At 45.1% G+C, this 71,930-nt stretch overlaps 1 protein-coding gene and 1 pseudogene across 1 annotated transcript; one reads left to right on the top strand and one right to left on the bottom strand.

The window, feature by feature from the left end:
* Positions 1 to 18,156: 18,156 nt before the first annotated feature.
* On the bottom strand, positions 18,157 to 47,924 carry LOC119054419 (CD177 antigen-like). Its single transcript, XM_037152306.2, has 17 exons — positions 47,821 to 47,924; positions 47,605 to 47,745; positions 47,183 to 47,368; positions 46,385 to 46,504; positions 46,116 to 46,232; positions 29,610 to 29,750; positions 29,164 to 29,349; positions 28,191 to 28,310; positions 27,921 to 28,037; positions 25,848 to 25,988; positions 25,408 to 25,593; positions 24,621 to 24,740; positions 24,350 to 24,466; positions 20,017 to 20,157; positions 19,180 to 19,365; positions 18,915 to 19,046; positions 18,157 to 18,646 (listed from the first exon to the last, which is right to left on the bottom strand). Exons 1-17 carry the CDS (start codon positions 47,870 to 47,872, stop codon positions 18,378 to 18,380), a joined length of 2,472 nt encoding a protein of 823 aa, XP_037008201.2. The 5' UTR covers positions 47,873 to 47,924; the 3' UTR covers positions 18,157 to 18,377.
* Positions 47,925 to 55,639: 7,715 nt separating this feature from the next.
* On the top strand, positions 55,640 to 64,955 carry LOC119054394 (NADH dehydrogenase [ubiquinone] 1 alpha subcomplex subunit 5-like; annotated as a pseudogene).
* Positions 64,956 to 71,930: the final 6,975 nt, after the last annotated feature.

The following is a 71,930-nucleotide window of genomic DNA, read 5'->3' on the forward strand; positions in this document are numbered from 1 at the left end:
GAAAGAAAGCAGCTCTGGCCTCATCCTTCAAGAGAGAAGACCTCAGATAATGCCTAAACGTGCATGATCAGAAAGAAGCTTCAAAGCATGTCATTCAGAGATGACTTTTGTTGAAAACACCTGCGATCCACAAAGCAGGCATGGATGTAAACAAAGGAGTAAACTGAGAGAAGCTCAAGTTACCAGAAATTGAGTTCATTTGGAAATAAGAGATGAATTGCAATCCAGAAAATCAAACTAGAGCCAACGACTGAAAAATCTGTTGAAATTTGGGGCACACTCTAGTCATAGCAAAGAACAGGGAGATACAATCAGAGTTAAAGCAGTAAGTTCATGGGCTGGAGGATGTGGAAAGGTTTTTAGCAGAGATTTATTGGCCAGAAGATAAGTTCTGTTTTCAGCACATCAGGAACTTATGGGAAGTCAGTCTCTCAATTCTTAAGCTTCATTTTCTTGAGAGCGCAGGTGTGAAAATTCTACACTTAGTATACTCTGGTTTTATTTTAGATTGAAATGCTTTTGCTTTGCTCCACTTTGATAAAAACTGCTGCATAAAGCATCACTGGTCACCCATGTCATGTAGGCATTGTTTTCCGTCTTTCTCTTATTTCCCTCTACATCAAACACATTGTTAGATGGGGCAAGCACCTCAGAGCTCAGAAGGACCATCCTGCTGTATCTTGTCCTGTGTAACAAGGATGCAAAATGGCAGGTGGATTTCATTGTCTTTATTTGAACAACAAAAGAAATGAAAAATAAAGAATCTCATTTATTCTCCTCTAAAGTGGTTAACTCAGTTTCCACAGTCACTTAAATCTTAAGGTGAGCAGGGGACTTCTGGTCAAGATGGAGACATAGGTAGACACACTGTACCTCCTCGCATAACTAAAAGGACAACAAATTAAAAACAAAAACAACCAGAAATGACAGAAACTCAAACTATATGGAACTCTGACAACCAAGGAGTTACAGAATAAACATTCATCCACACCAGTAGGAGGGGTAGAGATGGGCAGCCTGGCAGAGAGGACTCTCACCAATGCAGCAGCTATAGTACCAGGCAAGGTGGAGGCTGGAGGACTGGGGCCGGCAAGGTGGCTACTTGTGAAAGGTGTGATTCCACATTTGCATGCAGATAAATGGGGAAGAACACCTAGGGAGCTAGACAGGCTGTGCAACCCAGGGTTCCAGTGTGGGGAAGTAAAGCCTCAAAACCTCTGAAAAAACCTGTGGGGGTTGAGGTGACAGGAGAAACTCCCAGCCTCACAAGAGTTTGCTGTACAGACCCATAGGGTCCTAGAACATACACAAATCACCCACCAGGAAATCAGCACCAGAAGGGTCCAATTTGTTTATGGGTAGCAGGGGAAATGACTAAAAGCCAGCAGAGAGTGGAACAAGTGGCATTGTTCCTTCTGGGACCCATCCCCCACATGCAACACCACAATGCAGCAATGTGGATTGCCACACCCTGGCAAACACCTAAGGCTCCATTTCTTACTACATAACAGGTGTGTGAAACAAACAAAAAAAGTGGCCCAAATGAAAGAATAGATCAAAGCTCCAGAATAATACAACTAAGTGACAAAGAGAAAGCCATCTATGACAGGCACAGATCAAAACACTGGCAATCAGGATGCTCACAGAACTGGTTGAGTATGGTTGCAAAATAGAGGAAAAAGCTAAGGGTATGAAAAGGAAAATGTACAGGGAAACAACAGTGATGGGAAGGAAACTGGAACTGAATCAAAGATTTGGAACAGGAGGAAGAAATAAACATACAACCAGAACAGAATGACAAAACAAGAATTCAAAAAAATGAGGAGAGCCTTAGAAACCTCCAGGACAACTTTAAACATTGCAACATCTGAATCATAGGGGTGCAGAAAGAGAAGAGGAGGAGCAAGAAATTAAAAACTTATTTGAAGAAATAATGGAGAACCTCCCCTGTTTGGCAAAGGAAATGGACTTCCAGGAAGTCCAGGAAGCCCAGAGAGTCCCAAAGAAGTTGGACCCAGGGAAGCGCACACCACGGCACATTATAATTACATTACCCAAGATGAAAGATAAGGAGAAAATCTTAAAAGCAGTAAGAGAAAAGGAGAGAGTTACCTAGAAAAAAGTGCCCATAAGACTATCAGCTGATTTCTCAAAAGAAGACTTGCAGGCAAGAAGGGGCTGGAAAAAAGTGTTTGTTTGAAGTCATTAAAAGCAAGGACTTACATCCAAGATTGTTCTATCCAGCAAAGCTATCATTTAGATGGAAGGACAGATAAAGTGCTTCCCAGACAAGGTCAAGTTAAATGAGTTCATCATCACCAAGCCCCTATTATATGAAATGTTAAAGAGTCTTATCTAAGAAAAAGAAGATCAAAATTATGAACAGTAAAATGACAGCTAAACCACAACTATCAATACCTGAACCTTTAAAAAAAAAAAAGAAAACAGAATCACAGAAATGGAGATGACATGGAGGGTTATCAGCAGAGAAGAGATGGATGTAGAATGATGGAGGAAAAGATACAGGGAATAAGAAGTATAATTGGTAGGCAAAAAATAGACAAAGGGAGGTTAAAATAGTATAGGATCTTTTGTTGGTGTGGTTCAGTGCGTTGAGTGCCAGCCTATGAACCAGAGGTTCACTGGTTTGGTTCCCAGTCAGGTCACATACCTGGATTGTGGAAAAGGTCCTCAGTAGGGGGAATGTAAGAGGTAACCACACATTGATGTTTCTCTCCCCCTCACCCTCTCTTCCCCTTTAATAAGAAATACAAAAAATCTTTTAAAAATAAAAATAATATAAGTAATTAAAAAGCCAAAGAACTTTTATGTACAACCCTTGGACTTGAACTAATAGTGGGGGTGAATTCTGGAGGGAGGGGCTGTACAAGACAGAGGGGGATAAGGAGGGGGAATGGGACAACTGTAATAGCATAATCAATAAAATATACTTTAAAAAAGAAGTGAAACATAAGGTAAATTGTAGTGTATCTGGTATAAAAAATATATTTGGCTGTTAGCTCTATGGAATAAAACATAAGCTGTAACTTTGACAAAATAAATTTGGATAGAATTTTTACTATAATTGCAACTATGAGAGGAAGAAGGCATTGTGGGGAATTCTCTTTTTCAGTACTTCTATAAAGAGGGCAGATAAAATTAGGTTACAGCCACATAGGTGTATTGTAATCAAAATCTCCCTAACGACAGAGAACAAATTGCTGCTGTAAGCTAATAATAGGTTCTTTGCAGAAGCAGAATAAAATTTTGTAGAAGCAGAGCAAGTAGGGTTTCATGAGTTTGACCCTAAGAACACACCCACCAACTTGTCATTTCAGAAAAGCACCCCCTTTAAATTCTATGTTCCAGTTCACTAATAAAAAACACTGACTGAGGAACTTCTATGTGCACAGCATTTGGGACACAAAGATGAATAAGATACTTTATATACTTCTTGGAGAAGATGCTGCCTGAAGTGAGGGTGGAGGAGACAAAGAAGGAAATGCTGATTCCAGGAGCGTTCAGGAGAAAACCAGGGAGCCAAGGGAGCTAATGAAGTGGGTAAGAGGAAGAATGATGTGAAGTCAAGAATGGCTCTGTTGTTCCTGAAAGTGGGACTAGATGGACTATGAGGGAAATTCAAAAGCAGATGCAACATGGGTGGGGCTCCAGGATTGGGCTGGGAGAAAGGGGGTTCCATTTGGGACCTGCAGGTCTGGAGTTCCAAAGGAGATGGCCCACCCAGGGAGATGCTGAGTGGGGAGATGCCAAGGGTGGAGTCTTCACGTAAGGACAGAGGAGGAAGCTGGTGGGTCTGTGTGAGAACATGCCCCATGTGAGGGAATGAGCAAGCAGGTAACCTGGGAAGAGCACTATGGGAAGGGGTGGCACAGAGACTGGAACCCATGAAGACACAAAGGAACTGGTGAGAGGAAGCAGAAGAGTCAGTCCCAGAAGCCAATGGAAGATCAAGCCAATACATGAAGGAGCCTTCAAGGTGAGCCAGCAGCCAGGACTGAGTCCTGGAAAGGGACATCCTGTGGGCAGCAGCAAGCCTGCACAGGTCCTACCTGCAGGAGTGGTTCAGAGGGCCAGGGACACATCAAAGAGGTGACCTCACTTCACAGAATCCAGCTGTCTATCCAGCTGTCTACACACTTTGACTCCAGGGCAGTGCCCACAGATGAATTTCCCATTCTACCAAAATAAATTCCTAGAACTCTGTGGAGTTATCAATAGGATCACTCAAGGTGTCACTCAAGGCTTATTAAGTGGTTTGGCTGGAGGCTAACTGCCAAGTCATCAGTGTTTATGATTCCTGCGATGCTTCTCTGTCAGAGGTAAGAAGTGGTGAGTCTTTTGGTATAAACTGAGCTGGCTGTCCTGGGCCAGAAAGTGTTTCCTAGTCTTTCTTTTGTCTCCTAAGTTAATTGATCAATTTTTACAGAATGTGATAGCAAATTCAACACAAATCAAACAAATTTTAAATTGATTTATTGAACTAAGCAAGCTTCTTCCCCAGGTCTCTCCATTGCCCTGCAGCTCTGGGGTTGCATCTGAGGGTCTGAGCTGAGGGTCTGAGCTGAGACTCTGAGGACCTAGCGACACCTTTGTCCAGGGCAGGGGACTGGGGAACTCTAGGGGATGGGCCTGTGGTCCACGGCCTCAAGGAGCCAGGTCATCAGTTTCCTTCCTTGTGTGGACACTACCCAGCTCTCTCCTTGCTCAGTCCTGTCTGAGATGCCAGTGCCTGGGGGGACCACAGACTACAAAGGGGAGGGGGCTTCTCTTGGGTAGAACCTAGGTCCCAGAGCAGATGGAGGGACAGAGAATGGGGTCCAGCTGCTGAGGAAGTGCCTTGTGGAGCGGAGTCCTCAACTCTTCCTCCATCTGGCCCTCCACCTGCACTTGACACTGGAGCTCAGAGCTCAAGGTTGGCATTTCTGGGCAGACTGCATTTACTTAATAATCATTTGCAAACTCCAGGTAGCAGCAATAAGGATCACGCTCCCCAGCTCTTCAAACCTGAAGATTCTGAAGAAGGGGCTGCCAGTTGCAGGGTGTGTCTTCAGCACCTGACTTCACCCACAGGAAAGTGGTTATTAAGACCGAGAATTCTACAGGGGCCAAGAGAAAGTATAATTTTAGACCCTGGGCGCCTCAGGCTGTGATCAGAAAAACAACCCAGGATGTAGCCCTTGGATGGGGCAGTCAGCCTTCTGGTGTGTGAGTTTTCAGGGGTCCCCATTCACTCACTCAGCAACCCAGGACTCACCCTACAAGAAGGACGTGCTTCCGATTTTCGGCTGTCCAGTCTTGAAATGTCTGCCCCAGACCGAAAGACAGAAGAGTTTAAACATGAGTTCCTCGATTTCTGGCCAGTTAGGCCTGTTCTTGCTTCTGACAAGGGTGGGAAACGGGAGAAGCCATGGGTACCCTGGGGCCTGTAGGGAAGGGAGGAAAAGAGGGTGTGAGGGCTTGGAGGCCTGAGAGTCCCCTCCAGACAGCCTCCACCTCCACCTGGAGCTTCCTCCGCAACTCACTAATGCTACCCTGAAGAAGGTTGTGGGAACTCTGTCCTAACCCAAGGCTGATGGCCTGCTCCACTGCAGAGCCAGCACTGCCCGAGTGCCCAGGGGCACTGCCCGAGTGCCCTGGAGGCTGGGGAAGGGCTGAGTACCATCTAGGGCAAAGCATCTTTGCCCTAGGTGCTTTGCCCTATATGCTTTGCCCTAGATGGTACTCAGCCCTTCCCCAGCCTCCAGGCTCCAGTATCTCAGGCAGGGCTTCACTTCTCCTGCCACTGTCACTTTCTCCCCCACCCAGGCAGCCCTTGATTTGCTAAAGGACCCCAGTCACTGTCCCCTGGGGATGCTGGTTTGGGGAGTGGGATATGCGCCAGGCACAGGGTGCTGTCACTTCTTCTTAAGGAGGGGACATTACTTGGTCATGTGGAGGGGAAGGGACCTGTAGGGAAAGCTGCCCAAGTCCCCCAAACCTAGCCACCCTCTTCTAATGGCCACTGGGAGAGACTGGCAGGACCAAGTGTAGGCACACAGGAGCCTGTTATATTTTCTTTGGCTGGTGGACCATTCTCCAGAAAGGCCATACAGCAGGTGACAGGAGCCAGACAGTGAGATGGCTGAGAACTCACTGTGGAGAAGAGGGCTTTCTGGAGAGCTGGAGGGCCCACCAGTTTACCTGTAGCGGCTGCCCAGCCTGTTGCGCTCCCTGCGCCCAGCAGGTGTCCAATTCATGAATCTTTTAAAGGTCTTTGTCCCGACTGGCAGGGACTTCAGTTCCCAGGAAGAATTTGCAGGTTGGCCCATGAAAGGCGAGATGGTGGGAGGAGGAGCCTGGGCAGGTGGGGTATAGACTCTGGTGCACCTTCTGCAAGGGTGGCCTGAGGCCAGAGAAAGGTGAGAAGGGGGTAGCGGGGCATAGGGAGACTGATAATTAGGGACAGATTCCTGGAGGACAGGGTGGAGGTCTGGAGGGGAAGAGGGAATGACAGGGCAGGGAGAGCTGGAGACCTCAACGATCACTTGGAGGCCATAGGCATTGCAGGCTTTCAAGTGAGAAGGGGGCTTGCTGGTGAGAGATGGGAACTTGGTTTGCCGAGGTGGGGGAGTAGGAAGAGTGGGGGCCTTCCAATGGCCATGAGGGATACCACTCGAGGAGGAAGAAGCAGGGGAAGTAGGAGTGGGACAGAGGCGAGTGGTGACAGGAGGGAAAAAGCAGGGCTTTTTCCTCATCCCTGCCAATACACAGAGTGAGAGCTGCACCCTGGCCCAGGGTCAGGTAACTGCCCTGGTCATTGTGACCTCAGCAGCAGAGAATTGTAGGCAAAGACCAGGAAGCCCCACCCAAAGCCCAGCTGTGTGCCCCGTAGAAATGAGCAGACAGGTCTTTCCCTGTCAACACAGTTGACATTCAATATTATTTTGTGTTAGTTCCAGGTGGTTAGCCCACTGGTTGGACACACGCACACTTCACAGAGTGTCTCCAGTACACACACAGCCACGAGCACAGCTGCTGCAGTGCTATGGACCACGTCCCTGTGCTGTGCTCTCTGTCCCGGGACTGTTTTGTCACTGCCCATCTGTCCTCTGATCCCTTCTCTTCCCCCCAAGTCTCCCAGACACACTCCCCTCTGGCCCCCATCCAACTGTTCTCTGTGTCTCTGTGTCTGACTCTCTGAGTGAGTTTATATTGGATTTTGTTTCATTTGTTGTCATTATTTTTGAACAAAGAGAATAAATTAATTCTCATCTGTTTCACTCATGTCCTCCTGTTCATGTTTCCCTGTGTATGCATCTCCTCAAGGTAAGTAGAGTGCAAAATCACTTCCAGGAGGCTGGGTGTGGGCAGTCCAGGAGGACAAAGCAGATGGCACATCCTGGGGGGGATGGGGGGAGGGTGGGGCAGTCAGGGGATGTGGAATGGACCCCAGTCTCTTATGCATTGATCTGGGATCTCCATTCCTGCTTCTTCCTGGCCTCCCCTGGTGGGATGGGGCATGCAGGCCAGAGCAGCCAGGGCAGGGGGAAGAAGGAACATCAGCAGGCTGCCCTGACAGAGCAGGATGGATGGGCACAGTCATGGCTCCAGGGGTTGGACAGCACCCTGTCTTTGGCTCTCCCGGTGAGAACGTGTCTCCTGCTCTGCCCCTCTCCCCTCCCCTCTAGACCAACACAGTGTCCTGGAGCCAGGGGTGCCTCTTTGGGCCCCTGAAACAAGGGTGCCTGACACCCAACCCAGTGCAGCAGGGATGTGGAGGAAGGACAGGGACGAGCCCTCTGTGGGGACAAGACAGGGAGGGGCTGGGCAGGGACCTGCCCAGAAAAAGGGTGGGAGGGAGAAGACACCAGTCCCAGGAGCTGGCCCTTCTCTAAGGCCTGAAACAGGAGAACCTGAGGCCCCCTGCTTTCTTTGGGGACCTGGCTAGAGGCACAGTTCAGCCTTGTGTTGGCCTCGCAGACCCACCATGTGACCAGGACATTGTGCTTTGTGATGACACTGGGATAGTGTGTCAAGGCCAGGATGCAGCATAGAGGAGGTGAGACTAAGGGGACTGTGCCTTAGCAGGGGGTGTCTACACCCCTATTCACTTGTCCCACCCCCAGCCCTCTCACACACTTGGGTCAGCAAGGCAAGTGCCAGGATCCCAGCCACACTGGACAGTCCTCCACGGCCATAACAAGCAGATACTGGAGGGACACCTTCCCCACCCGCTTCTGGGGGCTGCTGGGTCTGGGGCTGGCATCCAACTCAGATTCCAAAGGTCCACAGGGGTGGTCCCTACCCTCCACTGGCCCTGCCTCTGGAAGCAATGGGCTGTCAGACATGGGGAGGAGGTGAAGGGGTAAGGGAGTGAGGACAACCACTAGGGACCAAGAAGTTCCGATGACAATCAGCATGGGGGATTGTGGGTAAAATGAAAACAAAAAGGATCCTCTGGTTTGCAGGTAAAACTCAAAAGATTCAAAACCACTATCACCATGTGAGGCTAGAAGGAGAGGAACAGTTAGGGTGAAATTTCAGTGAACACCTGCTCAGAGTGGAGTAGGTCCCACTCTGTTCCCATTTGGTGGGCTCTGCCAGCAGGCCACCAACAGGGAACCCTTCAAACCCCCTGTGTGGGTCTAGCTGACCAATGGAGTCCCAGCACTGGCAGGGCCTGGGTCCCACCTCGGAGACATGGACCCATACTCCACACACTCAGCCTGCCCCCAACTCTGACCCCATCCTGCCTTCCATGGCCCCCGGGACTGGAGGGAACATCAGTCACATTTCCACTGTTTTTGAAGAAGAAAATAAACCTTATACTTTACTATTTCATTAGCTAATTTTTTTAAGTATGTACAGGGACTGGGAGTCCTTTCATTATATGGGGTAGGAGAGGGAGGGACGGGCAGCAGCCTGCCAGCTTGCTTCCTTGGTTCCAACTCTGGTCCTACTGCCTCTCATATCCTCATGTGTTTAAAAGCAAAACTTCTACATTCGCACGTGCACATGCACCTGTGAACCCCTGAAACTTCATGTTCTATCCTCGTAGACCCTCCATGACAGGGGCAAGAGAGGCTGAACGCAGAATAAGGGAGAGAAACCCACTGAGCCCACCACTGCCTGGCCCCCTCAGGTGAGTCTCCAGATTGCTCTGAGCCTCACTTGTCCTCAGGTCTCACAGGCTGTCCTCACAGCCTTACCTACACCAGCCCCAGGCACAGGGACAGGCAAGAGAAACAGGGAGGCCATTTGGGAAAACTGGAACACTGGACAGTGGTGGCATCATGGGTCCTGAGCATTCTGGGGCCTCTCCAGTCCCAAGGGGACACAATGAGAGGTGGAGCAGGGGACAGTCTCCAGACCAGCCCCTCCCTGCCTGGCCTGGTTGAATGGGATGGAGAAACAATTGTTAGGGGTTAGGAGAGGGGGAGTGAGTGTTCTCCCACTGTGCATGTGTATGTGTGTTTGTGTGTGTTTGTGTGTGTGAAAGACAGAGAGAAGCCACTCAGAGTTTGCACCATTCACCATCCACTCAGATTGGGGACAGAGGTGGGACAGGAGGCTGAGGGGCTGGGAGCATGCAGCAAGACCCACAGGTCCTGGGGAGGAACAGGCAGTAGCCAGTGACCAAGGTAGCAGTTGAGGGGTGAGAGGAGAGGAGTATGTTGGCCTCCTGGGTAGTTTGGTGGAGGTTACTCAAGGTCCTCATCTAAGGGATCAGCCTCATCACTGAGGCTGATGGTTCCCAAGCCGTGCTCCACACTCATCACGTCCAACTCCAGTGTGCACCTGTCACTAATAACTGTGGTGTCAGTGTCACCCCTAGGTGGCTTCCACTTGAGAATCCAGCTCTTCTGCGCCATGCTGTGGGTAATGGTGCATATCAGACACGATGCATTCATTTTGCATCTCCTTGAAGTTATGGACAAATTCTGCTAGCCATGCTTGACAGTGTGGACATTGTGACTGTCTCTCAGTTTGCACCTGGGGTCATTGGTGGAAGAGTGGATGTCGATGCCCCAGCTTTTGGCCAGTGTGTTCCCATCAGAGAAGGAGGCTGTGAGGCATGGCAGCAGGACCTTGTGCCGCATGCCTGAGCTGACATGACAGGGCATGAGCTGGGCCCTTGTGATGCACTGTCACAGCTCCAGCTGTTCAGAGGGGTCCCTGCCATCACAGACCTTGGGGTGGCAGCAGTTACCTTTCTGGTGGATGAGCTCGGCCTGTAGAGATGCCAAGTCTTGCAGCTCCTGGATGGGCTTCCAGGACTCAGGGGTCACCTGCTCAGGGAGGGCCTTCACCTTCTTGACACTCTGGCCAAACTTAAAATTAAAAAGTTATACTTTACTTTTTAGGCCATACAGGTGTCCCTGTTTTTCTCCTGTAGTCTTCCTCTGCCCAGCCTGCCTCCATTTTCTCAGGCAATTTCCATACTGTTTCCATGTCCATGGGTCATGCAGTATGTTATTTGTCTACTCTATTTCCTATGTAGGAAACTACCCCCATGACTATTCTGAAACTACCAACTTGTACTTCTTAATCCCTTCACATTTTCACCCATCCCACTGACCCCACTCCCATTGGGCAACAGTGAAAACATTCTTTCTTTCTATCTGTGACTCTGTTTCTGTTCCTTTTATGATTTTATTGTGTTTTCTACATTCAATTGCTGATAGATATGTATTTATTGCCATTTTATTGTTCAAATTTTTTATTTTCCTCTTCTCACAGCAGTTCCCTTAACTCATCATGTAACTCTGATTTGGTGGTGATGAACTCCTTTAGCTTTGTCTTGCCTGGAAAGCTCTTTATCTTTCCTTTGATTCTAAATGATAAGTTGGCTGGGTAGAGCAATTTTTATTATAAATTCTTTTCATCATTTTGAATATTTCTTGCCAATCCCCTCTGGCCTGCAAAGTTGTTTTCTTTTTTTGAGAAATCAACTGAGTCTTATGGAAGCTCCACTCTAAGTAACTAACTGCTTTTCTCTTGCTACTTTTAATATTCTCTTTCTGTGTTTAAACTTTGGCATTTTAATTATAATGTGTCTTAGAGTTGTCCTCTTTGGGTTCATCTTGTTTGGAACTCTCTGTACTTCCTGGACTTGTATGTCTATTTCATTCACCATGTTAAGGATTTTCCTCTCATTATTTTTTCAAATAGGTTTCCAATTTTCTCCTTCTGACATGCCCAGGATGTTAATGTTGGGATGCTTGAAGTTGTCCCAAAGATTCTTTACACTATCCTCACTTTTTGGGACTCTTTTTCCTTCTTGATGCTCTGATTGCTTGTTTTTTGCTTCCTTATATTCCAAATCACTCATTTGATTCTCAATTTCATCCACTCTACTAGTGATTCCATGTAAATTCTTCATTTCTATTAGGGTATCCTTCATTTCTGACTAATTTTTTATACTGTTGAGGTCCTTCCTAAGTTCCTCGAGTATCTTTATAACCAGTGTTTTGAACTCTGCATCTCATAGGTTGCTTGTGTCCATTCTTTTGGTTATTTTATATAGAGCTTTCTTCTGTTCTTTCACTGAAGCCATGTTTCTTTGTCTTCTCATTTAGACAACCTCCCTGAGTTTGATTCTATGTATTAGGTAGAGTTACAATAGCTGCCAGGCTGGGTAGAGTGGCCTAATATAGTATGTGTCCTGTTGAGTCCAGTGGCACAGACTCCTTTATTATTCAAGCTTGGTACTCAAGGTGCATCCACTGTAGGGGTAGAGGGAGTTGGAAAGGGGTATGGTGTATGAATGGTAAAGGAGGGATATTTCACTGGAGGTGGTAAATACACAATTAAATGTACAGATGACATGATGTTGGTATGTTCACCTGACACCTCTATATTTTTGTTAACCAGTGTGATCCTAATAAATTCAGTAAAAAAAAAACCCTCTATATAAGAGAAATAACCCTCTAACTTAGTTTCTTAGTGATGACACATAATACTTTTTCTAAAGTGATGCCTCTCCTGAGACTGTAGAGCTTATACTAACAGTAGACTCATGATTTTAGAAGGTTGTTCTTATGCAATCAAATCTTAAGGAGCCACTGCCCTGTAAAGTTGTTCTGAGGGGTTTCTGAGTGTCTTGGAACTTTGTTTACATACCAAGATAAAGTGGGGAGAGATGTTTTTAACAGTGAGAGTTCATGGGCTGACCAGAACTGAGCAGTCAGTGACAACAAAAAGAGGCAGGTGCTCCCCAGAGGTTCAACCTTGGATTATAGCTGCTTTTGTGATACCCAAAGTCATAAAAGGCAGGGGAAAGGTAGGAGGATGCCTTTCATAATGCATGCCCCATTGCCCTCTAATTGGGGCATGTTCACACACCAGAGCTTGTGAAAGACAGCCTGAGGGTTGATGAAGTCAGCATCACTGCAGTCTGAAAATGACACCTACTCAATCTGTCACAGGGAAAGGTGTGTCCCTTGTCCCATGCAAGCCCTGGGGACTTTCTGGAAATGAGTGTGGTATGTTTGCTGACATGGTTAAAACAATGTAGTCTATTGTTTCTTAATTTTTTTTCTAAAATCCTTGCCTTTTCCAAAGATCTCCACAATACAATCAGCATTCCAACTTAAAATGACTTTTGCTCATTTTAAACATGTGATATTTCCAAAAAGAAACTAAGAGGAGGGGAAACCAAGAGCTGTGTGGTGGCTCACCTCTGAGGCAGAAGAGGCTGATGGGAACTTCTAGAAAAGAGGGTCCCAGAAGGTCCCAGCAGTGACTCTAATCAGGCAGAACAAAGTGGCCCAGTCACTGAACCAAGCCATGGAGCACAAAGGTCGTTGGGGAATTCTGACAGGTCAGGGTCTGTGGCGAAGCTAAATGACCAGGCAGGCACTAAAAGTGAGGTCAGTGGGAAACATACTAACATGCTGCTTGATATAGGTGCTAATTTTCTAGTTCTGAGGGGAAGAAATAGGACCTGAGTCTCCATGACAAAGATTTATGACTTCTTATCCCAGAGTAAGCCAGCTCATAGCCCTAGAAGCCCATGAATAAAAAGGGAGGCTGGGTCCATTTGGTAAGGACCCTGTCACCATGGATGTAGACAGCGAATCTTCCCCCATAGAGAGATTAGAGGCCATTGATCTGGGGATGTTGGACACAGGTCAAAAGGAAATAAATGCTCAGTCCTTTTGGACTGATTGTTTTTGTATGGTAGCTATAGATGGTGGTTTTTTTGGATGGTGGCTATGGATGGGTGCTGATGCCTAGTGTGAACCAGGTCAGGGCACAGATGGACTTTTGGTGAAGTCCCTTTCCCTGAGAGCCCAGCGGGATCCCAGGCTCATCTTCTTGTTTATGTCATCCCCGAACATATGATAACTATTGGTAACTGGAAAAACCCCAAACACATCACCTGACCTATGGAGTGAGGGCTATTATGGTAAGAAAAGCCAAATGATGCTTCTGATCCTACTACCATCCTACCAAGACAGTAAACCAGAAGCAATAATAGACATCTGGTGGAATTTCTGAGATTACCACCCAAACCCCCCTTGAGATGTGGAGGGGTGTAGATTGTTATTCCACCTCCATTTGTTGCTTCTCTTTGGTTTGCAGCAGAAGGTCTGGGCAATGACAGCAAGTTATGACAAATGTGAAGTGGTGATGACAAATGTGAAGTGGTGATAGCAGCTGCTGTTCAGGATGTGGTTTCTCACAGACCCTGGATGTGCAGCCTCAGACCAAACAATTTACTTTTCTGTTTTTTGGCACAGATAATCATTTATGTTCACATTTCAGAGACAAGTTTCTGGCCACTTAACTTTCTGGCCACTTTTCTTGGTCTTCTCACTTGCTCTCTCCTATCATCTGCTCCAGAGAAACCCGATCATCTGATTGTCTCCAGGGAAACACACTGGGCCACCTCCTCAATGAATTTATGTGTATTAATCAGACACAGTGAGCAAGATGTAGCAAGCACTTTTGGTGATTCAGAATTGAGATGGTGACTGCAGGTGGAACAGAAGCAGTGCATCATCCAGCACCCATTTCACTGGTGTAAATGCTATAGCTCTGGGCACATCAGGCTCTTCCTTCCAAACTGAGAGACAATTTGCTACACCTTACTCAACCACTTGTAGAAAAGAGATATGTCTCTTAAAATTGGGGGAGGAGGAGTTGTGTGGGATTTAGTATATTTTAATGTGCTGCTCCTGTTCATTTGTGAAGGAACCTATAAGATGGTCTTCTTTATAAATCCTACAGCAGAAAAGGGCTTTCATAAAAGTTCAGGCTTGAAACCCAAGTGTCCTGAATCTCAGGCCATAGGATGCAACACATCATGCCATTAAAAGTTTCTTTGACAAGGGACTTCTGGCCAAGATGGAGGCATAGGTGGAGACACTGTGCCTCCTCGCACAACCATGTCCTTAATGTTGTCCATTAAGGACAACAAAGATTTAGAAACAAAAACACAATGAGAACAGAGAGAAAATGTAACTGTACCAAAGTCCAACAACAATGAACCATTCATCCAGACCAGTAAGAGGGGTGGTAGTTAGCAGAACCAGATGCAGGGACAAATAGAGCAAACCCAGTGAGACACATAAGGCAGTTGGCTGACCACAGACACACATTCATGTGCAGATTAACCAGGCAAAAAATATGGGCAATGAGACAGACTGTGCAACCCAAGGCCCCAGTGACAGGAAATAAAGCCTAAAAGCACTGGTTGAAAAAACATTCGGGAATCAAGGTGCCGGGAGAGGCTCCCAACCTCACAGGGAGTGTTCACTGGAGAGACCCACAGGGTCCTAGAACATACATAAGCCCACCCACCTGGAAACCAGCACCAGAAGGGCCCAATTTGCTTGTGAGAAGTGGCAGAGGGGACTGAAATTTGAGAGAGCATGGAACAAACACCATTGCTCCCTCTCTGACCCCTTCCCCACATACAGCATCACAACCCAGCCACTGGGTTGCCCTGCCCTGGTGAACACCTAAGCAAAAATGGGCAGCAAGACAGACCCCATAACCCAGGGCCCTGGTGACAGAAAATAAAGCGTAAAAGCACCAATTGAAAAGGTGCCAGCTTTGTGGAAAGCAGCAGAGGGGACTGAAATCCAAGAGAGTGCAAAACAAGTGCCATCACTTCCTCTCTGACCCCGCCCCAACATGCAGTGTCACAACCCATTGACGGGTTGCCCCACCCTGGTGAACACTTAAGGCTCAGCCCCTCATACGTAACAGGTGCAAACAGACCAAAACATTACGGCTCAAGAAGAACAGCTCAAAACCCCAGAGCCAATACTTCTAAGTGACCAAGAGATAGCCAACCTATCAGATGCACAGTTCAAAACACTGGTGATCAGGATGCTCATAGAACTGGTTGACTTTAGTCACAAATTAGATTAAAAAATGAAGGCTAAACTAAGTGAAATGAAAAGAAATGGACAGAAAACCAATAGTGATGGGAAGGAAACTGGGACTCAAATCAATGGAGTGGACAGAGGAAGAAAGAAACAACCAAACAGAAAACGATGAAGAAACAAGAATTCAAAAAAATGAAGAGAGGCTTAGGAACCTCCAGGACATCTTTAAACATTCCAACATCCAAATTATAGGGGTGCCAGAAAGGGAAGAGGAAGAGCAACAAGTGGAAAACTTAGTTGAACAAATAATAAAGGAGAACTTCCCCATTCTGGCAAAGGAAATAGACTTTCAGGAAGTCCAGGAAGCTCAGAGAGTCCCAAAGAAGTTGGGCCCAAGGAGGAACACACCAAGGCACATTGTAATTACATTAGCCAAAATTAAAATGAAGGAGGTAATTCTAGAAGCAGCAAGAGATAAGGGGACAGTCACCTACAATGGAGTTCCCATGAGACTATCAGCTGATTTCTCAAAACAGACCTTATAGGCAAGAAATGGCCAGAAAGAAGTATTCCAAGTCATGAAATGCAAGGACCTACATCCAAGATTATTCTATCCAGCAAAACTTTCATTTAGAATGGAAGGGCAGATAAAGTGCTTTCATATAAGGTTAAGTTGAAGGAGTTCATCATCACCAAGTTTTTACTAAATGAAATGTTAAAGGGACTTATCTAAAAAAAAAGAAAATAAGAAATATGAACTGTGAAAGGACAGCAAACTTACAGTTATTAACAACCACACCTAAAACAAAAGCAAACTAAGAGGACACCTAAAACAGGAGCGAAGCCACAGAAATGGAGATCATATGAAACGTTAGCAACAGGGGAGTGGGAGGAGGAGCTGGGGGAGAAGGTATGGAGAATAAGTATCATAGTCAGTGAGGAGAAAACAGGAGGAGGTCAAGAGTAGTATGGGAAATGAAGAAGCTAAATAACTTAAGACACATGGACATGAACTAAAGGGGGGAAGTTGGGTGGGAGGGGGTTTGCAATGTGCAGGAGAATGAAGGGGGGAGTGGGACAACTGTAATGACATAATCAATAAAATATATATTTTAAAAAGTTTCTGTGACATTAAGAAATAATAGGAATAGTTACAGTGTAGAACTTTAGGGCTAGGAGAACAGAAATGTCTCTTCTGTAGATAACTATCTTTCCCTTAGGACGGCAGCTCTTAACTCATCCCTGGATCCCAGTAGAGATTGGACTCCTGACCACAGGATCTCAAGGGCATTGTGATTGAACTGCAAACACTGGGTGCTGTCTGAGCCACCACAGTGTGACATTAGACATGCTCAGTCAGAAGTGCCCATATCCATGAAGAAGGTGAGTATGGAATTCAGCTCGGAGAGAAATAGAGGACACATGTGAATACCCTAGCAGGTGGCTCAGACACCCATGAACACCTGTTCCTCCTGCCCCTTTCTCCACCCATGTCCTGTGAATTTATGATGGTCTAATTATCAGAGGGGAGAAAGTGCAGACCAGGTTTATGTTAGTGTGGGTGAGGAATCCCACCACAGTTCTAATATCTTGGAGGCCACAACTGCCCCCTGGCCATTCTGTGCTCCTCTTGCCATAAATAGGATGAAAAAAGAGGTCACTCTGCTGGTTTCCAGACAACACCTGACTAGCAGAGGGTGGCTGGGTTGCTGGGTCAAGGAAATCTATGTTTGGGAGTCAGGAGAGTTCTTGGAGGAACATCTTCATACTTCTCTGGCCAGAGGCCCTCTTCAGGGGAAAATAAACTCTATGGAGACAAAACCATCAAGCACTCACTTCCCATAAGAACAAAGATTTGCCTCAGAAAATTTTCCAGAGTAGGTGCTGGCTTGTGGGGAGAGAATAAGGAATGGGTGGTGGAAGAAGGCAGCTCTGATTACACCTCCAGGACATGTCCAGCTTTCCACCCCACCTTCCTCTCATCGTTGTAGATAAAGAACTGGTCCTCAAATTGACATTAGCACACCATGTTATCACAATTATGTAGTGGAGAGGAATTCTCTCCTATGTTGAAGTCTTTGACTTTCACCCAAAGGACAGAATGTAAAAAGGAAAAGGGTGGATGGTGATGGACACTCTGTTTCCTTTTTCAGACTCACTCTCTCTCTGCTATTCTTCGCTCCTGGGGACATATCTCTTGGGACTGTGTCAATGGAAAATCCTGACTTCCACATGGGTGCAGTCAATGGGAGCCCCAACAGGAAACCAGAGGGTGGATACTGAGTGGGGCTGGGACACCCATTCCACAGCTCCCTGCCTCTCATATTGCTGTACACTGGTCGAACTTCTCAGCCTGAGGCCAGAGCTCCTACCAGGAAGCCCTCTCTAATCTCCTGCCCCACCTTGGGAACCTAGTGACGGGAAGGACTTCTCTTCTGCCTTTCATGAGTAGGATGGTAACATACCCTGTGACATCGGCCTCAGGAAATTGTGCACACCCTCTTGTTTTTCTACTTCACACAAACTTGTATGTCAAGTGATTCAGGTGTGATGAGTCCCCTGTTTGTGCAGGAAACCTTACTCCTGAATAAATCCTCATTGGTCAAAGTGCTCCTTCACCTCCCAGGTCATGATGATGACCTGCAGCTGCAGAACCCCAAAGGCTCTGCTACCTCCCCAGCTGGGATGGAGACGTGCACCAGACCAGTGAAGGGTGGGCCTGACATGGTGAATCTCTCCCCGATTCCTCTCCTCCCCACCCCAGATCTCTGTGAGCCCTGCCCTCCCCTCCCATAGAGAAACCCCACACTGGGAGAAAAGACAATGCCTTTATTCATCAGACACATGAGGCCACTGTTGGAGTGTCCAGCTCCCACAGGGCCAGTTCAGCTGCTCCCAGGCCCTTCCAAATGTTGCTACCAGGTCACAAAGTGTGTGGTTGTGCATGTGGATGAGAATTCATGGAGAAGATGGTAAAATAACGGGGCATTTGGTTGTGAGGTCACAGGGAGGATTTGGTTTAGGTGTCAGCGGGAGCTAAGAATCACAGGGAAATAGAGTGAACAACGTGGTCATCCCACACCAAAGGGCTAGGGACAGCCCCAGCCCCACCACCCAAGCCAGGTAGGGGGCAGGAGCAGCCCCACTTTGGGGATATTTAGGAGCAGCTCCATTTTGGTGATCTTTATTGACAGCCTGAGGGAATTCAACTGTGTGGAACGGTCCAATCATGTCGGTGTGGTTCAACAAGGAGTTGGAAGATGGGGCCATGCAGCCCTGAATGCTAAATGCAGAAGACAGCCCACCTAGAGAGTGAAGACAGAGTCAGAAGGGTCTCAAAGTAGTGCACACTTAAATTCCTAAGACCGGGGAGTCCCAGACCCTAACACTTCCTTCCTCAGACCAGCAAATCAGGCTCTTCAGCCTCCCCACCTTCAGATCTAAAAATCTGGATCCCCAACACCCTCACTCTCAGACCCATGGGCCAGGATCTCAAGGGCACTCTCACTACTGCAGCAGTGAATCCAGGACCTCAGCCCCTTCATTCTTGGGATCTGGGACTTCAGCACTCACCTCCTTTGATATTGATGTAACCTTTATAACAACCAGTGGTACCTTTAGGGCACATGACATTTTCAGAGAATTTACAGACTTCTCCAAACTTCAAACAGGTGGGACACTGCAGGCCTCCTGGGACAGGGGCAGCTGGGAAGCAAAGGGAACTTTGGGGTGCACAGTTCTCCAAGTTGCAGGCACCCTCCTTGAGCCCAGAGATTCTTGTCTCTGGGGCACCATCTCCCCATGCCCCTTTTCTTCCCCCTTCTCCTGGCTCCCCTACCTGGAGGAGGGAGGGAGTTCAGCAGGACACTGGTGCTGCTGGCACTGTTGCACCTGTTAGAGGAGCAGAAACGGGTGTAGGAGGCCATGAGCATTCCAGGGGGCCCTGAGTGGATGGAGACAGTCTGGTAATTCGGTGTCTCAGTCTTGATGCAGCCTTTGCTCCCCACAATGAGTGATGTGGATCCTGTGGGGGGAGAGTGACAGGTGGGTGAGGTTAGGGGAGGCTCTGAGGGAGACAGGAGACAGGGATTCCTGGATGCTTAGCAGGCAGATGGTGAATGTAGATTCCCTGAGTACAAGAGCATGGGTGATTGCAGGCAGGGCCAAGACTGGAGCCTAAGCCTGGGTCCTCCCCTCAGCTCTGTCCCCTCTCAGTTCTTGTTCAGATACCACCTCAGTAGAGCCTTCCCTGATTTCCCTTTTTCCAAATTCCAGTCTTCACCTACTCTCCCTGTCTCCTTTCTCTTCTGGGTTTTCTGCTTCCCCACTGGTGCATAGAGCTGCAGGAAGGCAGACCCAATAGGATCTACAGAGCCTGGCCCTCAACAGGTGCTCAGTAAGGCTCAAAGTCACTGAAGTTACTGTGCACCAGCTCTGTTCTCAGACCTGCATGGACCATTGGATATATCCTCATGACGTCCCAGCACAGTAGGTAATGTTACTGCCAGTACCTAGCCCCCAGCTTTCAGAAAGGGAAAGAAAGGTATAGAAAGAGGAAGAGTTAGGTGTAAAATTCCAGGCCTTGGAATCAGGCAGGTAGTTCAGGGAACAGAATCTAGGACAGGAGACTCAGGATGCCATGCCATGGTCCCACCCTGGTACACAGTTCACGCACCTACATCTATGAGCAGAAGAGTCTCCTGACACACCTCCTCCAAATCACATGTCACGCTTGAAACTGCATTCCATTCCATGGGTTCCTTAGCCAGATTTTTTTTTAACTGCATTACGACTCCCTTTTCACAGGTCGGAGAAGCTGGAAAGAAGAAATCGCCAGTGTTTGTGTCAGCCCAGGAACAAGCCATGTCTCCCCCTCCAGATCCCGTGTTTGAGCAGGTGATCATTTTCCTCAGTCACACTCAAGTAACCTGGACACAGTCACTTGATCTCAAGTGGAGAAGGGACCTTTGATGTTTGTGCCCGCCCCCATTCCTAACACCACCACTTCTGCTCCATCATCTGCAAGGACCTTGCTGCAAGGGGCTGAAGTCTGCCCCTCCCCTGGGGTGTGGCAGAGAAAGATGGATCTTTTTTAACCTGAGCCATCTCTGCTTCCCTGGTTGGGGCCCAAGGTCCTTATCTGGATAATGAAGAGTATAGACTAACACCTATGTTCTCTTAACTGAGAAACCCTATGTCCCAAACAAAGTTCCTCCAATGCCTAGTGTGCATACCGAGTATTTACTATGTGCCCAGCTGTGGAGACTGCTTTCCGGGGAGTAGCCCATTTGAGGTTCCCAAAGCACTCTCTCATCCAGGTTACCTCATTTTCTCACAGTGACTACAAGAGTAGGTGGTGTTATTTTCTTCCTTCTCCCCATTTTCAAGATGAAAAACAGAGGCAGAGGAGTTGTGAAGTAGATTTCTCAGTGTTCCACCACTAATAAATAGCCAAGCTGGGCTCCCTGAGCTAGTGATGGAGAAGACAGGGTTTGATAACTCTGCTTGGCTACCTTGGCCTCTGAGATCCTCACAAGTCTAGTGTGAAACCCAGGAGCCTAGGCCTTCACCTACAGCCACTGCATCACCAGCAGGGATGTGTCGCATGATGCAGGAACTCCTGGACTGATGACACAGCATCCACCAACATGTGCAACTTTCACAGCAGCCTCATGAAGCAGGACCACTCATTCCCTCACTTCACAGACCACAACATCATGGCTCCTGCTGCCCTCCTCCCAGCCTGGTCCCCACTCTCCCCTCCCCCACCTTCCAGGTGTTGGTCAACAGCAGCTCCTGACTTGCAGTTGCTCAAGTTCAGAACATTGCTGTCTTTCTTAACAATCTCTGTCTTATACCCCCTGTTGTACCCGTCAGGATATCCTGTTGGCTTAAGCTGCCAGATAACTCAGGAACCTGGCCATTTCAAACCACCTCGGCTGCTTCCAGCAGCGTTGGAGACCCAGTGGGCTCTGGCTTGCTTCACCCTCAGTCTCCCTCGGGATCCCCACACCCACACCCACCTCCCATTTACTCTATTTCTTACTCAGAAGCCAGAAGAGTCCCCACTAAAAGTAAGTTGATCCATGTAACTCCTCTGCTCAGAGAATTTCAGTAGGTCCCAGCCCCATTTAGGATAAAATTTTATGTCCTAAAAATGGCCTCAAAGGCCCTGCCTCTCCATCCCCATGTCCTGGTCTGCTCTCTTTTGAACACACTTCTGGAGCCACACTGGCCTCTGAGCTCTTTCTTGCACACCCAGCAGACCCCCACTCACACCAGGGCCTTCACATGTGCTCCCCTGCTCCCCATGTCTGGAATCACCCACACCTCCTTGAGTTTGGTGAAAGAGGCTCATAGAGGTGGTGATCCTCCAAAGCTGGTTCAGTGGCACAACCCAGATGGGATCCCACATCTCCCTGATTGAGACCTAGGCTCTTCACTGCTGTGCTCCTCCCAACTGTGCAGACCCACTGCCCTCACTGGCACCACAACCCAGTTCCTAAGGGTGGGCGGCAGTCAAGGCCATTCAAATTCCTGCTCTTTGCTCTCCTTCAGTGGGTTCCTGCCATGGCCTGTTTTGGGCAACCTGTGCTCTTGCACCCAGCCTTCCCCCAGCCCCAGGCCTTTATGGGAGCTGTCTGTCATGCTGGAGTGGCTTTTTCCCTCCATGACATCTTGTTGTACCCCAGCTTCTGATGCCTGTTCTTACCACTGCTCAATAAATGTGTGTTAAACTGCTTCACTGAACCAAAACAGGAAAGGCAAACCCATGTCCCAAGATCTGAATTCAATGTTAAAAGCTAAGAGAATAAGTTTATGTATGAGGAATATTCATCTGTGGGACAATAGCTATATTTTAGGTGGCAAGTGTGTGGTTTGTGTATCTACTGTGTAAGGTATCTGGGAAAGTAAGTGTATGTGTGTGGGTATATGAAGTGTGTGACATGTACATGATATGTTTGTGTGGTATGTCTAGAGTGTGTAGTAGGTGGTATGTGTGTATAAGGTATGCTATGTGTTAGTTACATAAGTGTGACATGATACCAGCTTCTGTTTGACTTATGTATGGCATGGGATGTATTGTGTGATTTGTGTGTTGTGTGTGGTGTGTGGTGTATGAGGTTTGTGGTATGGGTCAGGTATTAGAAGGCATATGTGTGCTGGTGTGCTGTGCCCACAGCGTGGTGAGTCTGCTTACGTCTGTTGTGTGTATTGTGTGCTACATGTCTGTGTGGTACAGTATGTCCCATGAATTACACTAGATTTGTTTCAGAAATGACTTCTGAATTATGAATGTTACCTAGTCCCCAAAAATGAAGGCCAGACAATTAAACAACATAATCAGAAAGAGAGATTCAAACCATCCTTCTATGGACAAGACCTGTCCATGGCTCCCTCGCCTGCAGCAGAAAGGCTAACCCTTACACTGGGCTTCGTGGATACTTGACCAGCACCAGACCCCAAACCTCCCTCCCCACTCCCACACCAATATTTATTCCCAAGATACGCCAGGTCATGTCCAGCCTCCCTGGCTTTGCACCACTGATCCTTCTGCTTGGAATAGCTCTCCTGAGATTGTCCACACCCACTTTGTCTACTTGAACAACTGGTAATCACCCCCCAGTCCCAGCTTTACCCATCCTCTTGACAAGAACTTCTCAGACAGAGCTGAGGAGCCCTTTCTGAAAAACAGCAGGCTCATTCCCATCTCGAGGCCTATACACATGCTGTTTCCTCTGCTTGTTCATGTCTTCTTCCTCTTCTACTAATAAACTGCAGCTAATCTTTAAGACAAGACTCAAGGACACCTCCTCTGTGAAGACCTCCTTGACACCCATCCCAGGACATCACTATTTTCCTGCTCACAGCTCCCCTAGGTCCCTTCACCACAGCCCTGTGACCATCTGCATTTGTGATGTCTCATCTCCTTGTCCTGGATGTCCTTTAGGACAGGGACAGGGTCTGAGTCCTCTGCAGTCCCCGTGAGAGACCTTAAAATCCTACACAAACTGACTTTTCATCATATACTGCCCCTCGTGCTGCCTCAGGCTATAAACATTGTTGTTGGTGACATCCAGACCTTGTATTCAACAATCCCAGTCTAGCCAGAGGGATCCAAGCACTGAGGACTGTTTGCTGAACCCACTCAATGTTCTCCTTGAAGCTTTAAGGGCTGGGTGCCATGGGCAGAGAAGGAAATTGAGATTCAGACAAGAAAGGTCCTCTTCCCATTCTGCTCAGTCCCCACTCCTTCCCAGGCTCCTGTGCTGCTCACTGAGACACTCCAGGCCATTGTCAGTCTTCCCAGTGTATGCTCAGGCTGCCTTTGTGTGAGTGCATAAGGACACTTTCAATGTCCCTGCTTGGTTCCTGCTTTCCCTTTCACAGCTGAAGCATCCACAGTTTTCTCTGACATCCTTCCTCTTTAGCAGAGCTGCTGGGGTGTTCTAGTACCATGGATTGGGTATGGATGAGAATGGGGGAGGTAGGCTGGTTGAGAAAAGGTGAAACACCCAAGATGACCCAAGGACAAAAGTTTGAGGGAACAGAACTGAAGGCAATGAGTCACTCCCAGCATGAGAACCAGGCACTCTGCACTCACTTCTGCAACCAGTGGATAAAGCAGAATGCAAAGCACTCGGCCTTGTGTGCCACTTTATCTTTATCCCTGCTCCCCACTTTCTCCCACATGGACAGTCTGCCCTCACTTGGTTTGTCAGTCCCCGTGTCACTTAAAACACCCACCAGTGAGTCCCTCTCCTATATCTGTCCCCTAGAACATGCACCCTGTTCTTCCCTTCAGGAGGACACCTCCTACCAGCATCCTCACCCCTAAGCACCTGCCAGGACAATCCCTCAAATGGCGAGTGCATGAGTAATAAACTGCTTAATTATTCTGGGTGCTAGTGTTGGTGGGATGTGTTGGATGCTGGGCTTTCACAAGGGTCATTGTGTTCCAAGGCTGGGGGCTGGGAAAAATATTACATTCCAGGTGTGGGACTCACCTTTTACACCACATTTTTCACTCACGGACAAGGGCCCAATCTCCCGAGTCTCATTAAGCAGGTTGCAGGCTGCTTGGGACATGCATCCCTGGACTCTCAGTGTGCTGCCGATGCCCCCTGTGGGAAGGGCCCAGGCAGAGTGAGACAGGGTGACATGCCACCACTGGGACCATACAACCCTGAGAAGCCAGGCCCACCCTCCTCCAAGTCCCAAGACTTAGCTACCCTCCCTGACTTCAGTGCCTACAGGGACCTTCATGTCCCAGCTCACCTCCGCGGAACTGGAGGATCCCATTGTAGCAGTGGGAGTGCCCAGCAGGGCAGGTCACTTCTGTTGCAGATTCACAGCCTTCTGTAGACAAGCAGACTGGGCACCGCACGGACCCTGGGACTGGGAGGTGAGAGGGAAGAAGGGAAGACTGAGCTGCCTTGGTATTTGGATCTGGTGCCTTTTACCTGCCCCTTTTGCTGCCCCTTCAGACAACCTCCTCATTCTCCCCAGACTTGCCCAGTTCAGGTTTCTCTCATGTAGGCCTGGGGTACAGGAAATTAGATTCATTTATTTCCTGAGAGAGCAAGGGGGACATGAGATCGGGGAGGGGCACCAGTGACTGACACAAGAGGGGTGCCCTGGGAGGAAACAGGGCAAAGTTCACCCACATTTCCACTACACAGTCCCAGCAAACAGCATGACTAAAAGAAAGACAAAAGCCAGAGCATCACCTCAAACCCAGTTTAGGATACAGAAAAGGACAGTGAAAACTGACAGGCCTATTTCACTTTGGAAGAGAATTACCAAAACCCTAAATGAAACATGAGTGAACCAAGCCCAGCAGCATGGAAAAGGGAGCACAGCCCAGGTCCAGGCTGTCTCCAGAATCTGAGGTGCAGTCTGGTTTGCTGCCCCAGGACTGTGAGAGGAAGCTGTGCCAAGGGAGGGAGTCCTGGGGAGTGTGGACAGGTCAGGTGACCGGGAGGGGTCTGAGTGAACAGTCCCTCTGCTCTCCCTCCGCACAACCCCTCTTCTCTCCTCCTCCTCCTTTCCCTCCTTGTCTCACCTGAAGGAGGGGGTGGGGACCAGAGAGGGCGGGTGGTAGAGAGGTCATTGCAGAAGTCCTCATGGCGACACACACGGGTGTAGGAGACAATAGAGAGGCCAGGGCCTGCCCGGTGCTTGGTGACACGGGCCTTTTGATCCTTCTCCTGGGTACAGCCCTTGGTGAGTACTAGAAACACTTGGGGTCCTGGAAAACAGAAGAGGGAAGCCAGGTGAGAATGAGGATGCAGAGGACCTACAGGGAGGGTGTGCCTCATGGCTGGGGTGAGAGGCTGGAGAGGAGGCACTTGGGCTCCCAAGAAAGAGGGCACAGCTCCTGGTACAAAGGAGGGGTTCTCCTGAGTCTGTCCACAGAAGGCAAGCAGGACTGGTCAGGAGGAGGGAGATTCCTGTACAGGTCAGGGTGTAGGTCACACTTGGGGTCTTTGGGACCCTTCTCACCATTCTCAATGAGCATCACTGTTTCTTGGCAACCCCAGCCCTTGTTGCAGATCTTCTCGCCAATGGTCCACTCCAAGGGCATATCTACTGCATTACTCACAGCCACTCCTGTTCCTGACTGACAGGTCAGGGCCTGAGCTCCTGAGATGAGAACGGAAAATCCATCTTAGCTCATCCACCCTCCCACACCCCCCTGCCCTCCCTCCTCCCCCTTGCTCCCGGAAAACACCCCCCTAATGAGGAGTGTCTAAGGGGCAGCAAAAGGGGCAGGTAAAAGGCACCAGATCCAAATACCAAATACCAGACCCCTCCCAAGTTGGGGTCATCACGCACAAGGATGAGACCCAGGAGGACTGGCAGCAGAGCCAGGCTCATGGTCAAGCTGATGGTCTCACTCCTGCTCTTATTCCCAGGAAACTGAGCTTTTTTATATCTCCCCTCGCCAAGGCAGCCAGGAAAGGGTGGGGAGTGAAAGACCTTGCCAAAGTTGGCCTGCGCCCACTTCCCTACTCTCACCAGGTTGAGGCGGAGAAACCTGAGGCCTTCTTCTTCCCTAGGACCCAGGGGTCCTGCCTCCCAACCTCCTTCTCTCTCTGACCCAGAAGACTAGGCCTCCCTCTATTTTTGGACCCATGAGTCCAGATCCCAGACCCCTCAACAGTTGAAAACTGAAGCACCTAGCCCCAGCCTCCAATGGTCCAGATCACCAGCCCTCTTTCTTCCTGAGCCCAGCTGTGCAGGTCCCCAACCCCACCTTGTTTCAGGGTAGTTTGTGAAGGCAGTTTCCTCATTTCTCAGGGCAACCTGGCCATCTTCTGGCCCCTAGTGGGGAAATGCCACAACTCCCTGTGAAGATGTGAGTGGTATCTGGCTGGTCCCTAAGGTTTGTCTACCCTGAAGTTTATACCTCTGGTTTATACCTCTCAGATTTATACCTCTCTTTTCTATCTCTTTCCTTCCAATAAGGCTTTCCTTTTTATTTCCCCTTTTATGACCTTCCTCATGCTTTTTCTTCTCCTTCTCCTTCTGATTCTGATTCTGATTCTTTTCCTTCTTCTGTTCTCTCCCTTCCCAGTACATGACAGGCTTAGAGTGCCCAGTTCCTGCCACCCAGGTGGAAGCTGAGGTATCAAGGGGAGAGCAATAGCTATGAAAGAACTAGGATATTCCCCGACAAAGCAAGTTTCTCTGCTAAAAACAGATGGGAATAGTGGTGAGCTAGAAAAACAGCTTTCAGAAAAATGGCATCAGTAAACCCTGCCTCATAATGTTGGCCTATTACTGTGGTGCAAATACCCTCACCATGTCTGATTTTGAAGCTACAAACAGTTTAACAAGCAACTTGACAAACCCTGAATATCTAACAATACGTTTTACTGGCATATACAAATCAGTTCTAACTCACTGGGTAGGAAGGAGATGGGAAAGGATATGGAGCATCTGTCAGTGAATGTAAGGCTGCAGAGGGAGAAAAGAAAGGGCAGGAACAATAGTAGAGGGTGGCTATGGTGGTGCTCAAGTGCCGTGAGTGGGAAATGGATCACGGTGGGTAAGATAAGGTGGTTTGGAAAAAGTGAGACACCTGGGCTCCCCAAGGTCAAGAGTATGGGGGCATAGAACTGAAGGCAATGAGTCACTCCCAGCATGAGAACCAGGCACTCTGCACTCACTTCTGCAACCAGTGGATAAAGCAGAATGCAAAGCACTCGGCCTTGTGTGCCACTTTATCTTTATCCCTGTTCCCCACTTTCTCCCACATGGACAGTCTGCCCTCACTTGGTTTGTCAGTCCCCGTGTCACTTAAAACACCCACCAGTGAGTCCCTCTCCTATATCTGTCCCCTAGAACATGCACCCTGTTCTTCCCTTCAGGAGGACACCTCCTACCAGCATCCTCACCCCTAAGCACCTGCCAGGACAATCCCTCAAATGGCGAGTGCATGAGTAATAAACTGCTTAATTATTCTGGGTGCTAGTGTTGGTGGGCTGTGTTGGATGCTGGGCTTTCACAAGGGTCATTGTGTTCCAAGGCTGGGGGCTGGGAAAAATATTACATTCCAGGTGTGGGACTCACCTTTTGCACCACATTTTTCACTCACGGACAAGGACCCAATCTCCCGAGTCTCATTAAGCAGGTTGCAGGCTGCTTGGGACATGCATCCCTGGACTCTCAGTGTGCTGCTGATGTCCTCTGTGGGAAAGGGGCAGGCAGAGTGAGAGAGGGTGACATGCCACCACTGGGACCATCTAATCCTGAGAAGCCAGGCCATCCCATTCCAGGTCCCAGAATTTAGCTGCCTCTCTGCCCTCAGTGCCTACAGGGACTCCTCATGTCCCAACTCACCTCCTGTGAGCTCGAGGATCCCATTGTAGCAGTGTGAGTGCCCAACAGGGCAGGTCACTTCTGTTGCAGATTCACAGCCTTCCTTAGACAAGCAGACTGGGCACCGCACAGACCCTGGGACTGGGAGGTGAGAGGGTGGAAGGGAAGACTGAGCATTCTCTGCACTTGGATCTAGTGCTCCCTACCTTTTGCTGCCCCCTCAAACAACCTTCTCAGGCTGCCCAGACCTGCCCAATTCAGGTTTCTCTCATGTAGGCCTGGGGTGCAGGAAGTTGGGGTCATGTGGTTGGGGAGAAAACAAGGGTGAACATGAGATCTGGGAGGGGCACCAGGGACTGATACAGGAGGGGTACCCTGGAGGAAATAGGGCAGTGTTAACCCAGACTTCCACTACGCAGTCCCAGCAGACAGGATGCCACAAAGAAAAGAGATGGCAGTGCATCTCCCCAAACCCACTTTGGGATACAGATGAAGACAGTGAAAAGTTACGGGACAAGTTCACACAAAAGAGGAAATACCAAAACACTAAATGATACCCTGGCTGGTGTAGCTCAGTGGATTGAGCGAGGGCTGGAAACCAAAGGGTTGCCAGTTCAATTCCCAGTCAGGGCTCATGGCTGGGTTGCGGGCCAAGTCCCCAGTGAGGGCTACATGAGAAGCAACCACACACTGATGTTTCTCTCCCTCTCTTTCTCCCTCACTTCCCATCTCTCTAAAAATAAATTTAAAAATTCTTAAAAAAAAAAAAACTAAATGAAACATGAGTGAACAAAGATCGCCAGAGTCTGAGGTGCAGTCCAGCGTGCTGCCTCAGGACTGTGAGAGGCAACTGTGCCTGGAGAGGGAGTCCTGTGGGGTGTGGACATGCTGGGTGGCTGGGAGGAGTCCAAGCGAACAATTCCTCCTCACTCCCCTCCTCCCCATGAGAGAAGAGCCCCTCTTCTCTCTTCCAGCTCTTTTCCCTCTGTCTCACCTTCAGGGGGCTGCAGTGTCCAGAGAGGGAGGGTGGTGGAGAGGTCATTGCAGAGGTGTTCATGGCGACACACATAGGTGTAGGAGACAACAGAGAGGCCAGGGCCTGCCCGGTGCTGGATGATACGGGCCTCTTGATCTTTCTTCTGGGTACAGCCTTTCATGAGCACCAGGAGCACTTGGGGTCCTGGATGTCAGGTGGGGGAAGCCAGGTGAGGATCAAGAATCTAGGGTCCTAGAGGGAGGGTCTCTGGCTGGGGTTAGAGGGTGGGGAGGAGGTGCCTGGATTCCCAAGGCCACCTCCTAGAGTTGGGGACAGCTCCTGGTATGAGGGAGGAGGTCTCCTGGGTGTTCACACAGAAGGCAGGCTGAACTGGTCAGGAGGAGGGAGATCCCTGCACACGTGAGGGTGGTGGTCACACTTAGGGTACACAGGATCCTTCTTACCATTCTCAAGTAACATCAGGGTGTCTTGGCAACCCCAGCCCTCTTTGCAGTCCTTCTGTCCAGCAGTCCACTCCTGGGGCAGTTCTGTTACATTCATCACTTTTGCCAGTGTTCCAGACTGACAGGTAAGGGCCTCCATTCCTGAGATGAGGACAATAGATCCATTTAGCTCATCCTCCCTGGAAATCCCATCTCAAGCAGGAGTCTTCACCCACAGGGCAGCACAAGAGGGAAGCCCAGGAGGGCTGACAGCAGGGCTGGGCTCATGGTCAAAGCTACTATAACTCTCTCACGTCTGCTCTTTCTCCCAGGAAACTGAGCCCTTTTATATCTCTCTCCTCATGTGAGGCAGCCAGGAAGGGGTGGGAAGTGGAGGACCTTGTTAAAGGAGGTGTGCACCCATCTCAGTCTCACCAGCTTGAAGGCTGAGTAACCCGAGTTGTTTCTCCCCACTGAGATCCAGAAGTCTACCACGGACCCCTCAGCAGATAAATGCTGTGGCATTCTGACCCCCAGCCTCAATTGGTCCAGATCCCCAGCCCTCTTTCTTCCTGAGCCCAGCTGTGTAGGTCCCTATGCTTATACTGTCCCGGGGTAGTTTGTGAAAGCAGTGTCATCATTTCTCCTGGCAACCTGACCACCCTCTGACCCAAGGTGGGACCCCAGTGCTGTGAGGACATGGAATGGTGAGTCTTCAGTTGTCTCTATGGTTTTTCTACCTTAACCTCTGCCACCCACAGGCTTATATACCACTCTTTTTTTATCTCTTTCCTTCCAATATGACTTCCCTTTTTATTTCCCCTTACATGACCTTCCTCACTCTTTTTCTTATCCTTCTCCTTCTCATTCTGATACTTTCTCTTCTATTGTTCTCTCTGCTCCCAATACAACACAGGTATAGAACCACCAGTTCCTGCTGGCCAGAAGAAAATTAAGGCATGGCAGGAGGAGAGCAAATAGCTAGGGAAGAACTAAAATATACCTTGACAAAGCAAAATTTCTCTGCTAGAAACAAATGAGAACAGCAGTGTGCTAAAAACACAGCTTCTCAGAAATACGAAAACAACACACCCTGCTCATAATGACGGCCTATAACAGTAGTGCTAACACCACCACACCTATTTTGAAGCCACCAACAGATTAACAAAGAGCTTGCCATATCCGAAATAATTAATAAGTTTCACTAGCATATATAAATTAGTTACAGCCCACTGGGTAGGAGGGAAGCCAGAAAAAATACAGAGCATCTGTCAGTGAGTGCAGAGGAGAGAAAAGAAAGAGAACAACAGTAGAGGAGAAAGATAAGTGAATATATAACTTTCAACGGTATGTGTATTTTTGACATTTTTATACATTCTGTTTTTATTTTGAGTGCAACTTTCAGCTGTGCCACACAGACATATTACTATATTCTATCTCCCACTGAGTCTGCACCACTAACTGGCATCAGGGGTGCTTAGTGGATATTTACTGATTGAGAGACTGAGTGAATGAATGAAAGAATGAAGAGGAGGTTAAGATGGGACTACACTTGTGTAGGTTGTACACTTTTGAAACACCATCCCCTTCCCACCAATTCACATTGTTATTGTGTGAATGGTGCCCTCTGAAGCTGAGAGGGGCCTGAAGCAGGGTCCCTGGAGGAAGAGGGGAAATAAAGTGGGCAAAGGGACACATAGGGTAACAAGTCATCCATTAAATGTCTTATTTTCATAAACAAATATTTACTAAAGCTGAACTTGTACCAGGCACTGACCTCATTGCTGGGGATACAAGAAGACCAACAAGAATGAAGGCCTCCCTTTTCTTGTGGAGCTCACAGCCTAACAAGAGCAACAGACATGAAACAAATTCAAGAGCACAAAAAAAACTCTTAGATTATACTGGTTGCTAGGACAGTAATATGGAAGTAAGTGACTGAACTGGGAGCAAGGAAGGCCATCCTGAGGAGGTGACCTTTGTGCTAAGGGAGGAATAAAAGGAAAGATCCTGCCATGGAAAGACAGGTGGGATGAGTATTCCAGGCAGAAGGGAGAACATTTGCAAATGTCCTTGGGTGGGATCAAACTTGCCTTATGTGAGGGTTAGAAAGAAAGCAGGGCTGGGCTTGTCATGGCTACAGAGAGAGTGATAGACGACGGGAGTGGAAAGGCTGGCAGGGGCCCAGCCAGGTAGACTAACTCAGGACAGGAAGGCAACCTTCCCAGGATTGTGCATCATTCAAATGGCAAATGGCAAGGCTGGGTGTGGGGTTCATAAGTAAAAAGTCTAACAGTCCTTGGTGTAAAATTTTGTTGACTACCTGGCCTGATCCTGTTGCTTCTGTAACTGTGGGATCTCAGGACTTTCACTTCCCCTCTCTGAACTTCATGCTTCTCCTCTATAAGGTGTGCGTAATGACAATCTGCACATCAAGGATGGAGGGTTATCCATAAATCCAAAGTGGACTCAAAACACATGATAAAAATCGGTAATATTGTGAGTCCTTACACAGTCCAAGCTGTAGTCCAAGCACTTTGTATATTTCAACTAATTCATTATATAGGTAAAGAAACAAACTTCCAGAAAAGTAACATGACTTGTTGAAGTTCAGAGTATGGCAAAGATAACTACCTATCAAAGATCTTTATTCCCTTCAGGGTGTAGCTCTCTTACTAAGTGAAGACTGGACAGTTAAGGACTACAGTTCCCAGCCACAATCTCCTGTAGGTGGACCAAGTGACTAGTGTCTACCAATGGAACATGAGCAGAAATGATTGATGTCACTTCTGATCATAAGCAATTAAAAAGCACGAGTGCCATTTCCCCACCTCTGTGTGATTGTCAAGGGTGACCTTGGAGCCACACTCAGATTATGGCACAGCCTCCAACAGCCTCAGTCTCTGAGAGTGTGAGCAGAGCAGAGCAATCCTCTCTCCCTCAAAATACTCCACCAAGTAGACGTGCTGCAAGTGAGAAAGAAATATCTATTATGTTAAACCACACAAATTTAATTTAATGATGTATTTGTTGTAGCAACTAAAATTACTACAACTGCTAGTAGTGCTACATACTGCTAGGAAGTGCTTTCATTGAGACAAATGCTCTAGAAGCAGAGCCTGAGATGGAGTCTGAGTTTCTTCTTCAGATGCTTTCCTGAGGGAGCATTTTCAAGAGAAGGGGAGTGATGGAAGCAGGCTTGGAGGGCAGGGAGACTGAGGACAGAAGGGTCTTGGCTAAAATCATACTTTACTTCGATCCTACACATATCATCACAGAGTTGGACCAGCTGTGAAAAAATACCACCCTTTTACAATCCCATTCCAGTCATCCGTTGGCCAAGGTGTGCCCCCTGAGTGGAGAGAGTGAAGGGTGTGTTGTTACTAGCTCCCACTGAGTTAAGTCGATTCTCGAGAGAACAGGCAGCTTTGAAATGTTGTCAGCCCAAGCCAGCTGGACAACGGCATGTGGGTAGGACATAGTACATCCACTCAAGAGCTGGGAACTATTTGGCCCCAGGAGCAGGCTCCTAACCATGATACCTGCATAGGGATCTTCTGTGAATTCCTAGGAATACCAAATTCATCACAAGAACAGAAATACAAACAATGACAAACACTACCGTACATTAGCAACTGTATAGCGTGCCATAGTTAAGAGCGCTAATGCATTCACCCAGCACTGCCAGGACAGCTTTCTTTCCTTTCTTTCCTTTCTTTCCTTTTCATTGGGTGCAACAATGGCAACAGCTCCCTGTTCTATAGAGAAGAGGATCCAGACACCAACAGAGGGAAAGAAGCCAGCCAAGGCCTCTAGGTCAGGCTGTGGCCAAGGAAGAGTCAGATCTGGGCCCCTCAGCTCACACTTTGGCAAACTCATTGTGCTTTCTCCTCCTTCACTGGCCACTGGGCTTGGCATTTCCATGGGGCTGCCCCCACACTTCTCTCCAGCAAACACACTTCTCCCTGAGACTCCCTCAGTGACTCAAGGAGCAAGTACCTCTCCTTGGGGTTTCCCCAGGTCCAGCCCCTACCTCTGTCACTGCCCTAATCTTCCTGGGCAGTGACTGGTCCCATCTGTCTTCTCATCTCTAAACCCTGAGTGAGACCCCACACAGGACCCAGTCCACAGAGGAGGGCTATGGAGGGTCCAGAAGGTCCACCTCTCTTCAAAGGGATATTTCTTTCTGTTCCCTAATGTTTTTATTTACAAAAATATCCAATCTACCAAAAAGGTGAAGAATGCTCATATCCTTAGATTCACCAATTGTCCACATTTGGCTGTATTTGTTCCCTCACACAATTTTAAAATATTTTTCAATATTAAAAACAAGTTGTAGACAGCATGACTCATTGCTAAGTGCTTCAGCCTGCACCCTCTTAACAATAAAACCCTTGTTATGAAACCACAAGAACGGTTCTTACCCCTGTAATTTACATTAGTACAATACTATCAAATATTGCATCCATTTTTAATTTTCCCCCACTGTACCATTAACATCCTTTACATTGCTTTTGTTTTCGATCAGGGAGGTAATTCAGGGTACCGCACTGACTACTGGCTCTTATTGTCCCTGTGGCATCATTTAATCTAGAACTGTCCCCAGCCTTTTGCTCCCTGTGAAAGTTACATCCATTTTAAAAATAATGTTTTAAATATATTTACTGGTGATCCAAGATGGTGGAGGAGCAAGTGAAAGCTACACTAACCTCCCAGGACCAATCTGGAATTACAACTAGATGGTAGAGAAAGCATCTGGAATAACCAAGTGAACAATAGCTGGAGAGAAGCCTTATAACCAGGACACACAGAAGAAACCACTTTACCTCAACATTACTGGTACAGAGCTTGGAGGACACACAAGAGGGCTGGCTGAGCTCCCATGGGCGGTAGTTTAAGTGCCCTGAGAAGTTTGGGTCAGAACTCCAAACTGGGCTTTCCAGTCCACAACACCAGAGCTGGAAAGGAACGAACTCTGCTATACATTCTCTTACTCCATTTCTCTTTCTGCCCTCCCATTTTTATTATGATGCAAATTTTACTGTCTTTCTCATTTTGTCATGTCCCTATTCCCTACTCTAATTATTGCTCCTCCATCTACCCTCTCAAAATCATTATTCTTTCAGTTAGTAATTTCGTGTTTGTTTTTTCTCTCTTATAACAGTCTTAATCCCTTTACACATATATTAATACTAGCTCATTTGCTGTCAATAGTGTGATTGTTGGTGGGGGTTATTTTTGTGGGTATGGGTTTGATTCCTGGGTGGTTTCTTTTTGTTACTTCAACACCTATGCAACAGCATACAAGACATGGTGAGCACAGTGACTCTCAGCCATCCAGACAGAGGGAAGGACCCACCAAACAATGACCCAACAACAACCAAAACTAAACCACAACCAGAGAGCCAACATGAATGGCATAAAGGGCATCCCAAGAATATAAAATTCAGAAGATCAAGGAGACTGCACCACTGAATTACACAGGTTTCCTACCACAGAAGGTCACACCCTGAACACGGGGAGTCAAAGCAGATCAATCTAAGAAGCAGAAACAAACAACAAGGGTCACCTAAATCTGGGACACAGAAACAACCCCCAATCAAGAGGAAAGGATGAACCCCCAGAAAGAGTGTGAAATGAAATAGAAACAAGCAAACTATCACACAGTGAGTTCAAAATAATGGTTATAAGGATGCTCAATGAGCTCAATGACAAATATGAAGAATTCCAAGTAAGCTACAAAGAACTTAATGCAAACTATACCAGTTATGAAAAAGGACATAAAAACTCTCAATAAGAGCCAGGAGAATATTAAGAATACAATTCCTGAAATGAAGAACACAATATAAAGAATTAAAAGCAGGCTAGATGAAGCAGAAGATCGAATCAGTGACCTGGGGACAAGGTAGAAAGAAATGCCCAGACAAAGCAACAAAATGAAAAAAGACTCAAAAGGAATGAAGAGCATTTAAGGGAGCTGCAGAATAATACAAAATGTAATAATACCTGTACCATAGAGACCAGAAGTAGAATAAGAGAAGGAAGGGATAGAAAAACCTGTTTGAAAAAGTAATGACAGAAAACTTTTAACACAGTGAGAGAAAAAGTCACACAAGTCCAGGAAGCATGGAGGATCTCAATCAAGATGAATCCAAAGAGGTCCACACCAAGGAACATCATAATTAAATGTCAAAATTCAAACACAAACAAAGAATCATAAAGGCAGGGAGGCAGAAACAGCTGGTAACATGAAGGGGAACCCTCATAAAGCTATCAACTAATCACTCAACAGAAACACTACAAAGCCAGAAAGGAATGGCAAGAAATTTTCCAAGTAATGAAAAGCAAAGACCTGCAACCAAAACTACTCTACCCAGCAAATCATTCAATTAAAACACAAGGTGAAATAAGGAGTTTCCCAGACCAAAAAAAAAAAAAAAGGTTAAAAGAATACATCTCTAAGGACACAGGGACAACAACTAAGGGGGGTGGAAATGGGAGGGAGGTGAGGTGCATGGGGAGGGGTGGGCTGGGATGGGAGAAATAAACAGAAAACTGTACTTGAAAAATAACTAAATAAAAATTTTTTAAAAAGAGAATACATCTCCATCAAACCAGCATTGCAAGAGATGCTAAAGGGACTGCTTTAAGAAGATGAGGAAAAAGAGCCCTGGCTGGTGTGATTCAGTGGATTGAGCGTTTTCCTATAAATGAAAACTTGCTGGTTCAATTCCTGGTCAGGGCACATGCCTCAGTTGCAAACCAGATTCCCAGTCAGGGGTGTGCAGGAGGAAACCAGTTAAGGTTTCTCTCCCTCTCATTCTCCCTCCCTCCCCTCTCTAAAAATAAATAAATAAAACCTTTTACAAAAAGAAGATGGGGAACAAGAGAGAGACTGAGAGGAATACAGGTACAAAGGGAAAAAATGGCAATGAATAAGTACCTATCAATAATAATCTTATTTGTAAATGAATTAAGTGCCCCAATCAAAACACATAGGGTAGCTAAATGGATATGAAAATATGACCCACACATAACCTATCTACAAGAGACCTACCACGGACCAGAAGATGTACCCAAATTAAAAGTAAAGGGATGGAAAAAATTATTCCAAGCTAATGAACATGATAAAAAGCTGGGGTAGCAATACTTGTAACAGGCAAAATAGATTTTAAAACAAAGACCATGAAAAGAGACAAAGAGGAACATTACAAAATACTTAAGAGAATAACTCATCAAGAAGATTCAGCCCTTGTAAATACACACGCACCCAACGTAGGAGCTCCCAAATATGTAAGGAAAATCTTGGAGACTTCAAGAAAGATATTAACAGCAATACCTTATGGTACAGAATTTTTAACACCCCATTGTCAACAATGAATAAATCTTTCAGGCAAAGAATCAAAAAGGATATTGTGATATTGAACAACAGCCTTGATCAAATGCACTTAATTGATGTATACAGAGCATTTCATGCCAAAGAGCAAAAAACGCATTCTTTTCAAGCACACATGAAACATTTTCAAAGATAGATCACACGTTGGGACACAAAACAAGCCTCAAAAAATTCAAGGAAATTGAAATCATAGCGGACTTCCGCCAAGATGGAGACGTAGGTGGAGGAACGACCTCGCCTCTGTGCACAACCAAATCTAAGAACAACTATTTTTAACAGCAGTCACAACCAAGCCACACAAAAAATCGACAATATGGAGTCCAAAGGACAACTAGATACTCAGCTGGACTGGTACGAGGAGCGAGGCCAGCAGCGGAGCAAGTTAGCAAGAAAAAATTCCCGGGGCGGTGCGCGGTGCGCGCAGGCGGCAACCGAGGGCGCTGATCGCGAGCGAGCTGGCTGCCGTAGCGCACAGGGAAGAGGCGCGGTGGGTCAGTCGGTCGCACGCATTTACATGCGGAGAAACCAGTGAGAAGGGAAGCCGGCACGGGGCACACAATTCTGATGGGATAAACAAGCCCCAGGCGTGTGGAGTGACTGGATGCGCTGGGCTAGCGGAGGGGACCGCCATTGCTCCCTCTCTGACCACGCCCCCACACACAGTGTCACAAACCAGCGACCTGGGTATCCCCGTCCTGGTAAACAACTAAGGCTTCGCTCCGCTCACTTAACAGCACGAATAGACCAAAAAATGGCTCTAGGACAACTCAGAGCCCCAGAACCGATAGACCTAAGTGATGAAGAAATAGCCAGTCTTTCAGATGCACAGTTCAAAACACTGGTTATCAGGATCCTTACAGAACTGGTTGATTTTAGTCACAAATTAGAGAAACGTATGGAAGCTAAACTAATTGAAATGAATGGTGATACAAAGAATACCAATAGTAATGGAAAGAAAATTGGGACTCAAATCAAGGGAGTGGACCAGAAGGAAGAAAAAAATGATCAAACAGAAAGGAATGAAGAAATAAGAATTCAGAAAAATGAGGAGAAGCTTAGGAACCTCCAGGACATCTTTAAACGTTCCAACATCCAAATTATAGGGGTACCAGAAGGGGGAAAGGAACAGCCACCAGTGGAAAACGCATTTGAACAAATAATAAAGGAGAATTTCCCCAAGATGGCAAAGGAAATAGACTTCCAAGAAATCCAGGAAGCTCAGAGAGTCCCAAAGAAGTTGGACCCAAGAAGGAACACACCAAGGCACATCATAATTACATTAGCCAAGATTAAAATGAAGGAGAGAATCCTAGAAGCAGCAAGAGATAAGGGGACAGTCACCTACAAAGGAGTTCCCATCAGACTGTCAGCTGATTTCTCAAAAGAGACCTTACAGGCAAGAAGGGGCTGGAAAGAGGTATTCCAAGTCATGAAAACCAAAGATCTACAACCAAGATTGCTCTATCCAGCAAAACTTTCATTTAGAATGGAAGGACAGATAAAGTGCTTCTCAGATAAGACCAAATTCAAGGAGTTCATCATCACCAAGCCCTTATTATATGAAATGTTAAAGGGACTTACCTAAGAAAAAGAAGATAAAAAAGATGAACAGTGAAAGGACAGCAAACTCACAGTTATTAAGAACCACACCTAAAACAAAAGCAAACTAAGAGGACAGCTAGATCAGGAGCAGAACCATAGAAATGAAGATCTCATGGAGGGTTAGCAACAGGGGAGTGGGGGGGGGGGAAGGGGGGAGAAGGTACAGAAAATAAGTAGCATAGACAGTAGATAGAAAATAGATAGGGGGGAGGGTAAGAATAGTAGGGGAAATACAGAATCTAAAGAATTTGAGACACGTGTTCATGAACTAAAGGGGGAAATGGTGGGGGAGGGGTATGCAGGGTGGAGGGGAATGGAGGGGGGAATAGAGCACATGTAATGGCATAATCAATAAAAAAGTTAAAAAAGAAATCATAGCAAGCATCTTCTTGGATCACAATGGTTTTAAACTAGAAATCAACCTCAAAGAAAAAACTCAAAAACATTCAAATTCATGGAGACTGAATAACATGCTATTAAATTATGAATGGGATAACAATGAGATCAAAGAAGAAATAAAAAATTCTCTGGAATCAAATGAAAAAAAAAAAACAGGCAACAGTCCATAACCTTTGGGACACAATGAAAGCAGTCCTGAGAGAGAAGTCCATAGCAGTACAGGTCTCCCTGAAAAACACAGAAAAAGCTCAAATAACCTAATCCTACATCTATAAGAACTGCAGGAACAACAACAAACAAAGCTCAGAGTGAATAAAAGGAAGAAAATCATCAAGATCAGAGCAGAATTAAATTACTCAGAGATTAAAAGAACAATTCAAAGGATCAATAAATCCAGGAGCTCATTCTTTGAAAACATAAACAAAATTTACAAGCTTTTAACAAGGATCATCAAGAAAAATAAGAGAAAGGAACCAAATAAAATCAATAACAAAAGAAAAGAAATTACAATGAAAACCATAGAGATACAAAGAATTGAAAGAAATTAATATGAACAAATATATGCCAAGAAGTTTGGCCAGCTGAGTGAAGTGGACAAAGTTCTACAAACATATTATCTTCCAAAACTGAATCAAGGAGACACAGGAAGACTGAATAGACTTATAACAATTAGTGAAATTGAAACACTAATCAAAAAATTCCTGGTGCACAAAAGGCCTGGACCAGACAGCTTCACAGACAAATTTTACCAAACATTAAGTGATAACTAACTCCTACTGTTCTCAAACTATTCCAAAAATTTCAGGAAGAGGGAAGACTCCTGAACTCTTTTTATGAAGCCAATATTATCCTAACTTCAAGACCATATAAACACACAACAAAGAAAGAAAACTACAAGCCAATATAGCTGATGAACATAGATGCTAAAATCCTCAACAAAATGTTGGCAAAGTGGATCCACCAACACATTAAAAAGATCACACATCACAATCAAATGGGATTCATCCCAGGGGTGCAAGGATGGTATAATATTTGCAGATCAATGCATCTAATACACCACATAAAATGAAAAACAAAATCACAGGTCATATCAATAGGCGCTGAAAAAAGCATTGGATAGCCCAGGCTGGCATAACTCAGTGGATTGAGTGTGGGGCTGTTAACAAAAGGATCGCGGTTTGATTCTCAGTCAGGGCACAAGCCTGGGTTGCAGGCCAGTTCCCAGCAGGGGACCCACGAGAGGCAACCATACATTGATATTTCTCTCCCTTTCTCTTTCCCTTCCCCTCTAAAGATAAATAAATAAATAAATAAATAAATAAATAAATAAATAAATAAATAAATAAATAAATATTTTTCAAAAAGCATTGGATAAACTACAGAACCCATAAATTATAAAAATGCTCAACAAAGTGGGAATAGAGGGAGTATACTTCAACATAATAAAGGCCATAAATGAGAAACCTACAGCCAACATCATATTCAATGGGGAAAAACTAAAAGTTTCCTCCTAAGATCAGGCACAAGACAAGGGTGTCCACTTTGACCACTTCTATTCAACATTGTGTTGGACATTCTAGCCACAGCAATCAGATAAGACAAAGAAATAAAAGGCCTCCAAATTAGAAATGAGGAAGCAAAACTGTCATTGTTTGCAGATGACATGGTAGAATACATAGAAAACCATATGGGCTCCACCAAAAAACTACTCAACCTAACGAGTGAATTTGGCAAAACAGTGGGATACAAAGTCAATGTTCAGAAATGGAAGGCATTTTTGTACACCAACAAGGAAAATCAGAAACAGAAACTAGAAAAAATTCCAATTTACTATAGCAACAAGAAAAATACAGTATCTAGGAATAAACTTAACCAAGGAGGTAAAAGACCTGTACTCAGAAAACTACAGAACACTAAAGGAAGAAATTAAGGAAGATACAAAGAAGTGGAAGCATATACCATGTTCATGGATTGTAAGATTCAACATAGTTAAGCTGTCCATACTACCCAAAGTAATCTATAAATCCAATGTGATCCCTATTAAAATATCAATGACATATTTCATAAATTTAGAAGAAATATTTTTAAATTTTTACATAATCAAAAATGAACATGAGTAGCTTCAGCAATCTTGGGAAAGAAGAACAAAGTAGGAGTGATCACAATACCTGATATCAACTATACTACAAGACCAGTGTAATCAAAATAGTCTGGTACCAGCATAAGAATAGACACATAGATCAATGGAACAGATTAGACAGCCTAGAAATAAACCCATGTCTCTATGATCAATTAATATTTGACAAAGGGGCAAAAGCATAAAATGGAGTAAAAATTGCCTCTTCAACAAATGGTGTTGAGAGAACTGAAATGATACTTGCAAAAAAATGAAAAATGTAAGTTGGTAGACCACCAACTTACACCATACACCAGAATAAACTCAAAATGGAATAAACTCAGAATAACCCATGACACCATAAAAGTCCTAGAGGAAAACTTAGGCAGTAAAATTTCAGATATGCCATGCAGTAATATTTTTACTGATATATCCCCTATTGCAGGAACAATAAAGGAAAGAATAAACAAATGGGACTACATCAAATTTAAAAGCTTCTGCATGGTTAAAGAAAACATTATCAAAATGCAGAGGGAATAAACTGTATGGAAAAACCCATTTTCCAATGATACCTCGGACAAGGTTTTCATCTCCAAAATATATAAAGAACTCCTACTACTCAACACCAGGAAGGCACACAATCCAAATTTAAAAAATGGTCAAAGGACCTGAACAAACTCTTCTCCAAGGAGGACATAGAGGGCCCACGGCATATGAAGGGATGCTCAGCATCACTAGACATCAGACAGATTGAAACTGAAAACACTTCATCTAGAACTGATGACTATCATCAACAAATGAGCAATCAAGTGCTGGTGAGAATGTGGAGAAAAGGGAACTCTAGAGCACTGTTGGTGGGATTGTAGGCTGGTGCAGCCATTGTGGAAAACAGTATGAAATTTCCTCAAAAAAGTAAAAATGGAACTGCCTTTGGACCCAGCAATTCCCTAGGATTATACCCTAAGAATCCTGAAGCACCAATTCAAAAGAACCTATGCACGCCTATGTTCATAGCAGGGTTATTTACAATAGCCAAGTGCTGGAAGCAGCCTAAATGCCCATCGGTAAATGAGTGAATCAATAAACTGTGGTATATTTATACAATGGAATACAACAATTAGAAAGATAGAACAAACTCCTACCTTTCATTACAACATGGATAGAACTAAAGAGTATTATTCCAGGTCAAATAAGCCATGTGGGAAAAAATAAATACTATATGGTCTCACCAATGACAGGAATCTAATGAACAAAACAAACCAATGAGCAAAATAGAACCAAAGTCAAAGAAACAAGGAACAAACTGACAGCAACCAGGGGGTGGGGGACAAGGGAGGAATGAAGGGGAATGGTCCACTCAAAGAACAGTTATAAATGACACATGGACATTGACAACATTCTGGCGACTAATTGTAGGCAGAGGGTTGGCAGGGCAGAGGAGATCTAGGGTGGAAAATTGGGACGAGTATAACAGAGCAACTATTTTATATAGGTATACATGTAAATATAAATATATATATACATACACACATACCAGGAGCCTAGACCTTCACTTACAGCCACTGTATCACCAGCAGGGATGTGTCACATGATGCAGGAACTCCTGGATTGATGACACAGCATCCACCAACATGTGCAACCTTCACAGCAGCCTCATGAAGCAGGACCACTCATTTCCTCACTTCACAGACCACAACATCATGGCTCCTGCTGCCCTCCTCCCAGCCTGGTCCCCACTCTCCCCTCCCCCACCTTCCAGGTGTTGGTCAACAGCAGCTCCTGACTTGCAGTTGCTCAAGTTCAGAACATTGCTGTCTTTCTTAACAATCTCTGTCTTATACCCCCTGTTGTACCCACCAGGATATCCTGTTGGCTTAAGCTGCCAGATAACTCAGGAACCTGGCCATTTCAAACCACCTCGGCTGCTTCCAGCAGCATTGGAGACCCAGTGGGCTCTGGCTTGCTTCACCCTCAATCTCCCTCAGGATCCCCACACCCACACCCACCTCCCATTTACTCTATTTCTTACTCAGAAGCCAGAAGAGTCCCCATTAAAAGTAAGTTGATCCATGTAACTCCTCTGCTCAGAGAATTTCAGTAGGTCCCAGCCCCACTCAGGACAAAATTTTATGTCCTAAAAATGGCCTCAAAGGCCCTGCCCCTCTGTCCACATGCCCTGCTCTGCTCTATTTTGAACACACTTCTGGAGCCACACTGGCCTCTGAGCTCTTTCTTGAACACCGAGCAGTCTCCTGCCCACATCAGGGCCTTCACATGTGCTCCTCTGCTTCCAAATATCTGGAATCACCCACACCTCCTTGAGTCTGGTGAAAGAGGCTCACAGAGGTGGTGATCCTCCAAAGCTGGTTCAGTGGCACAACCCAGATGGGAACCCACATCTCCCTGATTGAGACCTAGGCTCTTCACTGCTGTGCTCCTCCCGACTGTGCAGACCCACTGCCCTCACTGGCACCACAACCCAGTTCCTAAAGGGAGCATTCAAGGCCATTCGCGTTCCAGCTCTTGGTTCTCCTTCAGTGGGCTCCTGCCATGGTCTGTTTTAGGAAACCTGTGCTCTGGCACCCAGCCTTCCCCCAGCCCCAGGCCTTTATGGGAGCTGTCTGTCACCCTGGAATGGTCTTCTCTATCCATGACATCTTGTACCTCAGCTTCTGATGCCTGTTCTTACCATCCATTGCTCAATAAATGTGTGTTAAACTGCTGCACTGAATCGAACCAGGAAAGGCAAACACATCTCCTAAGATCTGACTCCAATGTTGAAAGCTAACAGAATAAGTTTAAGTGTAAGAATAGGCATCTGTGGCATTGTAGCTGTTTTATGTGGCATGTGTGTGGTTTGTGTACTGTTTGTATGGTGCGTGGGGAAGTATATGTGGGTGGGTGTATGGGGTGTGTAACATGTATATGATATGGTTGTATGGTTTGTGTAGTATGTGTGACATGTGATATGTAATATGTGTATATGATATAGGTGGTGTGTGGTAGTTGCACATGTGTGGCATAATATCAGTTTTGTGTGTCTTTGGTTTCTGTGTAGTGTGTATGGCATGTGGTGTGCTATGCCAACTTTTTGTCGTGTGCGGTGTGTGGTGTATGAGGTTTGTGGTGTGTGTTACCGGTAAGGGGGGCATATGTGTAGTGCTATGGTATGAATGCAGCATGGTGAGTCTGGTTATGTCTGTTGTGTGTATTGTGTGCTACATGTCTGTGTGGTACAGTATGCCCCATGGATTACATTGGATTTGTTTCAGAATTATGAATGCCTTCTGAATTGTGAATGTTACCTAGTCTCAGAGATGAGGACCAGACAATTAAACAACATAATCAGAAAGAGAGATTCAAACCATCCTTCTATGTACAAGACCTGTCCATGGCTCCCTCGCCTGCAGCAGAAAGGCTAACCCTTACACTGGGCTTCGTGGATACTTGACCAGCACCAGACCCCAAACCTCCCTCCCTACTCCCACACCAATATTTATTCCCAAGATACGCCAGGTCATTCCAGCCTCCCTGGCTTTGCACCACTGATCCTTCTGCTTGGAATAGCTCTCCTGAGATTGTCCACACCCACTTTGTCTACTTGAACAACTGGTAATCACCCCCCAGTCCCAGCTTTACCCATCCTCTTGACAAGAACTTCTCAGACAGAGCTGAGGAGCCCTTTCTGAAAAACAGCTGGCTCATTCCCATCTCGAGGCCTATGCACATGCTGTTTCCTCTGCTTGTTCATGTCTTCTTCCTCTTCTACTAATAAACTGCAGCTAATCTTTAAGACAAGACTCAAGGACACCTCCTCTGTGAAGACCTCCTTGACACCCATCCCAAGACATCACTATTTCCCTGCTCACAGCTCCCCTAGGTCCCTTCACCACAGCTCTGTGACCATCTGCATTTGTGATGTCTCATCTCCTTGTCCTGGATGCCCTTTAGGACAGGGACAGGGTCTGAGTCCTCTGCAATCTCTGTAGAAGACCTTGGAACCTGCACAAACTCACTTTTCATCCTGAGCTAGCCCTCATGTTGCCTCAGGCTGTAAATCTTGGTGTCCATAATATCCAGGCCAAGTCCTCCAAGCTCCCAGTCTAGCCAGAGGGATCCAAGCACAGACGACTGTTTGCTGAACCCACTCAATGTTCTCCTTGAAGCTTTAAAGCCTTTTTCAATGGGCAGTAGTGTAAACTGAGGTTCAGACAGTGAAGATCCTCTTCCCACTCTGCTAAGTCCCCACTCCCCTCCCAGCTTCCTGTGCTTCTCACTGAGACACTCCAGACCATTGTGAGTCTGCCTAGGGCATGGTCCGGCTTCAATTGTGTGGGTGAGTGGGGACACTTTCAATGTACCTGTTTGGCTCCTGCTGTCTCTATCACACCTGAAGCACCCTCAGTTTTCTCTCTGACCTTCCTTCCTGTATAGCACAGCTGCTGCGGGGCTCTAGTACCATTGGTGGGGGTTGGATGAGGATGAAGCAGGAACGGTGGTCGTGAAGAGTTGAGACACCAGGGCTACCCAAGGTCAAGAATGTGGGCACATAGAACTGAAGGCAATGAGTCACTCCCAGCATGAGAACCAGGCACTCTGCATTCACTTCTGCATCCATGGATTAAAGCAGAATACAAAGCACCCAATCCTGTGTGCCACTTGACCTTTCTCCCTGCCCTCCACTCCCTCGCACGTGGAGAGTCTGCCCTCACTTAGTTGGCCAGATCTGGTGTCAATTAAAATACCTACCAGTTAGTTCCTGCCCTATATCTGTCCCCTGGACCACCCTCCCCCTCTCTCCCCTTCAGCTAAATACCTCCTACTGGCATTCTCACCCCAAAGTACCTACCATCACAATCCCTCACATTACACTGTCTGAGTGAGGAATAAACTGCTTAATTACTTCTGGGTACTAGTGTTGGTGGGATGTGTTGGATGCTGGGCTTTCACAAGGGTCATTGTGTTCCAAGGCTGGGGGCTGGGAAAAATATTACAGTCCAGGTGTGGGACTCACCTTTTACACCACATTTTTCACTCAGGGACAAGGGACCAATCTTTCGAGTCTTATTGAGCAGGTTGCAGGCTGCTTGGGACATGCATCCCTGGACTCTCAGTGTGCTGCTGATGCCCCCTGTGGGAAGGGCCCAGGCAGAGTGAGACAGGGTGACATGCCACCACTGGGACCATACAACCCTGGGAAGCCATGCCATCCCACTCCAAGTCCCAGGATTTAGCAGCCTCCCTGCCCTCAGTGCCTACAGGGACCCCCATGTCCCAACTCACCCCCCCTGAGCTTGAGGATCCCGTTGTAGCAGTGTGAGTGACTGATGGGGCAGGTCACTTCTGTTGCAGATTCGCAGCCTTCTGTAGACAAGCAGACTGGGCACCGCATGAACCCTGGAACTAGGAGGTGAAAGGGAGGGAGGGAACACTGAGCTGCCTCTGATTTTAGATCTGGTACCTTCTACCTACCTCCTTTTCTGGCCTCTGGAATCTACCTCCTCAGTCTCCCCAGACTTGCTAAGTTCAGGTTTCTCTCATGTAGGCCTGGGGTGCAGGAAGTTGGGGTCATGCAGTTGGGGAGAGAGCAAGGTGGGGGGTAATGAGATCTGGGAGAAGGATTGGGGATTGATCCCAGAGGAGTACCCTGGGAGGAACCAAGGGAGAGTTTCCCATAACTTCACTACACAGTCCCAGCAAACAGGATGCCCCAAACGGAAGAGTAGGCAGAACATCACCCCAAACCCAGTTTAGGATACAGACAAGGACAATGGAAAGATACAGGCCAAGCTTACCTCGGAACAGGAAATACCAAAACCCTAAATGAAACATGAGTGCACCAAGCCCAACAGTATAAAAAAAGAAGCACAGCCCAGGTTCAGGCCATCACCAGAGTCTGAGGTGCAGTCTGGTTTGCTGCCCCAGGACTATGAAAGGAAGCTGGGCCAGAGGAGGGAACCTGGGGAGTGTGGACAGGCCAGGTGACCGGGAGAAGTCTAAGCAAACACTCTGTGCTTCCCTCCTCCCCAAAACTTCCTTCCCTCCTCTCTTCTCCTCCTCCTGCTCTCCCTCCTGTCTCACCTACAGGGGCTGGCAAGCTCCAGAGAGAGACGGTGCTGGAGAGGTCATTGCAGAGATCCATGTGGCGACACACACGGGTGTAGGAGACAATGGAGAGGCCGGGGCCTTCCCGGTGCTGGGTGATATGGGCCTCTTGATCCTTCTCCTGGGTACATCCCTTGGTGAGCACTAGGAGCACTTGGAGTCCTGGATGTCGGAGGAGGGGGTGGGTAAGGGTCAGGAACCCAGGGTCCTAGAGAGAGGGCTGTGTCATGGCTTGGGGAGGCACCTGGGCTGCTGAGGAAGAGGGAACAGCTCCTGGTATGAGGGAGGGGGTCTCCTGAGTCTGTCCACAGAAGACAGGCAAGACTGGTCAGGAGGAGGGAGATTCCTGCACAGGTCAGGGTGTGGGTCACATTTGGGGTCTTTGGGGCCCTTCTCACCATTCTCAAGGAGCATCACCGTGTCTTGGCAACCCCAGCCCTCGTTGCAGATCATCTCGCCAACGGTCCACTCTAAGGGCAGTTCTGTTGCATTCCTCACAGCCACCGCCCTTCCTGACTGACAGGTCAGGGCCTGAGCACCTGAAATAAGAACAGAAAATCCATTTTGGCCCATCCTCCCAGGAAATCCCCTCCCAAACTGGGGTCTTCACTCACGGGGCAGCACAAGGGTGAGGCCCAGGAGGGCTGGGAGCACAGCAGGGCTCATGGTCAAGGCTGCTACAATTCTCTTGCTCCCACTCTTTCTTCTAGGAAACTGAGCCCTTTTATGTCTCTCCTCACCCAAGACAGCCAGGAAAGGGTGGGGAGTGGAGGACCTTGCCAAAGTTGGCCTGGGCCCACTTTCCTAATCTCACCAGCTTAAGGCTGAGAAACCTGATTCCTTCCTCTTCCTTATGACCCAAGAGTTCAGCCTCCCAGCCCCCTTCTCTCTCTGACCCAGAAGTCTAGGAATCCCTCTACTCTTGGACCCCAGAGTCCAAACCCCAGACCGCTCAACAGTTAAAAACGGAGGCACCCTGACCTCCAGCCTCCATTAGTCCAGATCACCAGCCCTCTTTTCTACTGAGCCCAGCTGTGCAGGTCCCCACCCCCACCTTGTTTCAGGGTAGTTTGTGAAGGCAGTTTCCTCATTTCTCAGGGCAACCTGGTCACCTTCTGGCCCCAGGTGGGAAAATGACCCAACTGCCTGTGAGGACATGAGTGATTGGTCTTGGCTGGTCCCTGTGGTTTTTCCACCCTAACCTCTACGTCCCAGAAGGGAAAAGGGGAAAGAAGTTGAGTAAAGGGACACATAGGCTATCAGGTTGTCCATTTATTTCTTGTTGTAGTAAACAAATATTTACTGAGACTGAACTTTGTGCCAGGTACTTTCCCAGTTGCTTGGGATACAAGAAGACCAATGAGAATGAAGGTCTCCCTGCTTTTGTTGAGCTCACAGCCTAACAAGAGACAGAGACACCAAACAAATACATGAGCACAAAAGAATCTTGGATGGTCCTGGGTGATGGGCAGGTGATGCGAAAGTAAGTGACCGAATTGGGAGCAGGGAGGGCCATCCTGAGGAGGTGAACACTGAGCTGAAGGCAGAGTAAAAGTAAAGAGCCTGCCATGGAAAGACAGGTGGGAAGAATATTCAAGGCAGAGGGGAGAACATTTGCAAAGGCCCTGAGGTGGAATCAAACTTGGATTTTGTGAGGTTTAGAAAGGAAGCAGGGCTGGACTGTTGTGGCTAAAGACAGAGTGATAGAAGACAGGAGTGAAAAGACTGGCAGGAGCTCAGCCAGGTAGACTAAGCCAGGACATGAAGGCAACCTTCCTGGGATCCTGCATCATTCTAATGGCAAATGCAAAGGCTGGGTGTGGGGCTCGTAAGCAAAAAGTCTGACAGTTCTTGGTGTGAAATTCTGTTGGCTACTTGGCCTGATCCAGTCACTCCCTAACTGTGGAACCCTTCTCTGAACTTCATCCTTCTCCTCTGTAAGGTGATTGTAATGATTATCTGCACATCCTGGATGATCGATAGATAACCCAAAGTGGATTCTCAACACATGATTAAAAAGAGTTAATATGAGCCCCTACTCTGTCCAAGCCCTCATCCAAGCCCTTCATATATTTCAACTCATTGATTCATGCTCACAAGTAGGAGTGGGACACTATTAATTGCTCAGTTATTTAGGTAAAGAAACTAAATTTCAGAAAAGTAACGTAACTTCAAGTTTACAGAGTATGGCAGAGACACCTACCCACCACAGATCTTTGCCCTCTTCATGGTGTAACTCTCTTACTAAGTGATGACCTACCAGCTCAGGACTACACTTCCCAGATTCCCTCTCCTGTGGACTATGTGACTAGTTTCTACCAGTGGAATGTGGGTAGAAATGACTGGTGTCAGTTCTGATTATGAGTGATTAAGAAGCAGGAGTGACTCTTCTCCCATCTATGTGGCCATCAATGGTGACCTTGTAGCCACACTCATATGGCACATCCTCGATCAGCCTCAGTACCTGAGAGTGTGAGCAGAGCAGAGCACACCTCTCTCCCCCTAAATACTCCACCAAGTAGACATGTTACAAGTGAGAAGAAATATCTATTATGTTAAAACAGAACAACTTAATTTGATGATGTATTTGTTGTGTCAACTAGTAATTCTAATACACACCGCTAGGAAGTGCTTCCTTTGAGATAAATGTTCTAGAAGCAGAGCCTGAGATAGAACTGCTTCTTCAAGCACTTTCCTGAGGGAGCATTTTCAAGAGAAGGGGAGTGAGGGAAGCAGGCTGGGAGGGTAGGGAGACTGAGGACAGAGGGTCTGGGCTGGAATCACACTTTAGTTCGATCCCACACATGGCACCACAGAGCTGGACCAGCTGTGAAAAACTCCATCCTTTTACAACCCCATTCCAGTCAGCCATTGGCCAAGGTCTGCCCCCAAGTGGAGGGAGTGAAGGGTGTGTGGTTAGTGGCTCCCACTGGGTTAGGTCAACTCTGCAGAGAAGAGGCAGCTGTGAGGTGTTGTCAGCTGTGAGGTGTTGTCCAAGCCAGCTGAACAACAGCATCTGGGCAAGACATGGTGCACCCACTCCAGGGCTGGGAATGATTTGACCCCAAGGGCCGGCTTCCAACCATGACACCTGTGTAGGGATCTATGAATTTCTAGGAATACCAACTTCGTCACAAGAACAGAAATACAATGACAAACACTACCATACATTACCAACTGTAGAGAGTGCCATAGTTAAGAGCTCTAATGCATTCACCCAGCACTGCCAGGACAGCTTTCTTTCCTTTCTTTCCTTTTCATTGGGTGCAACAATGGCAACAACTCCCTGTTCTATAGAGAAGAGGATCCAGACACCAACAGAGGGAAAGAAGCCAGCCAAGGCCTCTAGGTCAGGCTGTGGCCAAGGAAGAGTCAGATCTGGGCCCCTCAGCTCACACTTTGGCAAACTCATTGTGCTTTCTCCTCCTTCACTGGCCACTTGGCTTGGCATTTCCATGGGGCTGCCCCCACACTTCTCTCCAGCAAACACACTTCTCCCTGAGACTCCCTCAGTGACTTAAGGAGCAAGTACCTCTCCTTGGGGTTTCCCCAGGTCCAGCCCTTACTTCTGTCACTGCCCTAATCTTCCTGGGCAGTGACTGGTCCCATCTGTCTTCTCATCTCTAAGCCCTGAGTGAGACCCCACACAGGCCCCAGTCCACACAGGAGGGCTATAGAGGGTCAAGAAATTCCACTTTTCTTTAAAGTGTTATTTCTTTGTTCCCTGGTGCTTTTATTTATAAAAATTTCTAATCTACCAAGGTGAAGGATGCTCATATCCTTAGATTCACCAATTGTTCACATTTTGCTATATTTGTTCCCTCACACAATTTTAAATATTTTTAAATTTTAACAGTAAGTTGTAGACATTGTGACTCTCATTGCTGAGTGCTTCAGCAAGTAGCCCCTTAAGAGTAAGACCCTTATGCCATATAACCACAAGACTGGTGTCTTACCCCTGTAATTTACATTAATACAATACTGTCAAATATCTAGTCCATTTACAATTTTCCTCCACTATACCAGTAGCATCCGTTACCTTGATTTTGTGTTTGATCAGGAAGACAATTCAAGGCAACACGCTGCTTTCATGGGTCCATGTTGCCTGTGTGGGCTCCTTCAATCCACCACCATTCCCATTCTTTTGTTCCCTGTGAGAGTCACATTCCACTTTAAAATGTTTTTATTTAAAAAAATATCTACTGACACTGAAATAGAGAACAGGCTGACAGAGACTAGAGGGGAGAGGGGAGGGAATTTCAGGGGAAAAGGGGAGGGATTCACAGGAACTAGTATAAAGGACACTTGGACAAAAACTAACAGGGGTGGAAAGGGGAGGGAGGTAGGGAGCACTGGGGGGTGTTGGCTGGGATGGGAGTAAAAGTCAGAAAACTGTACTTGAACAATAATTAAATAAATTTTTAAAAATTACTGATTTTAGGGATGGAGGAAGGGAGAGAGAGAAGAAACATCAATATGAGAGAAATAGATCAATTGGTTGCTTCCCACACATGTCTCTACCAGGGATGGAGTCTGCAACCTAGTTATGTGCCATGGCAGAGAATCAAACTCCTAACCTCTTGGTGTACAAGTTGATGTTCCAACCAATTGAACTACACTGGCAAGAGCCACATTCCATTTCTTTTCTGGAATATCTTACAAACTGGGTTTGTACATTTCCATATGATGAGAGTCATTTACATTTCTTTTTGACGATACTCTACATGAGCAGTGTTGAGTCTTTCCCAGTGCCTAACATTGGGATCACAATGGGGTCACATTGGGATCACTTGGTTGCATTTTGGGCTAATTAATTTGGGCTAATAGATTTGGGCTAAATCTTTGGGGTGAACCATTGAGGCAGTGTGATTATTGTAGTCCCCATCAATTAGGGGGACCCTTCTATTTCCTTGTACATACTGTCCCTACATGTTTTTTTTGAGAATCCTCTTTATCAACACCAATTACACCACAGTGGATCATTAGCTGACTGTTCCGAGGGTCATAGCAGAGTCCAGAATAAGGTCAGCATCCCAGAGAGAAACAGAAGAAAAGATGCTCCTGGCAGCCCCTCGAACACCAGGGATCAGCCCAGGGGATTCTCTCATGGAGTCGGTCAATAACAAGTGCCTTTTATTTGAGCAGCTCCCTTATCCCAAGATTTAGGTCCAATACTGTGAATATCTTACAGCTAATACACTGACAACATGGCAGCCAAATATTCATCCTCCTTCACTGAGGGTAAACTGAGGCACAGGAAGATACAGTCACTAAAGCAGAGTCACACAGACCATGAGTCACTGGTCAGAGTCATTCAGGGTATGTCTGTACCCTTAGCCTCATTCTCTCCTCCAGCCCAGGGGCCTTACTAGGCGCCTGTGGTTTCTTAGACCAACCATGGGCTCAGATCCTTTCTTCTCAGGCAACCTCAGCTCACAGGGAACAATGCTGGTCTGGGGAGTAAAAGGAAATGGATACTTCATCTGTTTTCACTCCAGAAAAAATTACTTGCAGTAACCATCAGAATCAGTGCTGGGAACACCCAGGCCTCCCCCTCAGGCGGCCAATCCAACCTCCCTGACCTGAACTTGAAATCACTTATTTGTTTTGTGATGTGTTGGTATCACATCCAGGAGATATAAACAAAAGGGCTCTTTGTCTTCTCACTCTACCCCTGAAACCAGCTCAGGGACCACATGTAATAAACACTCAGTTGCTTTCGATGAATTAGGAAAAATACATGGTGCTTCAATGAATGAATGAATGATCCAAAAATGTCTTCAGAAACTGGAACCTGAGTGCAGAATCATCTGAATTCTGGTCATAGGGGACAATCTACGTGTCTCTTCAGGGGCTGAAACCAATGTCTGAGACACTTTGCTGCTCTCTAGAGAAATACTCCTTCCTGCAATTGGTCTTAGTCCCTTGGGAATTAATAATAATTTTCACATATGCAAGAATTTTATGGTTTTTTTATTTCTATCTCATAACTACCAAAAGCACATGGTCCAGAAGGGCCACAATTGCAGCAAGTCCATGGCCCCTTCTTGAGCTCTCTCACCCCTCTGCTTTTGCACAAGTCCTAACCTGTTTTCAGCCAAGGGAGAATGACTTTAATGACCAAAGGCAGAACACATGGTTCTGCTCATAGCTTGAACTCATCCTATATATGATTTGCAAAGTATTTCCTCCCATTCCATAAAGGACATTTCACTCTGCTGACTGTATACTTTGGTGAACAGTTTTTCACCTTGACAAAATCCAATTTATCTAATTATTTTTTCACATGTATACATAGTGTAATATTCAAGAAATTATTGCCACATCTAATGTTATAATGCCTCCCCCTATATTTTCTTCTAAGAGTTTTATACTTTTAGGTCTTAACTTTAGGACTCAATCCATTTAGACTTCATTTTTGTGTATGGTATAACACTATGGTCCACATCATTTGTTTCCATGTGGGTATTGCTGTTCAACACCAGGTTGAAAACACTGTCCATTCTCCATTGAACAGTCCTGGCTTCTTTCTCACAACACTTTGACTGTGTCTTTTGATGAATAGAAGTTTTTATGCCAGTGTCAAACCATTTTTGTTACTTTAACTCTGTAGTGAGCTTAGAAATTAAGGGCTTTTTTTATTTCTCCAACCAAGAAGTCATTGACATGGTGATAGGGGTTATTTCAAATGTGTAGATAGTTGGGAGTCTTCCAACCCATGAACATAGGTGTCTTTCCATTTATTTGTTTCTTTTCTACTTCCATTCAGAAATACGTGGTAGTTGTCTGTATATAATACACCTTCCACCTCTTTTGTTAAGTTTATTCCTAAGTGTTCTATTCTTTCTATTGCTGTTATAAATGAAATTATTTTCTTAACTCAGTTTTGGGATTGTTCATTGTTGTTGCAAAGAAATGGAGGTAATGCTGAGTGTTGATTATGTCTCCTACAAATAGGCCTTATTTATTAGTTCTAACAATTTTTCTTTGTGTGGGAGGCAGAATCTTTAGGGTGTTCTACATACAAGATTCTGTTGTCCATTAACAGAGATCATGTTTCTTCTTCCTTTCCAATTTGAATACCTATTATTTCATTTTCTTGCCTAATTGTTCTGACCAAATTTTTGGTCCAATGTTCAGTATATGGAGAAAGCAACACCTTTGTCTTGTTCACAACCTTAATAATGTTTTTTGTGTTTCTCCATGGAGTAATGTGTTAGCAGTGGGTTTTCAAGTATGGCCTTTACCTTGTTGAGTCATTTTTTTCTATTCTTACAGCCCCTTCCTTTTGTTAAAACCATAACCACTTCTCTTTAGAGATTAAATTCATGAGAACATTCAATCCACAGGCAGAAAATATAGTTTTGTTGAGAGTGAGAAATATTTCAGATGGAACTTTTCCAGGTCCAATGTCACAAAGACTGGGGTAGGCCACCTTTATTGCCTAATTAATTATTTAAGAAGAGGTAAATGCTTTCTACCTTACTGTAAAGTTCCCTTGGCCCCAGAGATAAACAGAGGTGATAAGCCTGCCTTCCTTAACATACATGAAAGTTTACATGAGGAGGAAACCTGATATTTTTTGAAGTCAAAGAAAGTTCTAGGAAAGGATCAATACAAGCTCATGAGAGAAAAATTCTACCTGATAGTGAGGTTATAGGACAGATGGTCTGGGAAGTGCTTCCCTGTGCTGGCACTGCAGAGGTCTGTGGGAACAGGTCAGGGGTCATACTGGAGGTCATCTGGGGCCAGAGAAGAGGCACAGCACTCTGCTTACACATTGTCTATTGAACAAAAACAGTATGCAGGAACTAATGGAGATTCAGTCTGGATCTTGGCTGGGATTTAGTTGTGTTTCCCTCCACTGTGCAGAAAACACTTTTCTTATAACCTGGAGTCCTTAATATTAACTCACAATCACTAACCTTTAGAGACATTTTTATTACAATTCTCTGACTTCCACTTTACAGAGCATTTAATATAGATATGTTATTGTAATTTGTAATTGCAGATTCTTTCCCTGCCTTTTTGTAATATACATAAGTCTTAAAAGCTTATTGCCAGCCTTGGCTGGTGTAGCTCAGTGGATTGAGCACGGGCCTGCGAATCGAAGGATTGTGGTTCAATTCCCAGTCAGGGCACATGCCTGGGTTGCAAGCCAGTTCCCATCAGGGGACACATGAGAGGCAACCATACATTGATATTTCTCTCCCTCTCTCCTTTCCTTCCCCTCTAAAGATAAATAAATTAATTTTTAAAAGAGTTTTTTAAAAAGCGTATTGCCAATGTTATAACCCAGAGAATATCTGTCTTAAGGGCTTGGGCCCATCCATCCCTCTGTAGTTTAGTCCTTATGGTGTCCCTGTGTCATCGTCTCTGAGGGAGGGTAAAAGCATCACTTGAGTGGGGACCTTTAAAGCCAAGATGTAGGTCATGGCATACTTACTAAAGAACACTGGCCTTGTGGGGTTGGCAGTATGTTAGAGTCTGCACAGAAAGCTCAGAATATTGTACACAAAAATTCTTTTTTATTATTTAATTATTTTTCAAGTACAGTTTTCTGTCTATTTCTCCCATCCCAGCCCACCCCGCCCCTTGCTCCCCACCTCCCTCCCATTTCCACCCCCCTTAGTTATTGTCCCTGTGTCCTTTATACTTGTTCCTCCAAATCCCTCCCCTTTTTCCCCTTAAATTCCCTTTCCTCTCCCCTCTGGTCGCTGTCCCCCTGTTCTCTATTTCAGTGCCTTTGTTTTTATTTTACTTGCTTGTTTTTGTTATTTAGCTTCCTGTTAAAGGTGAGATCATATGGTATTTGTCTTCCAACACTTGGCTTATTTCACTCAGCGTAATGCTTTCCAGTTCCACCCATGCTGTTGCAAAGGGTAGGAGCTCCTTCTTTCTCCCTGCTGCATAGAATTAAATTGTTTATATATACCATAATTTTTTGATCCATTCATTTACTGATGGGCTCCTAGGTTGCTTCCAACTCTTGGCTATTGTAAATTGTGCTGCTATGAACATTGGGGTTCATAGGTTTTTTGATTGGTGTTTTAGGGTTCTTAGGATATAATCCCAGCAGTGGAATTGCTGAGTCAAAAGGCAGGTCCATTTTTAGTTTTTCTGAGAAAATTCCATACTGTCTTCCATAATGGTTGTACCAGTCTGCAATCCCACCAATAGTGAACTACGGTCCCCTTTTCCCCACAACCTCTCCAACATTTGTTGTTTGTTGCTTTGTTTATGATGGCCATTCTAATCGGTGTAAAGTGGTATCTCACTATGGTTTTAATTTGCATCTGTCTGATAGCTAGTGATATTGAGCATCTTTTCATGTGTCCCTGAATCTTCTGTATGTCCTCCTTGGAGAAGTGTCTGTTCAAGTCCTTTTCCCATTTTTTAATTGGGTTAGTTGTCTTCTTAGAATGGAGTCGTGTAAGTTCTTTGTATATTTTGGAGATTAAACCTTTGTCTGAGGTATCATTGGCAAATATGTTTTCCCATACACTTGGTAGTCTTTTTAATTTAATACTGTTTTCTTTAGCCACACAGAAGCTTTTTGTTTTGATGAGATCTCATTTGTTTATTCTTTCCTTTATATTCCTTGCTCTAGGGCACATATCCGTAAAAATGTTGCTGCGTGAAATATCTGAGATTTTCCTGCCAATGTTCTCCTCTAGGACTTTAATGGTGTCACGGCTTATATTTAAGTCTTTTATCCACCTTGAATTTATTTTGGTGTATGGTGTAAGTCTGTGCTCAAGTTTCATTTTTTGCATGTAGCTGTCCAGTTCTCCCAACACCATTTGTTGAAGAGGCTATCATTACTCCATTTTATGTTACTGCCCCCTTTGTCAAATATTAATTGACTATAGAGAGTTGGGTTTATTTCTTGGCTCTCTGTTCTGTTCCATTGGTTTATGTGCCTGTTTTTATGCCAGTACCAGGCTGTTTTGATTACAGTGGCTTTGTAATACAGTTTGATATCAGGTATTGCGATCCCTCCTACTTTGTTCTGCTTTCTCAAAAGTGCAGCTGCTATTCGGGGTCGTTTATGGTTCCATATAAATTTTTGAAGTGTTTGTTCCATGTCTGTGAAATATGTTATTGGTACTTTAGTAGGTATTGCATTGAATCTGTAAATTGCTTTGGGTAGTATGGACATTTTGATGATGTTAATCCTTCCAATCCATGGACAAGGTATATGTTTCCATTTGTTTGTGTCTTCCCTGATTTGTTTCTTCAGTGCTGTGTAGTTTTTTGCATACAGGTCTTTTACCTCCTTAGTTAGGCTTATTCCCAGATATTTTATTTCTGTTTTTGCTATATCGAATGGGATTTTTTCCTTGATTTCTGCTTCTGCTCATTCATTGTTGGTATACAAAAGTGCCTTCAATTTCTGGATATTGACTTTGTAACCCACTGTTTTGCCAAATTCATTAATTAGTTTGAGCAGTTTTTTGGTAGAGTCTATAGGATTTTCCATGTATACTATCATGTCATCTGCAAACAGTGACAGTTTCGTTTCCTCCTTTCCTATTTGGATGCCTTTTATTTCCTTTTCTTGCCTGATCGCTGTGGCCAAAACTTCCAAAACTATATTGAATAGAAGTGGTTAAAGTGGACATCCTTGTCTTGTTCCTGATCTTAGTGAAAAAGCTTTTAATTTTTGGCCATTGAGTGTGATATTGGCTGTAGGTCTCTCATATATGGCCTTTATTATATTGAGGAATGCTCCCTCTATTCCCACTTTGCTGAGTGTTTTTATCATAAATGGGTGTTGTATCTTATCAAAAGCTTTTTCCTCATCTATTGATATGATCATGTGGTTTTTGTCTTTGCTTTTGTTTATGTGATGTATCACATTTACTGATTTGTGAATATTGAACCATCCTTGCATCCCTGGGATGAATCCCACTTGGTCATGGTGTATGATCTTTTTGATATATTGTTGGATGCGATTTGCCAATATTTTGTTGAGGATTTTAGCATCTATGTTCATCAGCAATATTGGCCTGAAGTTCTCTTTGTTGTGTCTCTGTCTGGTTTTGGAATTAAGATGATGCTGGCTTCATAAAAAGAATTTGGGAGTTTTCCATCCTTCTGGATTTTTTGGAATAGTCTGTGGAGAATAGGGGTTAGCTCTTCCTTAAATGCTTTGTAGAATTCTCCTGTGAAACCATCTGGTCCAGGGCTTTTGTGTGATGGGAGTTTTTTTTATTACTGCTTCAATTTATTTTGCTGTTATTGGTGTGTTCAGATTTTCTGCTTCTTTTTTATTGAGTTTTGGAAGATTATATTTTTCTAGAAATGTGTCCATTTCCCCCTAGGTTTTCAAATTTCTTGGCATACAGTTCTTCATAGTAATTTCTTACAATCCCTTCTATTTCTGTGGTGTCAGTTGTAATATCTCCTCTTTCATTTCTGATTGTGTTTATTTGTGTCCTCTCTCTTTTTTTCTTGATGAGCCTATTTAAAGGCTTGTCTATTTTGTTTATCTTTTCAAAGAACCAACTTCTGAATTCACTGATACTTAGAATTGTGCTTTTAGTCTCTATGTCATTTAATTCTGCTCTGATCTTGGTTATTTCCTTCCTTCTACTTGCTCTGGGCCGTCTTTGTTGTTGTTCCTCAAGTTCTTGCAGGTGTAGGGTTAGGTTGTTTGCTTGAAATGTTTCTACCTGTTTTAGGTAGGCCTGTATTGCTATAAACTTCCCTCTCGGGACTGCCTTTGCTGCGTCCCATAAGTTTTGGGTTGTTGTGAATTTGTTTTCATTTGTTTCCAGAAACTTTTTGACTTCTTCCCTGATTTCATTCTTGACCCATTCATTGTTTAATAGCATACCATTCAGCCTCTATGATTTGGCGTGTTTTGGGTTTTTTCCTTTGGGGTTGGTTTCCAATTTCAGTCCCTTGTGGTCAGAGAAAATGCTTGGTATGATTTCAATTTTCTTGAATTTGTTGAGGCTTGTTTTGTGTCCTGTCATGTGGTTTATCCTTGACAATGCTCCATGTGCATTTGAAAAGAATGTGTATTTAGCTTCTTTGGGATGAAGGGCTCTATATATATCAGTTAAGTCCATTTCATCTAGGGTGTTGTATAATGCTGCAATATCTTTGTTGATATTTTGTTTGGAAGATCTGTCCATTTTTGATAGTGGGGTGTTAAAATCCCCAAATATAATTGTGTTGCTGTCAATATCTTTCTTGAAGTCATCTAAAATTTTCTTTATATATTTGGGTGCTCCTATGTTGGGTGCATATATATTTATGATGTTAATGTCTTCTTGGTGGATTCTTCCCTTGAGTATTATGAAGTGACCTTCTGGGTCTCTCTTTATGGCCCTTTTGTTTTTGAAGTCTATTTTATCTGATATGAGAATTGCTACCCCAGCTTTTTTTTTCTTGTCCATTTGCTTGGAAAATTTGTTTCCAGCCTTTCACTTTTAGTCTGTAATGGTCTTTTGTCCTGAGGTGGGTCTCTTGTAGGAAGCATATGTGAGGGTCATTCTTTCTTATCCATTGAGCTATTCTGTGTCTTTTGATTGGAGCATTTAATCCATTTATGTTTAAGGTTATTATTGATAGGTACTTATTCATTGAAATTTTTGTATTTGTGTTCCTCTTTGTCTCTCTCTTTTCCTTTTATTCCTGAAAGCAGTCCTTTTAGTATTTCTTGTAGGGCTGGTTTGGTGGAGGCATAATCTTTTAGACTTCTTTTGTCTTGGAAGCTCTTTATTTGGCTTTCTATCTTGATTGAGAGCCTTGCTGGGTAAAGTAGCCTTGGTTGTAGGCCTCTGGTTCTCATTACTTGAAATATTTCTTGCCATTCTCTTCTTGCTTGGAGTGTTCCCATTGAGAAGTCAGTAGCTAACCTTATTGGGGCTCCCTTGTATGTTACTTCTTTTTTCTCCCTTGCTGCATTTAAGATTCTCTCTTTGTCTTGGAATTTTGCCATTTTAATGATGATGTGTCTTGAAGTGGGCCTCTTTGGGTTCCTCTTGATTGGGACTCTTTGTGATTCCTGGATTTGTGTGACTTTTTCTCTCATCAAATTAGGGCAATTTTCTCCCATTCCTCTTTTAAATAGGTTTTCTATCCATTGTTCTTCTTCTTCTCCTTCTGGTATTCCTATTATTCGGATATTATTACGTTTCATATTGTCTTGCATTTCTCTTAATCCCTCTTTATTCTTTCTGAGCCTCTTTTCATTTTCTTGCTCTTTCTGTGAGATGTTTTCTACTTTGTCCTTCAACTCGCTAATCCAATCTTCTGCCTCATCGATTTTACTTTTGATATTTTCTACTTTGTTCTTCAATTTGGAAATTGTATTCTTCATTTCCTCTTGTCCCTTGCTGATAGTTTCTATTTCCTTTTTCATGTTGATATAGTTTGCAGTGAGTTTATTGTAGCTCCCCTGTAGTTTCTGGTAGCTCATTGTGAGCTCTTTTAACTTCCTGATAACCAGTGCTTTGAATTCAATATCTGATAGTTGACTTGCCTCTATTTCATCTAACGTTCTTTCTGAGGCTTCCGCCTTTTCTTTCATTAGGGAACTGTTTCTTTGTCTTCCCATTGTTTGTGAGACTCTTCTTGTTAGCCTCAGCTTCTAAAATTGGTCTGTTCTGACTCCCCGGGTTTATGGTGTGAACTTCTATGGTAGAACACCTGTGAATTTCAGTGGTGCAGACTCCTGCAGGTATCTTGATGTTCTCCGCTTCCACCTACTCTTGTGTGTGTGTGTGTGTGTGTGTGTGTGTATGTGTAATCAGTTGGAGGGGGAGGCAAAATGGTTTATGACAGCTGGAGAGTATCTTATGATATTTACAGTCACAGCCGGTAGAGAAGAGGTAGATGATCTTTAGGCTATACATAGTGTTAACTGTAATCTTCAACCCAACTTGCCACTTTTACGAAAAGATGGACAAAAGATAAGCCTCTTGTTGGGGAGGGAAGGCTTGTGAGTTGGAACTAGAAAGCAGTGAGGTTGTGTTATACCCAGCTAGGAAAATTACAGCTACGGCATTACCCAACCCAAATCTGCAGTTCCTGGAACAGGGTAATGAACAAACATCCGGGAACAATTGGGTTTAAAATTCTAGCCAAATAAGGTAACTAACCCGGGCCCTCCAGAAAGTGCCCGCCAGCAGCAGCACCCACCAATCAGGGACCCTCGCCATTTTTAAATAAGCCAATAGCTAACCGCCACCTCTGCTTCTGTATGCCTTTGCTTGCTTGCTAGAAAATATAAATACCCAGTAGTCTGTAAGCCAGGCGCGACTTCCATTTTGTAGCTCTGAGTAGCTACGTGACTCCAGTCACAGTTGAGGAAGTTCGCCCCTGCGCAGGAAAATCTTTGGCCATTGAAATTTTTATCAATTCGGTTCCGGACTCCGAGAGTGTGTATTTACCCACCGATCGTCTACAACAGTTGCAGATGTTCAGATTTTGAGGTAAGGTGAGAGTAAGGAATAGTAAATAGGTGTAGTGTGTGAGCAAATAGAGTTAATTACTCCAGGAAGAGAATTCAGGAACTTGTAAAGTGGGCTAAGACCTGGGAGATTTGTTGTGAAGTATTTACAGTTATATAGAACAGCTATTATTTACAATAGTTTTAGAACAACAATCATATGACAGACTCTATGAGATCTGTCTGAATAGGGGGTATAGAGCTTTGGGTAGTGTGCTAACGGAAAACAAGAGGCGTGAGGTATAGAAAATTAGAAATACATTGTGGAGGAAAGAACAGAGAAAACCTGTCTAATAATACAATAAAACCAGCCAAGACTAAGAAGCCTATACAGACGGAGGAGGAATACAAAGATACTATTAGAATATTAAAGAAGTGAGAATAATGAAAAAACACAAGTATGCAGCAACTTGTGGCTTCTCTGCTACAGCAAAGTGAACTTTGTCTCTCTGACCCTTCTTTGGGTCCCACTCTGGTCTTTTCGCAGTTCCCAGTTGTTTGTGTCTCTTTTGGGTAAAAGAAAACAAAGCAAAAAACAAACAAAAGAAAACAGCGCCAAAAAAAAGGCAGGAGAAGACAGAAAAAAGCGTTAAGTTTGGGAAGAAGGGAAAAAGGACTAAAACAGGAAAAAAGAAAGGAGAGGATCAAAGTATTGAAAGATAAAGCAATAATAAAATTTAAAGTATATGATTACTAAAAGAACAAAAACAAAACACAAAAACTTCCCTTTTTGGTTTTAAACTGTCCAAAGCAGTTTTTCTGGTTGCAGCAGTACCTCTCTGTGGGCTGAGTTGCCAGCACTCACCAGCCGGGCTACCAGACTGGGATCCTCCTCCTCCCCAGGAGGATGCCTCCGGTGCCAGTCCCAGAACCTCCTCCACGGCAGTAGCACTGGGGCCATCTGCCTGCAGGCCCCACCTTCGCTCCTGTCTCCACTCAACTCCCCCATACGCCACTGACCTGCTGCTGACCCGACCCTCAATGTCCGTCACAATTGCTGCTCTCCCAACTTCATAAATGCTGTGGATCTGTTAGTTGATTGAACTGTTTCTCAGTAGCTTGGCCGGGATTTTCACCCATGTGTATGGGAGCTGGAATATGCTCCTTCCTACTCCATTGCCATCTTTCTTCCCCGGTGTACACAAAAATTCTTGATGTTCTTGAGCAAGTCCCTAAAAATGCAGCATATAGAAAGTACACAAAACAGAGGACTTCCACCAAGATGGAGGCATAGGTGGATATCCGTGACTTCTCACACAACCAAGTTTAGAGACAATTAAATATTAGCAACAGAAAATACAGCCAGAACACAGAAAATTGAACTTTTCGGAACTCTGTTAACAACAAATTCTTCAGTCTGACCGATAAGGGGCGAAACCAGCAGCTGGTAGAGCGGGGTTGCACACGAAAACTCGGTCAGATGGACTCAGGCGCGCGGAATCCAGGTGCAGGGTTGGACCTAGCAAGCGACCGAGCAAGCGACCTCGGGGAAACAGCAAGAGAGCAGGGCTGAGGGTTGACTGTGGTCACGCATTTGTGCGTGGATAGACAAGCAAGGGAGTGGGCGATTGGACCGGGACCCAGCTGGTCCCCAAGGCAAGCGGCAGGGAGGGCACCACCATTTCCCTGCTCTGACCCCACCTCCACATATAGCGTCATAACCCAGTGACTCTGAGTGGCCCGGCCCTGGTGAACCACCTAAGGCTCTGCTCCTCACCCACCGGTGCAAAACAGCAGAGGGTGCCACCATTTCCCCGCTCTGACCACACCCCCACATACAGCATCACAACCCAGCCACCTGGGAGTCCAAGGCTCCACTCCTCACACTTAAAGGGCGCGCACAGACCAAAAATGGCTCAAGAAGATCTCAAAGCCCCAGAGCCTATAAATCTAAGCGATGAAGAAATAGCAAAACTCTCAGATGCACAGTTTAAAACACTGGTGATCAGGATCCTCACAGAACTGGTTGATTATACCCACAAATTAGACAAACATATGAAGGCGAAACTAATTGAAATGAATGGAATTGCACAGGAAACCAATAGCGATGAAAAGGAAACTGGGACTCAAATCAATGGAGTGGACCAGAAGAAAACAAATAATGGCCAAACAGAAAAGAGTCAAGAAGCAAGAATTCAAAGAAATGAGGAAAGTCTTAGGAACCTCCAGGACACCTGTAAATGCTCCAACATCTGAATTATAGGGGTACCAGAAGGGGGAAAGGAACAGCCACAAGTGGAAAACTTATTTGAACAAATAATAAAGGAGAATTTCCCCAATCTGGCAAAGGAAATAGATTTCCAGGAAATCCAGGAAGCTCAGAGAGTCCCAAAGAAGTTGGGCCCAAGAAGAAACACACCAAGGCACATCATCATTACATTAGCCAAGATTAAAATGAAGGAGAGAATCCTAGAAGCAGCAAGAGCTAAGGAGACAGTCACCTACAAAGGAGTTCCCATCAGACTGTCAGCTGATTTCTCAAAAGAGACCTTGCAGGCAAGAAGGGGCTGGAAAGAGGTATTCCAAGTCATGAAATCCAAAGACCTACAACCAAGATTGCTCTATCCAGCAAAGCTTTCAATTAGAATGGAAGGACAGATAAAGTGCTTCTCAGATAAGATCAAATTCAAGGAGTTCATCATCACCAAGCCCTTATTATATGAAATGTTAAAGGAACTTATCTAAGAAAAAGAAGTTAAAGAAACATGAACAGTGAAAGGACAACAAACTCACAGTTATTAACAGCCACACCTAAAACAAAAGCAAACTAAGAGGACAGCTAGATCAGGAGTGGAAACATAGAAATGAAGATCTCAAGGAGGGTTAGGAACAGGGGAGTGGGAGGAGGAGAAGGGGGGAGAAGGTACAGAAAATAAGTAGCATAGACAGTAGATAGAAAATAGATGGGGGGGGCAAGAATAGTATGGGAAATATAGAATCTAAAGAACTTGAGACACACGGTCATAAACTAAAGGGGGGTTAATGGTGGGGACGGGGGGGTAGGGTGGAGGGGAATGAAGGGGGGAATAGAACAACTGTAACAGCATAATCAATTAAAAAAAAAGAAAGTACACAAAACAGATTACAAATGAGAAGCTGGATATGGTTAAAGCGGAACCAGATGTTAAAAAATTAGAAGACCAACTTCAGGGTGGCCAAATAGAAGAGGTGATTCTTCAGGATTAAAATGAAGTAAGTCTGGTGAGAAAAATAATACAATGGAAACCATGGGAGCCTTTAGTGGAAGAGCCTGCTGGCAACCCATGGAAACGGCCAGTATAATCATCATCACCAAGCGACTTGCGTGTTGAAGAGAAACTGATGTAATTAAATGTCCTGTTATATCAAAAATATTTCCATATTATTGACATCTAATAATCAAGAAAACTGATACAGAACATATTTAGAAGACTCGTTAAAACTTGACCATATGGTAATATAAATTTGTGAATCAGTTTTCATTAAAGCATTCATTCAAAGATTATAATATTTCAAAGATAAATTATTTAAAAGTTTATATTTTATAAAATAGAGGTTCTCTAAGATTTGAAAATTAATTGGAAAATGTTCTATATGTTTCAATGCACAGGCCATATATTTGATAGGTGAAATATTTTTAGTAATATCTCTGACACATTTGATTTTTTTTCGTTCTGAAGAAACCAGAAAGAAATTTAATATGGCTTAAACAAATGTATAGGTCACTGTTTGAAGTGAAGCAGTAAGAGAAAAACCATTAAATTACAAGTCACTGTAGAGTTGAGGACATTTTTGTATGTGAAAGAAAGATTTCTTATTTAGAGAGGTAGTCGGGAAGCTTGTAATATTTTGTCTCGTTTAAGGAATTAGATTTCTGGCCCTTATCCAAACTGTACCAGGGAAGAGAGTTTCCGTAAAAGAAGAGAAAATAATACTTCCTAAAGTTTATCTGGCATCTGGATAGGCTTTCATTCAAAACACCTTAGTTGTATGGTTATAACTTCCAGGTGGAATCACTAAGTAGTTTTTACTCAGTTTCCAGTGAGTGTAGCTGGGTATCAAACAAGATAAAGCAGTTCAAGGAAAGAAATGATTGACAAGTTTAAGGTTAAACAAAAATAAAATTGCTTTTCAGGTGAAAACATAAAACAAGATGTAAAACAACTTCCTGTAGGAATTTGATGAAAAATTTTACTGTGTGTGTATATGAAAAGCAAACACAGATGCCTATGATTCCTTCTGCTGATCTTAACATCTCTCCAGCCTTTTGTTCAGGAGTGTTGAGCTCAGTTGCACTGCCCTGCTGCATGGTCCTGAATAAAGTCTTTCTTTCCTCTTTAAAGTTTCTGTTTCATGCATTACTTTGACATCACCTACATCTCCAGCCTGTAATTAACTGATCCTGTCATCTTCCTCACGGAGTCAATCCTTATCATATTCTCAAAGCTTCCAATTTCTTTTTTTTATCTGGCTACAATTCTCCAAATAAACTTTTAAAATTTTCCTGCTTCTCCAAAGTGTTGCCAGTTTGATTCCCAGTCGGACCACATGCCTGGGTTGCAGGCCAGATCCCCAGTAGGGGGTGCATGAGAGGCAACCACACTTAGATGTTTCTCTCCCTTTCTTTCTCTCTCCCACCCCCTCTCTCTAAAAAACATACATACATACATACATCTTAAATTTTCCTGCTTCTCTTCTGACTCGGATTCCACAGCAGAAGATGACGTGACTTTCCAGGTCCCTCTGGGGTCCAGGTTGCCTCTGAGTGGTTTTGTCCTGGAACCTGAGAAGACATGCAAGTGTAAAAAGGCACACCTCTGCAGCAGCCCAACCATGATCAGTGTTCTCATTCCACATACATTTTCACTGCACCTTCAAAGAACAAGAACACAGAGATTATAGAAGATACTCTGCCATGACGTTCCATTTGTCTAGCAAACAAGCAAGTCCCTGTCACGTCAGCCACCTGAAGGCCTGCACTTGACCCTGTTTTGGTCCCCCTGTGACCTGGAGCTCAGGGCAGACATCATTTTCCCCATTCTTTATTTTCTTTGTTGTTTTAACAAGTTCCACATGCAGGTCCTAAAAGAGTTCTCAATCAGAACCTGAGAAGTGAGAAATAAATCTCTCGTCTGGTACTATTCCTGTCCTGCTCCTTGTGACCTCTGGGGTATTTGGCTAAAATCCTTGGAGTCTTGGTCACAGGGGAATTGTGGGTAAGCAAAGGTGAGCTAGAGTGGGGCCATGGAGAGATGGGATCTGCTCAAAGTCAGGATAAGAAATTACAAAGCCTGGGAAGTTTGGGGCGGTGAGGGGGGCGGGGAGTTGGCATTATATGCACCTGGAAGTACCATGCAGGAGGGGTTTTCTTAAATATTCAGGAAGAATATGAGTGAAGGGCTGACCTACCAGTTGAGGGAGGAGCCACTGGATGGTGTGGTGAAGTGGGGCTGCCATCCTCCCAGACTAGGATGGGTGTGAGGGTGAGACACAAAACTGAGGGAAAAGATAAGGCTCTTGAAGACTCGGATTAGCACACTGACATCGGAACAAGAGGGAGCACCAGATGTGCAAGCTGGCAGGGTACATGGGCAGTGGATACAGGGGAAAGGAAGACAGACTTCAGATTGGTAATTCCCAGTAGTTGGGGGATGGGAGAATGGGGAGCAACCTGTAAGAGTGTACAGGGTTTTATCTGGGGTGATGAAAATGTTTTAGTACCATTCCCATGTTTGTATGAGCCCTTATAAACTCACTTGTTCTGTGAGTCTCTTCAGTATCCTTTTGGACCATATGTGTTGTACCCATTTTTGGAACTAAATTAAGTTAAAGATGAAAGTGCTTGGGTGATACTGAAATGAAGCAAGCACCTCTTTCTGTGAGACATGCCCCTACACCAGTTCCTCAACAATAGAGGCATAACTGGAGTCCTTTAGGAAGGCAACAAGCTCAGCAAATACTAATTAAAATCAGGGATATGTAAAAACACAACAAGTAAGCAAAAAACAATAAGCACTGATAGCATAAGCACTAATCTGACACACAAGCCAGGGTCACAGGACTCCTAGTTCTTCCTGAACAACTGTGGTTAATAACACAATACACTTGTCAAATTGCTTTCCAGTTACTAAGACCCTCACCAGAGGGAAGTTGTGGACAGTAAAACACAGAACTTGGTTTTTACTTCCCTTTTTTTTGTTTTTGTTTTTATTTTTTTGTGGATAGACTGTTTTATTTTATCATGTCAAATCTAACTATTTTTTATTACTATTGTTCAATTACAGTTGTCCTCCTTTTTCTCCCATCACTCTCCTCTGCCCTCCCCACCCTCCTCTCCCACATTCAATCTTCCCCCACCCCACTGTCCTTGTCCATGGGTCCTTTATATATCTTCCTCAACTGGAACCTTCCCCTTCTTTCTCCTGTTATCTCCCTCTTCTCTCTGGTCACTGTCAGTTTGTTCTTTATTTCCATGTGTCTGGTTATATTTTATTTGCTTGTTTGTTTTGTAGATTAGGTTCCGCTCATAGGTGAGATCATAAGTATTTGTCTTTTACCACCTGGCTTATTTCACTTAGCATGATGCTCTCCAGTTCCATCCATGCTGTTGGGAAAGGTAGGAGCTCCTTTTTTCTTTCTGCTGTGTAGAATTCCATTGTGTAAAGTTACCATAGTTTTTTGATCTGCTCATTTACTGATTCACTTAGGTGGCTTCCAGCACTTGGCTATTGTAAATAACACTGCTATGAACATTGGGGTGCATAGTTCTTCTGAAATGGTGTTTCCAGGTTCTTAGGATATAATCCCAGCAGTGGAATTGCCAGGTCAAAAGGCAGTTCCATTTTTAGTTTTTTGGTGAAATTGCATACTGTTTTCCAGTCTGCATTCCCACCAACAGTACACTAGGCTTCCCTTTTCTCCACAACCTTGCCAGCACTTACTGTTTGTTGATTTGTTTATGATGCCCATTATGACCAATGTGAAGTGGTATCTCATTGCAAAGCATGGAACATTTTCATTAGCACATTCAAATGTATCTTTTAGTTTTTTCTGTGATAAGAAGTTAATAGTCAGTACACTTAGATGGATAGAACATTGTTACAGCAATGTTTTAAGTACTCAGAGACTTTATTTAAATGACTAGGTGTAGTAGAACTGAGCTTTCGGTGAGACTTGTTAAACCAGCCTCAGAGCCGTGGCTCCACTGTGAAGGGAAACAGAGATGCTGTCCCAGGTTTGCCCGTTAGGATATTGCTTCTAGTCTCACTACCGGGAAACAAAAAGCTCAGGAATAAACCCCCTTGACCTCCCCCTTATCTGCCTAGAAAGAATTTGGGTGGGGGACCTCCACCTTCCAGGAGGAAGATGCTGAGCAAACACTTATTTATGAAACATTTGCTTTGGCATCTCTACTTGAATGGCTTTCCTGTCTTTTGAAGCATGAAACCACAATTGTCTTTTTTTTATACCTTCCTTTATCAAAACCATACAATTTCTTTCCAACTTAATTTGAATTTTTAATTTTTAGGAACTTCAATTTCCAATGATAACCAAAAAATAAAAAATAAACAACCAGCATTTCAGAGACTGACACTCTTATGAACACATTTCATGACCTTTAGAAACAGGTTTCTCTATTGGCAAACACACACTTTCACTCTGAGGAAACACACTTCCAACAAAGGACAAGATATTTATCAAGAGTTTCACATTCACTATACAGCCTTTCTTCGACAAAGAACCAAAAGCAGGCAAACTTAAGATTTGTCAGGCAATCAATGTTTTAGTATTTTATATTCTTTCAAAATATTTAGATACTCAGTAAGTTTTATTAAAATTTATTCATTTATAAAGAAATAGCTGATATAAATTAAATTAATTTACTCAGATATAGCTAAGATTTTTCATCTTTTGATAAGATTTGCTTCCCCAAAATTTGTATTTTAAAAGATGCCCCAGCCCTGGCTGGTGTGGCTCAGTGGATTGTGTGCCATCCTGAAAACCAAAGGGTTGCTGGTTGCATTCCCAACCTAGGGAACATGGCTCAGTTGAAGGCCAGGTCCCCAGTAGGGGGCCCCTGAGGTGCAACCACATATTGATGTTCTCTCATTCTTTCAACTTCCCTTCTCCTCTCTAAAAATAAATAGATAAAATCTTTTTTTAAAAAAGAGAAAGATGTTTTAGACAACAAATTTTGAAGACCAGATGTTTGCATTACAAAGGGATAGGAAAGGGAAAATACAGCACTTCCGGCCAAGGTGGGGGTGTAGATAGATACACATTGACTCCTTGTACAACCAAAAGGACAACAATAAGTTTAAAAAACAAAAACCCACACTGCCAGAAAATCAAACTGTATGGAAGTCCAACGACCAAGGAGTTAAAGAAGAAACACTCATCCAGACTGGTAGGAGGGGTGGAGATGGGTAGCTGGAACAGAGAGGAAGTGTGGCAAGAAAGCAGCTGGTGGTTGCACATTTGCATACAGATCAGTGAGGAGGAACAACTGGGGAGCAAGACAACCCATGCAACCCAGGGTTCCAGTATAATGCCTCACAATATTTGGCTATAGAAACCTGTGGAGGTTGCAGTGGCAGGAAAAACCTCCCAGCCTCACAGGAGAGTTTGTTGGAAGGACTCACAAGGTCCCAGAACACACACAAACCCACCCACCAGGGAATCAGCACCAGAAAGACCCAATTTGCTTGTGGGTAATGTGGGAAGTGACTGAAATCTGGCAGAAAGCCAAAACATCAGCACTGTATCCTCTCTGACCCCTCCCCAACATACAGCACCCCAATGCAGCACATGGGTTGCCCGCCCTGGCAAATACCTAAGGCTTTGCCCCTTACAAGGTAACAGGCCTATTGAGATAATGAAATATGGCCCAAATGAAAGAACAGATTAAAGCTCCAAAAATAGAACTAAACACTGAAGATGCACAGTTCAAAACACTGGTAATCAGGATGCTCACAGAAATAATTGAGTATGATCACAAAATAGAGGGAAAATGCAAAATGAAATAAAGAAAAATATGCAGGGAGCCAACAGTGACAGGAAGGAGACTGGGGCTCAAATCAACTATTTGGAGTAGAAGGAAGAAACAGACATTCAACCAGGACAGAATGAAGAAACAAGAATTCAAAAAAAAATGAGGAGAGACTTAGGAATCTCTAGGACAACTTTAAACAATTCCAGGGACTTCCACCAAGATGGAGGCATAGGTGGAAACGCCGTGCTTTCTCACACAACCAAGTTTAGAGACAACTAAATATTAGCAACAGAAAACACAGCCAATACACAGAAAATTGAACTTTTCGGAAGTCTGATAACAACAAATTCTTCAGCCTGACTGGTAAGAGGGGCGAAAGCAGCAGCTGGTGGAATGGGGTTGCACAGAAAAACTCGGTCAGACAGACTCAGGCGCACGGAACCCAGGCGCAGGGTTGGACCTAGTGAGTGACCCAGCAAGCGACCTTGGGGAAACAGTGAGGGAGTAGGGCTGCGGGTTGACTGTGGCCGCACATTCGTGCACAGATAGACAAGCGAGGGAGTGGGAGATTAGACAGGACCCAGCAGGCCCCAGCAGCAAGTGGCAGCAGGGAGTGCCACCATTTTCCCGCTCTGACCCCGCCTCCACATACAGCATCAAAGCCAGCGACCTGAGAGGCCCCGCCCTGGTGAACCACCTAAGACTCTGCTCCTCACCCAGCAGCGCGAAACAGCAGAGGGGTCGCCATTTCCCTGCTCTGACCACGCCCCCACATACAGCATCACAACCCAGCCACCTAGGAGTCCAAGGCTCTGCTCCTCACACTTAACGGGCACGAACAGACCAAAAATGGCTCAAGAAGATCTCAAAGCCCCAGAGCCTATAAATCTAAGCAATGAAGAAATAGCAAAACTCTCAGATGCACAGTTTAAAACACTGGTGATCAGGATCCTCACAGAACTGGTTGATTATAGCCACAAATTAGACAAACATATGAAGGCGAAACTAATTGAAATGAATGGAATTGCACAGGAAACCAATAGCGATGAAAAGGAAACTGGGACTCAAATCAATGGAGTGGACCAGAAGAAAGCAAATAATGGCCAAACAGAAAAGACGGAAGAAGCAAGAATTTTAAAAAATGAGGAGAGGCTTAGAAACCTCCAGGACATCTGTAAATGCTCCAACATCCGAATTATAGGGGTACCAGAAGGGGGAAAGGACCAGCCACCAGTGGAAAACTTATTTGAACAAATAATAAAGGAGAATTTCCCCAATCTGGCAAA

This window comes from Artibeus jamaicensis, unplaced genomic scaffold (genome assembly GCF_021234435.1).
Source record: "Artibeus jamaicensis isolate MK-2021 breed Jamaican fruit bat unplaced genomic scaffold, CSHL_Jam_final scaffold_11, whole genome shotgun sequence".
Classification (NCBI taxonomy): domain Eukaryota; kingdom Metazoa; phylum Chordata; class Mammalia; order Chiroptera; family Phyllostomidae; genus Artibeus; species Artibeus jamaicensis.

Bases quoted from the DNA above. Each gene is read 5' to 3' on its own strand.
- LOC119054419 (XM_037152306.2), bottom strand. From the start codon at position 47,872: ATGAGCCCTGCTGTGCTCCCAGCCCTCCTGGGCCTCACCCTTGTGCTG. The intron at 46,233-46,384 runs GTGAGTTGGGAC...CCCTTCCCACAG, and splicing joins GATCCTCAAGCTCAGGGGGG to GGGGCATCAGCAGCACACTG. The intron at 18,647-18,914 runs GTGAGTGCTGAA...TTCACTCTCTAG, and splicing joins TTACATCAATATCAAAGGAG to GTGGGCTGTCTTCTGCATTT.